Here is a 72,008-nt window from a genome sequence, read left to right as displayed (position 1 = left end):
AATAGCTTGAATGAATCCCTGAGATTCAAGGGCTATTGCCGCTGTATGTGTGACTGCATAGTCTGTGGGGGGGGGGGAAGATTTTAATGAAACCTTAAATATTGTTCACATATATATATATATATTTTTTTTAATGTTTTACCCCAGAATTTTGTAACCCATTTTTTCACCCAGTGTCAATTATCTAATGTAATCCTAGGCACTACACTTCCTCTGCCAACCTGGGGGGCAGCGGACTGACCTCATGCTTCCTTTTATGCATGAGGAGTCCAAGCTGCTTCTTTCCCCTGACAGGGGGTAGATTCCCCGGCCGGACGTAGCGCGTGGAAGGAACACGTTATTCCGACCAGTTCCTTTCCCCTCCATCAGGCGCCCCGGCTGGCCAGGGGGAGGTAGTTTAGAGACCAGGATTACTGCATGTTTTTTCTGAGGGTACCTACCCTAGGGGACACGGGGAGAACATGTGAGGGTACCTACCCTAGGGGACACGGGGAGAACATGTGAGGGTACCTACCCTAGGGGACACGGGGAGAACATGTGAGGGTACCTACCCTAGGGGACACGGGGAGAACATGTGAGGGTACCTACCCTAGGGGACACGGGGAGAACATGTGAGGGTACCTACCCTAGGGGACACGGGGAGAACATGTGAGGGTACCTACCCTAGGGGACACGGGGAGAACATGCAAACTCCACACAGAAAGGCAATATTGTTCACATATTAACGTACATTTCCAAAAGGAATGGCTGAAAAACATACTAATACTATATTTAAATATCGTATTGACCACAATATATCTGACCACCACTCAGAGACCTCTCTCTCTCTCTCTCTCTCTATCTCTAAACTAAATGCATTGCATGAGTGGATTGTCCGTCGTGCAAAAGGAGTGGACCGTCGGTTCTGTTCCCCTTGGTTTTTAGCAGATGTCCTGGCAGGACAGACTACCCGCAGTACTATTATGGGCCGTGGGTCGGAAAAACACAAGATGTACACTACAGATGTAACTACAGATGGAACTACAGATGGAACTACAGATGCATGAATTCTGAATGGCTGCCCCGGGATGTTGCAAAAGAAGCACCATCTCAGATGGCCAGTTCTAGTGTTGAGAGTTTGCCATCATCTCTTTGCTGAGCTGGTTTTTTATGGAGCACTAAAAACTATTGCCATGATTCCATTGCAACTCTAGAGAAGAGATGTCCGCACTCCGTCAGCAGACAGCTGTAGCTCCGCCAAAAAGGTCACTGTGCAATTTCAATAACAAACATGTCAGCTACACAACGTTTCAATAACAAACATGTCAGCTACACAACGTTTCAATAACAAACATGTCAGCTACACAACGTTTCAATAACAAACATGTCAGCTACACAACGTTTCAATAACAAACATGTCAGCTACACAACGTTTCAATAACAAACAGGTCAGCTACACAACGTTTCAATAACAAACATGTCAGCTACACAACGTTTCAAAAACAAACATGTCAGCTACACAACGTTTCAATAACAAACATGTCAGCTACACAACGTTTCAATAACAAACATGTCAGCTACACAACGTTTCAATAACAAACATGTCAGCTACACAACGTTTCAATAACAAACATGTCAGCTACACAACGTTTCAATAACAAACATGTCAGCTACACAACGTTTCAATAACAAACATGTCAGCTACACAACGTTTCAATAACAAACATGTCAGCTACACAACGTTTCAATAACAAACATGTCAGCTACACAACGTTTCAATAACAAACATGTCAGCTACACAACGTTTCAATAACAAACAGGTCAGCTACACAACGTTTCAATAACAAACAGGTCAGCTACACAACGTTTCAATAACAAAGATGTCAGCTACACAACGTTTCAATAACAAAGATGTCAGCTACACAACGTTTCAATAACAAACATGTCAGCTACACAACGTTTCAATAACAAACAGGTCAGCTACACAACGTTTCAATAACAAACAGGTCAGCTACACAACGTTTCAATAACAAACAGGTCAGCTACACAACGTTTCAATAACAAACATGTCAGCTACACAATGTTTCAATAACAAACATGTCAGCTACACAACGTTTCAATAACAAACAGGTCAGCTACTCAACATTTCAATAACAAACATGTCAGCTACACAACGTTTCAATAACAAACAGGTCAGCTACACAACGTTTCAATAACAAACATGTCAGCTACACAACGTTTCAATAACAAACAGGTCAGCTACACAACGTTTCAATAACAAACATGTCAGCTACACAACGTTTCAATAACAAACATGTCAGCTACACAACGTTTCAATAACAAACATGTCAGCTACACAACGTTTCAATAACAAACAGGTCAGCTACACAACGGCCAAACAACCTCGCCCAGCGACTACTGGATGTCCACAACATATCACATATCTCTTTGAACTCCATTATAACTCAATTAATGCTATGAGCTTCTAGATTTGCTATTTTTCAACAGCTAAAGTTTAAAATAATGGTTAAAAGCTAAGGTGACACAGATGCATCCTCAGGTCGTAATAAATGGGTTCAAACGTGAATATAAGAAGTGAAATTTGCTTGCAGAAATTACAATTACTCACATAAACACAAAAGAATCACACCTGTGTGAAGTAAGTGGTGCAACTCCGTGTGGGGGTCCCTGGGGGGGGGGGGGGGGGGGGGGGAGTTCCAGACCCACAGGAACGCACCCAGGGTGCCGGCCCGATTCCGACGAGCCGCCCCGCGTCCGAAACGGTTGATAAATGACATAGTTACCGTGTGGGGGTCCCTCTACTGTACCCTCTACTGTACTGTACTGTACTGGCACACCCAAAATCACCATATATACAGTTAATATGTGCGTGTGTGTTTGTGTCAGACGCAGCCACCCACCCACCCACCCAGCCAGCCAGCCAGCCAGCCACCCAGCCACACACATAGTCACTTAAGGAAGTGGTAGCACCACTTAAAAAAAAAGAATAAACTCTTACCGTTATCTGGAAGACTTCCTGGGTGTCGTCCAACATTTGCACCCTGACGGACACGGGTCGCCCCGGGGCCGGGGCGGGGGGCTGCAGGCCGGGCTCCAGGGTGGACACCCCGAAGCTGTCGGGGGCCCCGAGCCTGTGGCCGGCGACAGAGGGCCTGTCAGCAGGCTCCACCATGGTTCACACGGTCCGTCTGTCTGTCTGTCTGGCCTCAGGGACACACCGCTGCAATGTCTGGAGAGAAGAGAGACAGAAGAATGAAGGTCTGGGTCTCTGGGATTAATCCATTTAGGCCTGACGTCGAAATTAAAAAAAACGTTCGCTTTGAAAGAATATAATATATTCAAAGATTTGTGCCGCATTTTTACGATTTTTCAAAAATAGCAGACCTACAAGCTCGTAGCGCGCCACTCGGTGGCGCGCTATGAGCTTGTAGGTCTGCTATTTTTCAATAGCTAAAGTATAACATAATGCTTAGTTAAAACACCAAAAGGGGTTCCCGACTTCCCGCCTTAAACCTCAAGAGCTTTGTAACCGTGTATACTAGGTTTAGTGTGTGTGTGTGTGTGTGTGTGTGTGTGTGTGTGTGTGTGTGTGTGTGTGTGTGTGTGTGTATGTGTGTGTGTGTGTTTCAATTCACTCTTCGCTAAGTCCCACCCAAGCCCGTTGTTGGCCAATACCACGTTAGCGACGGTTACTAAGGTAGAAAACTGGTCACGCTTGCATGCTGGTCAAATACCTGGCTCTCAAAGTCAGTCAGTTAGCACATAAGCGAACACAACAAAAGCTGATTCTGACAGTTTATGACATCAGGAAAACTTTTCGTCTTTTGATAGATTTATAAAGTAACTATTTTGGTTGGAGATATACAGTGAAGCGGTTCTGGTGTTCCCAACTCTCGTTTGTAAACAAGTCTCCATGCTGTTTGAGCACCCAGCTGCAGTCCCAGACATTTCTCCTAAAGTGTCTCCCTCAAACGCGTCCAAAATTGTGTATGGTGTTTGCGACAAGTGGACGAGATCAAATACATTTGTTTACATCCAACGGCCTGGATGGAAGGCTGAGACCGAGGCTACTTCAGAAGTGTGTGTACAGATTTGGACCAATCAGATCGTTTTGTAGGCAAACCGGAACTTCTTTCCACACAAACTTGTCAGGGTTGCCAGGTCTGCTTATTTCCCGCTACTTTTGGCTTAAGGCTAATAATTAGTGTATGTAATACATTACCAAAACATTAATTATCATAGACATAGGCCTACATAGTATTTATAATGATAAATGCATACAATCTTTTTATTATGATTATATATGGTCGTATTATTGTGTTTGTTTTGGCTTGTTTTTCTTGATTTGGCTTTAAGAGTTGGCTTGTTTTTGGAGGTGGGTTGGCTTATTTCTCTCACACAATGTGGCAACACTGAAGTCAAAACAAAAACAGACAAGACAACGTTGACATTTTTTATTAAAAATAAAAGTGAGTGAGTTTTCCTGATGTCATAAACGGTCAGAATCAGCTTAGTGTTCTAAAAGAGTGACTTTGAGAGCTGTTCCCCCGTTACAATGGAAGTCAATGAGAGCCTATTTTTATTTCTAATATGTACTATTAAACTGCACAACGGAGCGAAATAATTCATGGAACGGACTAGTTTGCTCATAACAAGGTAAGAAAACAAACCCTCTTTCTGAGGTCCACACATGCTGTACAGCAAATATATTTATTGACACTGCTTAAACATTTTGACCAGCATTGCAAGCGTGACCAGTTTTCTACCTTAGTAACCGTCGCTAACGTGGTATTGGCCAACAACGGGCTTGGGTGGGACTTAGCGAAGAGCTAATTGCAACCCGCTGAAAGAAGAAAAAAAATAATCACACCCGTGTGAAAGTGAATGGCGCTCTTATCATCATCATCACATTCCGGCCAATCACAATTGCCGTCCTCACTTTTCTGTCCTCAAAAAGTACATTGTTCAGCCAATCAAATCATCGCTATGGGGTGCTCAGCCAATCAAATCATCGCTATGGGGTGCTCAGCCAATCAAATCATCGCTATGGGGTGCTCAGCCAATCAAATCATCGCTATGTGGTGCTCAGCCAATAGAATCATCGCTATGGGGTACACACAAACACACAAAGCTGGGCATAGGAGCCCCTCAAAAAGAAATGCCACCTGGCATCAAAATATTAGAAGGGGTGTAGGTTAGGGCATTCACTTCTAGTCATTTTTACTAGTTGACTAGTTGCCTAGTTTACTAGTCGACTAGTAAACTAGGCAACTAGGCAACTAGTCGACTAGTTGTTAAACCACCTTTTATGTTTAAAAAAAAAAAGTTTTTTTTTTTTTTGGAAATAAATATTTGTACATTAAAAAACTGTGTACATGGTGACTATAACTATAATCTACCTGATATTGAGGCCTACAAAATCGGTAAAAAAAAAAAAAGAAAAAAAAAATGAACTTTTTTTTTTTTTTTCCTTATCAACTAGTCGACTAGTACCAGCAAGGTCGACTAGTGGATTTACTAGTCGACTAGTAAACTAGTCGACTAGTTGCTTAATGCCCTAGTGTAGGTAGGGAAGGCCTGTGAACACCGCCACATCCATTGTGCCTGAATAAAACGAGCTTTTATTTTTAACGACAATGTTCTCGTTCAGCCACAGACTAGTCACCACTGACATGTCGTAGAACCAGAAATAGTGCAGGGCAGCTGACGGGAGACATAATCCAGGACTAGTTCCACCGTACCATGTGCTGACAGGCACACATGCCGGACACGACCCTCGGATATGATGGCGCGTGTTTAAACCATTTTGACCTGGGAACGATTCTTCTAAATTCAAGACAGTTTTCTGAAAAACCCTATGTTTCTGTGTCAGTCGTTCTCAAACATTTTCATGTCAAGGACCCCCTAAAAATATATGCATTTGGCTGCCGACCCCCATCTGAAAATATGTTGTTCCAGGGACGCCCCCCAGAAGCAAAGATTTGAGTGAAAAACTTTCACTCTGATGAAATGATTTGATCAGAAATTATTTTTCAAAAATAGCAGACCTACAAGCTCGTAGCATAACATAATGCCAACACCAAAAGGGGTTCCCGCCCAAAATGGATTAAATGCTAGCTTAGTGAAACACTAGACCGCATATCGGTCCCATACCACCAGCGTTGGTTTATAGCGACAGATGTTATCAAAATGAACATTTATCCCACAGATAATGCACTGATAATACCACAAAACTGTGGTTCAACTTGCGGTTCATCTTCAAGAGCAACGATTACAGTCCAACATGGGATTCCAAAACCTTCCAATGCCAAGGACCCCCAAACAGCCATAGCCTCTGCTGCAGCCCTAGCCTGGTTAATAAACCAGACCGAATCAGCCGTTGGCAAAAAAAAGTTGCCTACCTGCGGATTACGGTCTGGCGAGGCTCAGTAGCACGCCTCTTTCCTACAACCGAGAACAGGTCGGACCAATCGGGACACGGTATGCAATATGGGCGGGCTTTGGTACAGTGACGTTCAATGCTTGAGACTTTTGACTGACAGTAGCTCTGACCAATTGCGTCAAAGAGAAAATGTTTGAACCCGCCCCCCCGGGAAATGAAATCCAAGTGGAGCCAGCCCAGACTGATATACCGCGACAGTGTTGTGTGATATTAGTCTGGCTTATTAGCCAGGCTACTGCAGCCCCGCATTGCGAAATTACTTACTATTACAGTTTGTGACAGACTGTATGATTTATCTTGTAGACTTATATATTGTAGACTTATGCTGTGTAGTGGTCAGGCCGGCGTTGGTCCTGTAGTCCGACTATAGGACATCACAAGCTTCAGTCAAACATTAGTTTAGACAGTTTTTGGTTTAGACTAGTCATTGGTTAGACCAGTCATTAGTCCTACAACTACAACCTATCTCAAACAGGTCGTTTCGAGGAAGCAATCTGATTGGTTGAAACAGCCTTCTAGCCGTGGATCAAACCAGCACCATTCACCACCTAATCAAAACAAAGAATTCAGCTGCTCTGTTTTCCCAGAGCGCTAGCAAACTCGGTGGCTAGGCTAGCTAGTTTCTTGGGACATTTGTGGTAATAGTGACTACATCTGTCATTAAAAAAATATATTTTTTCAGCGATTTTCTTAGTTTTAAGGGTAACTGTTGTATAATTGCAATATTACACCAGAGGGTGTGGTTTAACGTGATTATTGCCACTTCAGTGATGCTTGCGGAACTCGACTTCGTCTCGTTCCTGACCGCATCACTGTCGTGGCAATAATCACGTTAAACCACACCCTCTCGTGTAATATTGCTTAAGTACACCCCCTGGACACGGCGACAACAGTTTGTCACCGGAATTTAGCTCCAATCCAACCCACCCTTGATGCTGAGTGCCAAGCCTCCCTGCTTGGCTTTGGATAACTATATTTTTTTTATAGTCTTTGGTATAGTATGATCAAGCCATGGATATTGAGGCCTGGGACTCTCCTCCCAATCTCTCAGGGCAGAATCTCTAACCACGAGGCCACTGAGCTGGTACAGTAACATCAGTATCGGTGATACTCATATACAGACTCCAGTACTGCTGGTTTTCTATCCCACAGATAATGCATTGTTGCTGGTTTTCTATCCTACCAGGCAGTGGCGTGCACAGACATTTAGAGGGGCAGGTGCTCAAGTGACAAAAAGGGCACCTTGTGCAGCGCGTGGAACCGGCCGGTTGCCTTAATAGTGTGAGATTTATAGATTTTGGGGCCTAAATAATATATTAGAAGCTTTTTATCAAGAATTGATCAATGTCACCATGGACCACTGTACAAAAACATTTTTTTTTATTTTTTTTCCCAAAAGGGCACATTGCCAAAAGGGCAGGGGGTGCTCTCTAGCACCCCCTAGTGTCTATCTGTGCACGCCACTACTACCAGGACCTCTAGCCTTTTCTATCCTGCCAGCATTCAACTGCCGTTCCAGGTCTAACTAGTCGCTGACAGCTATAGAAAAGACAAGGACACCAGCAGCAGTTGAGAAGCAATAAAAGGGTGTTTTTTTTCCTGATTGGACAGAAAACCAGCAGCATAGTCATAGTGGGGTCGCTGTGGATGAGAGTTGGGGACTGTTAAAATAACATGATACGGTTTATTCAACTTTAAGGCTGAAAAAAATACCAAAGTTTTAGTGGCTATTTGTGTTTTGTTAGTTTAATAAATCCGCAATAAACGTTGTGTTCATTCGGTCTCGGGGTAATTTTCCTTGTTGCAACATAAAACCACAATCCCACAGTTATTCCGTGGTGAGTTTTAATTGGTCGAGGGCCTAGAGTTTGGGAAACACAGGCAGGTCTGTCGAACCAAGACTTGCATGCATTCCCCCGAATTAATATATGCGTGTCTTAATGTGCAGAGCTAGACACTAAATCACGATGAGCATGCGACCACGTGTGTGTGTGTGTGGGCCGTGTGGCATGCACGCTTACATACGTGTGTGTGTGTGTGTGGGCCGTGTGGCACGCAGTGCACGCTTACATACATACATGCACACCTCAGCGTGGCTGAAAGCAGGCGGGATTCCCCAGCCGCACCTTCACCATCACGGGAACAGTAGGTTTAGAACCAGTTCAGACTTGACTCACTACCAGGTCATTCATTCATTCATTCCTTCTCCTCTAATCTAAAACCTACTTTTCTAAAAGACTAGCTGCTTGTTCTTAAAAGCGCCAAGGGGACAGTTAGTTACATCACTTTCTGTGTTGGTAAATTAGCATCTTCTTTGTTAATAACCATAATAATGCTACTATTGTTATTATTTTGTCATCTCCACACTTCTACTTCACACGAGTTGCTGACGAGGGCCAGACAATAGGTATGCCTCTCAGACAGTTGGTGACATCATAGCTGTGGAATGTTTGGGAAGACAGAGAGCCACTCAAAGGGACCCCCCCCCCCCCCCACACACACACACACACACACACACACACACACACACACACACGCCCGTGCCCCCCGGGGCCAGACCAAACCGTCCTTTTAAGAATTATCAGCACGACGATCTACAAATCAATGCTAGAGCTAATAAGTAAGTATCGAGGAGAAGGAGATACCAGATGTGTGAATTGGTCTGTGTGTGTCTATTTAAAACCCTGCCAGAGGTTGTTTCGTTCAAGCCAGGACAGACAGATGAAAAGACACTCCTCCCTTTGTCCTCATGTCATGTCAGCATGAGAAGATATTCCAAACAGCAGTGACTGAAAACGGAAGCAACACAACACGGAAACGGAAAATGTCAAAGTCTCCTTGGTGACGCATTAACACATGATATCCACAGATGTTAGACAGATATTAACATAACAGGTACTGCTATAAGTTATAGCCTAGGAACTTGATAACCTTTACCCCATTTTGGACGGGAACCCATTTTGGTGTTAGCATTATGTTATGCTTTAGCTATTGAAAAATAGCAGATCTACAAGCTCATAGCTTGTAGATCTGCTATTGAGGTTGTATGAGCTTGTAGATCTGCTATTGAGCTTGTAGATCTGCTATTATTTTTTTTTAATCGTGAAAATGTGCCTTTGAATATATATTCTTTCAGAGTTCCTGGAACAACATATTTTCAGATGGGGGTCGGCGGCATATTACATATAATTTTTGGGGTCCTTGACATGAAATACTGAGAACCACTGATATAGAAATATCAGGTTTTTCAGAAAAACAATACATTTTAAAAATATATATCTTTTAAATTTCGATGTCAGGCCTACATTTTTAAGACTCACGCTCACTCAATCCAAGATTTCGTGTACAGAACATACACCCTTTCATAGTGAAGACCAATACCAAGTGCACCTTCTTCCCTTCTCTTCATCAGGTTAACAATACAACCAACCAAGACACAAACTCAGTTTACTACCTCTGCTTGTTCTCTCTCGTCCTCCCGTAGAAAACAGGAGCCTGACATTATGCTCCTCCAGGCCAAAGAGAGAGACCTCAGTTGGAAACTGGATCCAGGCCATGGAAGTAAACTCGACAATAAAGAAAGCTGACAATCAGGTTACTCATTATACCTGCGGCAACGCGCACAGTTGTTCCACTCTGTAGGCTCTGCCATTTCCCCTGCCAAGTCTACAACTCTACATGAGCTCCCTTACCTGACTGCAAAACAGCTCCACGACAAGATACAGTAGACTGGATCAGTGTTGTTTTAGTCATAGTCTATTCAATAGTTCTCAATTAGTTTCAGTCACATTTTAGTCAGCCGGAAATGTTTTAGTGTTAGTCTAGTTTTAGTCGACTAAATATCATAAGATTTTAGTCGACTAGATCAACTGTAAATTTAGGTCGACTAAAATGTAGTTTGGTGGGCGTTGATGCCATCGTAATGACTGTTTTTACACTTGCTGAAAATAGCTGATCTACAAGCTCACAACGCGAGCTAGATCTGCTATTTTCAGCATGCATCCAAGCGTAAAATGACTTATACTGGATCTCTTGTCCAAATGTCCACTAGTCCCTTCCCAGCATTTTAGTCTAGTTTTTATTTGTTGACGAAATTGTCAATATATTTAGTCATAGTTTTAGTCATCATGGCCAAGTTTTTATTTAGTTTATGTCGTTTTTGTCAGTGAAAAAAGGTAGTCGACGAACATTTTTCGTCATAGTATTAGTCGACGAAAACAACACTGGACTGGATAGGTTCATAAACAACAATACTTAAAAATGCTTCAGTCCTATTTTTCTGTGTGAGATTTACCTCTTCTCCTCCGCACTGTAAACCAGGGGTTCTCAACCCGTGGGTCGCGACCCCTCGGGGGGTCGCCAAATTATTTTAGGGGGTCCCCAAATTATTTAAAAAATATAATTTATTTTCACGATTTTTCAAAAATAGCAGACCTACAAGCTCATAGCGTGCCACTCGGTGGCGCGCTATGAGCTTGTAGATCTGCTATTTTTCAATAGCTAAATTATAACAATGCTTAAAACACCAAAAGGGGTTCCCGCCCAAAATGGTTATATTGGGGGTCGGGCGGGGGCGGGGCGGGGGTCCCGAGACATTGCCAAAGCATTTCCGGGGGTCCCCGGCCAAAAACGTTGAGAACCCCTGCTGTAAGCCTTCAGAGCATGAGGTGGCAAGTAGTTTTTACAGCTTTGCCTAATAATTCCCTAACAGTGAGGTGCCAATTACCCTGACAAACACCGCTAATTCACACCCGCTCCCTGCGCAGGCTGCAGGGGTTGTTTTCTTTGGCTTTGTCTGTTGTTTTTCTCTCTCTGGATTTAATACCAACTCAACAAGAACAGCCTAGGTTTTCTCTACAGGTCACAGCAAGTTCATTTTAAGCCTTTAAGTTTTTTTTAAACTAAGAACACGAAATGCAAAGAAATTGTGGAAAAGTGGTTTATATGCCAAGTGTGAGCCAAGCACAGAAATCCTGCAACTTGTCAACTAAACTTGCAACGCTGAACCAAAAATCACACCCGTGTGAACTGAGTGGTGCAACTCCCCTCCCCCCTCTCACTCTCTCTCTCCCTCTCTCTCTCATTAGCAGGCAACAGTGCAGCACTATCTCTCTCTCTCTGTTTCTGGCACAACAGCGCCACGTTTGCCCCTACTGGTACTCATGGTCACACACACATAGGTTAACACGGACATTGCTGTTCCTTGGAATGGTTGCACCACTCAAAAACTGCTTTGATGGCAGCTCTCTGCAGACCTGGACGAGATGGAGAAAGATATCCATACAGCCAATTATTGATCAGACCCTTAAACACAGCTATGCTGCATTTACACGTTTTAACAAAGGTAATAGAGCATGCACCTCCACTCTAGCCCAGGTGCTGGACAACAGGCAGTACAAGAGGAGAAAATAGAGTCCGCAACACTGGTATGAAAACTCAGCTCCACTGGTTTATCTGAATCAACGTTTCGATCCCTTAGGATCTTCTTCAGGAATGAAGAAGATCTTCTTCCTAAGGGATCGGATCTTCTTCAGGAATGAAGAAGATCTTCTTCCTAAGGGATCGGATCTTCTTCAGGAATGAAGAAGATCTTCTTCCTAAGGGATCGAAACGTTGATTCAAATAAACCAATGGAGCTGAGTCTTCACAGCAGTGTTGCAGACTCTATTTTCTCTGCATTTACACATTATCCCTTTTCTGATCAGGGGAAATGAGGGTGAGAAAATGGGTGCAAAATGTGGTTAAAATAAATTTTAAAAAAAGAACCCTTTAGAGGCACTACAAGCTCCGCCATGGTTTCATGTCCTACTGCTGCCCGAGGGCTGCACAGGGAGTCCAGCCTGACGGGAATACAGAGTGAGACACTCAGACAGGCACAAAGGAAGCTACTGTTGAACTGCTGTACTGTGTAGCAATGGACTGGACAGAATGAGGCCTAACCCAGAGCACTTTCAACTGTGGGCTTGGCGGCTCGAAAAGTCCCCCAGTGATTGAGAGGGAGGGAAGCCAGGACGAAGGAATCGGATGGTGTGTGTGTGACTGTGTGTGTGTGTGTGTGTGTGTGTGTGTGTGTGTGTGTGTCTGTCTTAAAACCATTTTCTCCCCAATTTAGCCGTTTCCCTTTTGCACTGCAAGCCGTATACAACCACATGCCTCCTCTGCACACATGGAGTCTCCAGGCAGCTTCCTTCCACCTGACAGCGACATGTTTTACCGAGACAGCGTTCTGGTTACTCGGTCCCTATGACTGACTCCCTAACAGACAGTTCTGGGGATGCACCGAAAGGGAAATTCTTGGCCGAAACCGAATACAGGAAACAGTTGGCCGAAAACCGAATACCGAATATGATTAATATTATATATCTTTTTTCCTACCGTTGCTGTCATGGCCGTACCTTAAAGCTACCTGATTTATGGCAAAAGAAATGGTTATGGCAAAACTTAAATAATAATCACTATTATGGGTCCATAAAACATTTATTCAGCTCTTTTGAATGCATTAATTGCATACACTATTCTGTGATATATTTTCTGCCTATTCGGGCCGAAACCGAATAGGCCGAAAATGATTTTTTAGCCATTTTCTGCCGAATATTTTCTGCCGAATATTTTCTGCAGCCAAATATTCGGTGCATCACTATTCAGTTCCCAATACAACAAACCTACTAATTGAACCCGGGTCTTACCGATGGTCGGCGAATGTTTTAAATCTATGCCAACCTAAATGTTTGTGACTTACTTAAAAGTAAGTAAAGATCTTCCCAAACAGGCCAGGACACTAGGCAGTACATTGTCTAAGACAGGGGTTCTCAACGTTTTTGGCCGGGGACCCCCGGAAATGCTTTGGCAATGTCTCGGGACCCCCGCCCCGCCCCCTCCCGACCCCCAATATAAATTGACTGCTACAATATGAATAACCTTAAACCATTTTGGGCGGGAACCCCTTTTGGTGTTTTAAGCATTGTTATAATTTAGCTATTGAAAAATAGCAGATCTACAAGCTCATAGCGCGCCACCGAGTGGCGCGCTATGAGCTTGTAGGTCTGCTATTTTTGAAAAATCGTGGATTTTTTTTTTTTTTTAAATATATATATATTTTTTGGAAAATAATTTGGGGACCCCCTAAAATAATTTGGCGACCCCCCGAGGGGTGGCGACCCATGGGTTGAGAACCCCTGGTCTAAGAGACTGACTGTGAGAATAGCAAAAAGCCTTTATGCAGTATATTTCCCAGGTATATAATTGTATGAAACACAGAAAGAGGCTGAGTTGGGCCTTTCTGTGTGGAGTTTGCATATTCTCTCCGTGTTCATGTGGGTTTCCCTCCCACCAAGAAACTTTATTAGGTTAGGTACAGTTGATCGTGCTGCCATTGCCCTTTGGCCAAACCACACTGGCCTTGGAGGCGAGCTGGAGGCTAGCTGGTGCCCGGGCTCTGGAGAATGGCTGTCCACTACACCCAATGGTAACTTAGGACTTAAGAGTAAAAAATCACACCCGTGTGAACTGAGTGGTGTAAGGTCTTATATAGACTGATCAGCTGTGGTCTGACGTAATGTCTGACGTAATGAAATCACACCCGTGTGAACTGGGTGACCATAGCAACCATGCTCATTTTTTGGTACGAACAGACAGACAGACACGTAAACTAACAAAGCCAGTTGTAGGAGTGGTTTACACCACTCAAAAAAAGTAGCCTTGCCAAGCCATGAGGCCCAATAGGGCAGGAGCTTATCTCCTGTTTCTGTAGCGTGAGGCAGCTTGATGTACAAGTACACCGCCTGGACATGACGCTAATATGTCGCAGTATGTCAAGCAGGGAGGCACTGGGTCCCATTTTCTTTGTTATGACCCGGCCGGGGATCGAACCCCGACCCCCCAGTCTCAGGGCGGACACTCTAACCACAAGGCCTCTGAGCTGAACTTAGGACATGGGATGGGTTAAATGCAGAGGACAAATTTTCTTGGCAAAGGATTTTCCAAAGCAGAATGAATCACTGTACTCAGTGAAAGTACTGAAAAAAGCTAAATCAAATACCCACAGATATTAAAATTGGTCGCTGCACTTTCGTTGGAGAGACCCGTCTCCAACGGGAGGAGGAAGTCAAGCGGAATCTCGGAAGGCAAGAAAGTGCTGCTGGACAAGAGGGAGTCGCGCCTCCGATTGGCCTACCGAACGAACGTCCCCTTCCGTTCGGCTTCGGCTATGCTTCGCAAGGAATCTCGGGAAAGCTTGCCAATGCTTCCGTTGAGATACAGACGCCCCAGAGCCGGAAGAGCCGTCTACCTTTATATGGCTATATGTCAAACACTACAAGTACACAGATATTTAACCCATTTAACCAAAAGGGGTTCCCGACCAGAATGGGTTAAAATATTAACCCATATCAAACTACCGATGCATGGGTCATTTCTTTTGCAGGCTTTATTTAAAAACGCTCACAAAACACCAGTGCACATAACAGACATGTACAAATATATATATATAGGGCTTAAAGTGGTTAAGAAAATGAAATGGTTTGCTGCATTTGAGGAGGCCAAGGCTCCTTGTTTTAATTTCTCCTTTGTTATTTCTTCCATCCAAGATCCAAGATCCCCCCCTGGCCTGATCAATGGTTATGCTCAGTAGCATTCTTATCAAGGTGACACCCCTCACCATTGACCAAGCTGTTCCATTGCCCTTGAGACACTGGGTCACTGTGTGTGTGTGCGTGTGTGTGTGTGTGTGCGTAAATTAACAATGGGCTGCAACAGAGTCACACAATCTCTCCTCGCCATTAAACTGAACATATTGATTGATGAAAGGGACTTAATTAATGAAGTGGGTCTTGTTGTGGCTCGGGAAGGGAACCCACCACAACTCCTGGTTTGGTCAAACAATAAACAGGAGCCTCACAGCTTCTCACAGCAAATTGAGAGAGCTATTATCTGTAGCCCAGAGGGGTGAGACTACTTTGAACTGAGCAAAATGGCATGCACACACATGTACACACCGCACGCGCGCGCACACACACACTCCTGTGAGACAAAAAGGAATCTTACACATGCACAAAAGCACACACAACAGCCTTGACATAGGAATACAGAAAAGGAGCAGACATAATTATAGACCCAGAGGTGACACACACACACACACACACACACACACACACACACACACACACACACACACACACACACAGACAGAGAGAGAGAGTAGTAGGCCACAGTTGGCTCAGTTCAAGCCCTTTGAATGTAGGTTAGGCGCACAGTAATCTTTTAGTCCAGGGTGAAGATGTCATTAGGCTGTAAGGCAACCTGCTCTAGCACTGACATATTCATATACAGGCACGTACAGTGTGTGTGTATAATAACAACAATGGACAGTATATTAGACTAGTATGGTGGCACTGGTGGCTGGCAACATGTGTACACACTTTTAAAACATTTGAACATGAATGAATGACCATTACTGTCCATGAGCCGAACAACAAGGAATGGACAGTGACTCCTTTACCTTCATGGCAATGGAGAATAGACACAATGTCAGTTAATTAAAAATGCTTCTAAAGATAAGACAATAGTTAGTCTATTTTCAGAAGCATTTTAATTGACTTTTGTCAATTAAATTCAGTCAAGCGGTGAAGGAAAAAAAGGGGCGTACTTTATATTGCTGCTAGACATTAAAACAAAGTGGCTTCGGGCTATCTTTTGGTAGTAGTATGTATAATATGTTATTCATAGAGAGATGTTTTGCATGTGTGCAGAGTAGACAGTGCTGTCCTAATGTATGCAGCACTAATCTAATAGTAAAAAGGGATCTCCTTAAAAGCTTCAGCCGATTAGGGGGAAGAAGAAAAAAAAACTGAAGCCCGATATACCGACTAGAAACACGCGACATAGATATCCGTACAAAATAACACAAAACAGGGGCTATTTTGGAAGTCAAACCACTCTCTCTCTCCGACGGTAAATCTGGGGGGGGCTGTTAATTAAATCAATGAATCCCATTCATTCGTAATAAGAAAATAACCACGAAGATAGATGAATGTCCCTTGTTTTAATTTACCCCCACACTCCTCTCCTCTTTTACCTTCTTTTCTGGAGCCCCGGAGTGGTGGTGGAGTGGAGTCTGTCCCCGCGCCGCCGAAAACAAGCCTTTTTCTATTATCTCCCAACAACAGAGTCGGTCTTCTGGGTGTATAAATCCACAATAGCTCGGTTAGGTAGGTATATTTGTTGTTCTGCCCTCTCTCTCTCTCTCTCTGAAGTCTCCTCCTGTCTTGTCTTAAGACAGGACCAGTCCACTGAGCTCAGCGGCGGCTCCGGGTGTCCATAAACCCGGGATGGGATCCAGTGCGAGCCGTGGCTTCTTCCTTTTGGGGCTACAATGTGGAAACTGTTGGACTGAGAGAGAGGTCGCTGATTCACACAATGAAACACATAGTGACACGTGGTACCTTATTGCCCCGTGGTAGAGTATGGAGTCTGAAAGGATTCAGTGGTGGGAAAAAGTACTGCAAATGTTTTAGTAAAAAAAAAAGGGGGAAAAAGGGGGGGGGGGAATCACACCCGTGTGAAGTGAGGGCCGCTCTTATCGTTATACATCATCTCATGAACAACTGAATTTATGTGTTTGGTTGGTTAAATTGACGTCATATATTTTGACCTAATTTCCCCTTTCATTGGGGTCCGGGGGGTCCTTGAGAGAGTTCCAGGGGGTCCCCAGTTAGGAACCAAATGGACCCTCATGGGTCTGTAACTCAGAGTGTACCCTAACGGGTCCATTTGGTAGGCCTACCAAAATAAATCACACCCGTGTGAAGTGAGGGGCGCTCTTATCATTATACATCATCTCATGAACAACTGAACGTATGTGTTTGGCTGGTTAAATTGACGTCATGTTTTGACCTAATTTCTCCTTTCGTTGTCAATGGCAAAAATATTGAGACGTGTTGGGGGAAAATGTAGTACTTTTTACACCACTTGCCTTTGTTTACTTGAGTAAAAGTAGCAATACTGCAATATAGAACTACTTTGTTACAAGTAAAAGTAAAAGGATTCAATTCAACTTGAGTAAAATCATTTTACTCAAGTTGAATTTTGAGACCTTTAAAATCTTATTTTCTCTGTAACTTATATAATAACAAATAAATAATAAAAAGGGTATAAATAAAAATAATAAATTAATAACAATTACAAAATATAATTATATTGAAATATTCGGCTATAGGGCCCATCGATGTCAGAAATATAACGTTATTTTAAGCTATTTTAGGTAATTAATAATAATAATAAAGCTTTATTTGTATAGCACCTTTTAAGAACCAGTCACAAAGTGCTTTAACAGAGAAACATATATAAAGACATAGCAAGGAGGCAGACTATAGAATAAAATACATTGTCATATAGTTATTATAGTATTATAGTAATTATAATTATAGTATGATATATGATATGATATGATATGATATGATATGATATGATATGATATGATATGATATGATATGATATGATATGATATGATATGATATGATATGCTAATAAATTCATCAAGGAAGTGCAGCCAGGCAGATTCATATAAAGGCTAAAAAGTACCCAATGCATAGAGGTGCGCTCCAAAGACAGTGAATAGAAAGTAGATACACAGCGCCATCTGCAGATGATTTGGTGAAATTACATTGAATCGTACAAGTTGTTTGTTTTTTTGCTACTAGGGACCGGGTTGATTAATGTTTAATAGCACCAGAAAGAAAGAAACACACTGGCTGGGAAAAGACAGTACAATCAGCAAAACGAAGAATAAATCTCATTTAATATTCTGCTGAAATTACATGAATTCTATATTCACTATAAGGTTAGCTCATGCCATGGTACCAGAAACAATGCCCCCAACCGTGGACATTAAATTCACCGTAATACTCTTCTCAAATGTAATATTATTATATTTATATTATGTCATTCTTTCACATGTTTTACTTACTTAATGTTAACCAAAAAAAGGTAAAGTAAAAAATGTTGTGGCCATTACGGGGATCGAACCCGCGACCTTGGCGTTATTAGCACCACGCTCTAACCAACTGAGCTAAACGGCCGACTGCTATCTGCTCCGGCCATTTTGATATATAAAGATCTCAAAGCTAAAGCGTAGAGCTGTAGATCCTCTACTGTTATTTTCTCTGGCCACTTTGATATATAGAGATCTCAAAGCTAAAGCGTAGAGCTGTAGATCCTCTACTTTAGTGGTTCCCAAAGTGGGGTCCGGGGACCCCTATGGGTCCTTAAGAGAGAGTTCCAGGGGGTCCCCAGTTCGGAACCAAATGGACCCTTATGGGTTTGTAACTCAGAGTGTACAAATGGAACCAAACGGACCCTAACGGTAACGGGTCCATTTGGTAGGCCTACAGCAGAGTTAAATTACCGGGCAACAGTGATTTTACAATAATTAAGGGCTCCCAGAGATGGAAATGATTAATTAAATGGCGGTCCATAGATGACTAATGCATGTCAAAGTGGGGGTGGTTGAAAAGAAAATGGTTGAGAATCACTGCTAGAACCGTAGGCCTAATAAAAATCTTCTCTTATGGGGGTCCCTGACTCCCTGGCATATCTCTTCATATGGGGGTCCGCGGCCTAATAAATGTCAATAAAAAGTTTGGGAACCACTGCTTTAGGCCAGGGGTTCTAAACGCTTTTGGCGGGGGACCCCTGGAAATGCTTTGGCAATGTCTCGGCAGCGGTGGCCGAACGGATTGCGGAGCGGTCTTGATACCGGAAGGTCGCCAGTTCGAATCAGCGGTCCGACACGTTAAAATTACCACCGCTGAAGTGCCCTTGAACAAGGCATTGAACCACTACGATGAAATGTTCTATGAGCAGGGCCTGGCTGGAAACAAGTTCTAGAGCTTAGCCCAGATACCCTGGGTAAATATAGTAATCATTTAATTTTCGGGACCCCCTCCCGACCCCCAATATAAATTGACTGCTACAATAACCAATAATACAATAATAATAGAGACAATACACCATAAATAAATACTGAAACCAGATATAATCATTAGGGAAGGTGTATGCATGTACTATGTGTACTATATGTAAACTCTTCATTTCCATTTTCCAGTCAAAAACTTTTCTTTTCTTCTTTTTTTTTAAAATAATTTGGGGACCCCCCAAAATAATTGTGCGACCCCCCGAGGGGTCGCGACCAACGGGTTGAGAACCCCTGCTCTAGGCCTACTCCAGGTAATGTGGGCGGGGTCCGGCGGGGTCTGTAAACCCAACAGTATAATGGAACCATTTGCCTGTCAATTGCATGTCTAGCCTTGGATTATGCATACTTTCATGATGTCAAAATCGATAGAATACATCCAACTTGATCCAAGGCTATTGTTTGAAGGCCCATATATGGAGATATATGTGACAGTGAAGTGTGTCTGTCTGTCTGTCTGTCTGTCTGTCTGTCATGTATTTGACCCTTTTATTTTTGGTAACAGGTAGGGTCGCCCCTTTTCCATCTCACACCAGTGGCAGCGGTGGCCGAACGGATTGCGGAGCGGTCTTGATACCGGAAGGTCGCCAGTTCGAATCAGCGGTCCGACACGTTAAAATTACCACCGCTGAAGTGCCCTTGAGCAAGGCATTGAACCACTACCATGAAATGTTCTATGAGCAGGGCCTGGCTGGAAACAAGTTCTAGAGCTTAGCCCAGATACCCTGGGTAAATATAGTAACTTTGCCTTGCTTACCACTACTATAGGCTACCTTAGCTGTAAATAACATTGTCATTAGAAAGATAAATGGTCAAATGACATATATGGTCTAAACCAAAACTTAGATCATGTCCAGATGAAGCAGTGTTTTGGTACTGAACTGTATGTCAAATCCTTTCCAACCAGAAACCAGCGGTCATTGTGTGCTCAGCTGAGAACTGGTATCCTGCCTCTGGCTAGAATATGTAATGTAGCTATGTTGAAAATGAATTTCATTTTATGTTTTATTGTACACTGTATGATGATTCGAGGGTTCCATTATTTGAGCTAATAATGCAACAATAAATACCTGAGCTATTCTGGGAAGATGGTCAGAGGTTGGCCCAATGGTGTATTTTATTTTATGGTACATTTTATTTTATGTATATGTATAATAATAATGATAAAAATCACACCCGTGTGAAGTGAGGGGGACTCTTATTGATTAGGTGATGTAATGATGATGTAAAACAAAAACGGTGACAAAACAAACATTAAATGCTCTTTATTTTTAACGGGATTTAATGTTTACAGTGTTAGGGACAAAACAGACATTTCTGTCCATTGTCAATGGCGTTTTTAAAACAAACATTGAACTAAAAACAAACATTAAACCTGTACAGTATATAGAGGGGCTAGCGCCCCTCAATAACTAGAAAAGCACTCTGTCGAAGTGCCAACTTGCACCTTTGCACACAAGTAGGCCATACATGGCCTACATAGTATGGCATACAGTATGCTTACATACCCAGCCGATCACCAAACGTACCTTAGTAACGTCAAGAATGGTGGTCCCTTATTGGCCGGTGGACCACACCGACATACATCCATACATACATACATACATACATATACTGGCCGGTGGACAACACCGACATACAAACCCAGCCGATCTGCACGCTCTGCTTGCGCAAGTAATAATAATATCTCATATTTATATATAAATGTTTTCGTACTCAAAGGCGCTTTACATGGGGTGGAGGAGAAAAACAACTTTATTGAGGGGGGAAAAAAACATTAAAGGAGCATTCAGTGATTTGACTTAATTCAAATATCACTTATTTTTTCTTTTTTTCTGGATAATTCTCCCTACTATAGTGTGCTGACCATATAAGGAGTTCCTCCCTGTCCCCAGTGAGCCCCTGGGGTCAAAAAACCCTAGTTTCAGTTTGGGCTTTGGGTGGCAAAGCCTTCATCCAATCAGGATGATAGGGGCCTTCCTCCAATCATGATCGAGTGGGGGCGGGCCTTGGTGCACATGCTGTTGGCCTGTTGCACTTCCCAACTGTAGAGCGTGCATGTGCACATTTTGTTACCAGGGCGGACTGGGTGGTTTTCCAAATCACTGAATGCTCCTTTAAGGAAAATGCTACGACTAAGGAATAAAATCAATAAAAACAGTGATGAGAGTGATGAGAAAGGGGGGTGTGGAGTTATAGCTGGGGAAAACCGTATTGGAGGGGTGGGTTGTGAGAGCGGTTTTTAAGATTTGGAGGGTGGGGGCTCAGGGGTAGAGGGGCTGGATGGTAACCACAAGGTTGCCAATTCGAACCCGGGCTCCCCCAGAGTTAGTGTCGAAGTGTCCTTGAGCAAGACACTGAACCCCTAATTGCTCCTGATGTGCTGGTTGGTGCCTTGCATGGTTTCCACTGCCATCGGTGTATGAATGTGTGTGTGATGTAATGCACAATCTATGTAAAGCGCCTTGGATAAAGGCACTATATAAATGCACCATTTACCATTTTACAGTACTTTGTCCTGGGGACCTCAAGGAGGCTGGCGCCACCAGACCTGAGAGGGCGGGAGGGGACATGACGTTTGAGGAAGTCAAAGAGGTAGGGGGGGGGGGGGGGGCATATTGTTCAGTGCCTTGTAGGTGTGGAAATAAAGGATAAGATTAGAACAAAGAAAAGAGGTTATTAAAATTGACACCTTGATTGGTTTGTGAGCAAAACCTGCTCGGAGTTATGAAGGTCAATAGTTGCTGCACATGACCCACGTGTTACATGAATGCCCTACGCCTAGGGACGCTACACCAGGGGTTCCCAAACGTTTTTGGACCAGGTACCCCTTTTGGGGTAGACATTTTTCCAGGTACCCCCTCATCTGAGGCGGCCGCAGAAACCTTTCAAGTGTCCTGAGTCTTTTTGTTGTTTCTGCAGCATGCGTCCTGCTGTTACTGTTTGGGGTCACGACAGGTTGACTGATGTTGTAGTTTTAGTAATCATGTCAGCTATTGGCCCAAAGCAAACATGGGAGAAACACAATGAACAACACAAAAAATACGTTTATTGCGCAACTTGGCAGAAATGACCACGTAGATAAACATCATTTTAATGTTAAAAAAAAAATAATAAAAAAAAAAACCCTAGGGGTCCGCGGACCCCGCTTGGGGAACCGCTGCGCTACACTAGTGATGATTCCAGAAGGTGGAGGAGGTGAGCACTGAGCAGCAGCGAATGCACAGCTGCCAGTGTGATGGCTACAGTTGGGTGGTGGTGAAAGACAGAAAGAGTGTGACCTCTCTCTCTATTTCGAAGGTTCAGAGTCAGACACACACTTTGGTAGCGGCCCATCTGTGGCAGTGTGAGTGTTCTTAACCCATTTTGGGCGGGAACCCCTTTTGGTGTTAGCATTATGTTATGCTTTAGCTATTGAAAAATAGCAGACCTACAAGCTCATAGCGCGCCACCCGCGCTACGAGCTTGTAGGTCTGCTATTTTTGAAAAATCGAAGAACGACTGACATAGAAACATAGCTTTTTCAGAAAACTGTCAGGATGTAGAAGACATTTTTAGAATCTGATCTCAGGTCAAAATGGGGCTCGTGAAGACGGTGCTCCCCAAGCCCTAGTGGTTGGCGAAGGCCGTTCTCTGTCCATCGTATCTCTTCCCAATCCATGCTATCGGCCGACGTAGCCATTGCAGACTGAAGCTCGTCATCCACGTAAAGTGCAGCTGCCCAGGTCTGGTATCATTTCACCTTGTTTAATTCTGGAAAGAGTTCTTGAATGACGATGTCCAACAGCACATATGTCAGCTGATGAAAAAATATATAGGGTTATAAGGATGAAAAGCCACCTAAGAAGACATTGTTAAATTGTATTGCTGTATCTGTGGATCTACCAGTATATTTCAAAACAGTGTGTGTGTGTGTGTGTGTGTGTGTGTGTGTGTGTGTGTGTGTGTGTGTGTGTGTGTGTGTGTGTGTGTGTGTGTGTGTGTGTGTGTGTGTGCGCGTGCGTGCATCAGGGTACCTGTTTGTTAAGAACTGGCTGTTGGAGTCCATCGAAGAGCAAGCGCACTCCTTCACACTTGGCCTCTTCTCCGATACACTTTTCTAGGAGATCTGAGGAAAAACAAATTAAGTAATTAAGTATAGCATATTCTATAATTATTTTATCTTACACAATTACATTTATTAACAATATCACTTAACAAAAGCAGCTTTAATGTTCAATTGAAAGATTAAACTGGCAATGTAATTAATGGAAATCTATTCTGACTCCAAGTCCACCCTAAGTTTAGGTTAGTGATTTATAAGACGTTTCTGACGTCGAAATAAAAAAAAAACGTTTGCTCTGAAAGAATATATATTCAAAGATTTGTGCCGAAATTTTACGACTTTTCAAAAATAGCAGACATACAAGCTCGTAGCGCGCCACTCGGTGGCGCGCTATGAGCTTGTAGATCTGCTATTTTTCAATAGCTAAAGTGTAACATAATGCTTAGTTAAAACACCAAAAGGTGTTCCCGTCCAGAATGGGTTCAAAAATGTCTAGCACAGGCATTCATGACATCCTAGAAATATTAGAACTATAAAAAACAACAACTGAATGAATACCTGGAATATAACTTAGCATCTCCTCGAATGTCCTTGTCGCCCTCTTCTGTATGTCCGCAGTTGACCGTGGTGGACTGTGTTCTCTGAACACAGCATCTGGTTGAGCAAAGAATACATGAGAAGAGATCAAAGTAGCTTTGTGCATTTGGACTACAAGGATTCGGCAGCCACACTGCCTTCCTCAGGGCGAGCAAAGAATACAAAATATTCTTTATACATTTTGAACTTGATGAATGGGACATTCAGCTTAATGAGTACTTTTGGTACCTTAAGTACATTTTGACATCAATACTTCAGTACATTTACCCAAGTAGATTTTGATTAACAGACTTTTACTTGTAATGGAGTAAGTATTTATATATTGCAGTATTGCTACTTTACATTTTGACCTGAGATCAGATTCTAAAAATGTCTTCTAAATCCTGACAGTTTTCTGAAAAAGCCATGTTTCTATGTCAGTCGTTCATCGATTTTTCAAAAATAGCAGATCTACAAGCTCGTAGCGCGCCACTCGGTGGCGCGCTATGAGCTTGTAGATCTGCTATTTTTCAATAGCTAAAGCATAGCATAATGCTAACACCAAAACGGGTTCCCGCCCAAAATGGGCTAAGTACATTTTGACAGCAATACTTCAGTACATTTACCCAAGTAGATTTTGATTAACAGACTTTTACTTGTAATAAAGTACGTATTTCTATATTGCAGTAATGCTACTTTTACTTAAGTAAAACATTTGAGTACTTTTTTCCACCACTGCAGATATCTAATCAGATTTGTGTAAGTAAATCTTGTGGTTACTGCAACGGCACCTCGAAGGAATGCTGGGCAAGACCTAAGCTGTAGAGGCACCTCGAAGGCACGCTGGGCCAGACCTAAGCTGTAGAGGCATCTCGAAGGCACGCTGGGCCAGACCTAAGCTGTAGAGGCACCTCGAAGGCACGCTGGGCAAGACCTCAGCTGTAGAGGCACCTCGAAGGCACGCTGGGCAAGACCTCAGCTGTAGAGGCACCTCGAAGGCACGCTGGGCCAGACCTAAGCTGTAGAGGCACCTCGAAGGCACGCTGGGGAAGACCTAAGCTGTAGAGGCTATCATTTGTTTTGGGGGCGGGAAGTTGCGGGATTTTGGCGGAAACTACCGCTCAAGGAAATGATTTACAAATCAGTTTACATTCTCTGTGAATGAAACGAGTGTTGTGATTGGTCGGAATAATATCGTATCCGGGGGAAATACATTTTGTCGGATGTTCCGGACCGACACTTCCGCCGATATAGCGTTAGGTTTTGACCGGGCGAGGCTACCTCGAAGGAGGGTGATGAGCGACACCAGGCGGTCCTCCTGGGCCACTCTAACCCTAACCTCGAAGGAGGGTGATGAGCGACACCAGGCGGTCCTCCTGGGCCACTCTAACCCTAACCTCGAAGGAGGGTGATGAGCGACACCAGGCGGTCCTCCTGGGCCACTCTAACCCTAACCCTAACCTCGAAGGAGGGTGATGAGCGACACCAGGCGGTCCTCCTGGGCCACTCTAACCCTAACCCTAACCTCGAAGGAGGGTGATGAGCGACACCAGGCGGTCCTCCTGGGCCACTCTAACCCTAACCCTAACCTCGAAGGAGGGTGATGAGCGACACCAGGCGGTCCTCCTGGGCCACTCTAACCCTAACCCTAACCTCGAAGGAGGGTGATGAGCGACACCAGGCGGTCCTCCTGGGCCACCCTAACCCTAACCTCGAAGGAGGGTGATGAGCGACACCAGGCGGTCCTCCTGGGCCACTCTAACCCTAACCCTAACCTCGAAGGAGGGTGATGAGCGACACCAGGCGGTCCTCCTGGGCCACTCTAACCCTAACCCTAACCCTAACCTCGAAGGAGGGTGATGAGCGACACCAGGCGGTCCTCCTGGGCCACTCTAACCCTAACCCTAACCTCGAAGGAGGGTGATGAGCGACACCAGGCGGTCCTCCTGGGCCACTCTAACCCTAACCCTAACCTCGAAGGAGGGTGATGAGCGACACCAGGCGGTCCTCCTGGGCCACTCTAACCCTAACCCTAACCCTAACCTCGAAGGAGGGTGATGAGCGACACCAGGCGGTCCTCCTGGGCCACTCTAACCCTAACCCTAACCTCGAAGGAGGGTGATGAGCGCCACCAGGCGGTCCTCCTGGGCCACTCTAACCCTAACCCTAACCCTAACCTCGAAGGAGGGTGATGAGCGACACCAGGCGGTCCTCCTGGGCCACTCTAACCCTAACCCTAACCCTAACCTCGAAGGAGGGTGATGAGCGCCACCAGGCGGTCCTCCTGGGCCACGCGGTCCAGTTTGGCCTGGAGGCAGTGGTCCGTGTACGCCTCCAACGTGTTCTTGAACAGGATCCTCCCGCCCATTAGCAGGTGGTGCAGCCAATCAGGGATGTGGAACACAACGCGGCCTGCGGGAGGAAGGCAGGGGGAATTGAACAACAGACAGACAGACAGATCAGAAAGATACAATTGACCTTTTGCAGACAGAGGCAAACACTTGGAAAAATGGTAAAATGGTAAATGGTAAATGGTGCATTTATATAGCGCCTTTATCCAAGGCGCTTTACATAGATTGTTCACCTATTCACACACACATTCATACACCGATTGCGGCGGAAGCCATGCAAGGCACCAACCAGCACATCCACAACCAACAATTTGGGGTTCAGTGTCTTGCCCAAGGACACTTCGACATGTAGACAGGAGGAGCCGGGATTCGAACCGCCGACCCATGGATCATTGGACGACCTGCTCTACCTCCTGAGCCACAGTCGCAATAATCACATGCAAGGAAAGAAAATAGCTCAAAACATGTTTACAATGATTTGTTATTAAACAAACACTTTGTAGATAGAAAGAGGATAATTCAAGCTTTTGTACAGCTGCAATGTTGGTGAGTTTGACGTAGTTTAAAATACAGATAGGACTGTTCTGTTTGGATGTATGGGCTGATGGGAAATTGCATCTAGTCACCACCCTGCCATTAACTTATATGGCAAGATGGCCGCGGCGTGCATATGGTCAGTGAGAGAGAAGCAGATGACCACGGTGTGCATATGGTCAGTGAGAGAGAAACAGTCTGTGAACATGGGTGGTAGTCAGACTGAACAAAGGACTACATTTGCTATACTTGACTGTGATCAAAGGACTACATTTGCTTGCTATATTTGACTGTGATCAAAGGACTATATTTGCCATATCTGGGGGATTATTATGAAACCAGTGGCGTTTCCAGGAATTACATTTTGGGCAGGCAAGATGTGTTGTCGTCGTCCGTCTACAACATACATACATACATACATACACACACACACACACACACACACACACACACACACACACACACACACACACACACACACACACACACACACACACACACACACACACACACACACACACACACACACACACACATACATACATACATACATACATACATACATACATACATACATACATACACATCGTTACAAAACATTTTATATTTGGAATCAATTTGATTTCTGGTGGTTATGTTTATTTTGTTCTTTAATATCTTTTTATTTTTTTGAGAAAGCTGATGGTCCAAAGTTGTAGTTGTACAATATAATATTTTACAGTTGGCATTCACCATGCTCATAATTATTTGCTCCTCTTGTCTATTGATATATGCAGATTCAAACAAAGACCCCACTTACCGATATGCATTAAGGAGTCATAAACGCCCTCAACCGTGATCATTTCCACGAAGCAGTTCTGATTGTGTCTCTTCTCAGCCATCTCTGACAAGTTGGCATTGTTTCTGAAGAGATCTTTGAACAGCTGATCAGAGGGAAAACAGAGAGATCATTGAACAGCTGATCAGAGGGAAAACAGAGAGATCATTGGACAGCTGATCAGAGGGAAAACAGAGAGATCTTTGAACAGCTGATCAGAGGGAAAACAGAGAGATCATTGAACAGCTGATCAGAGGGAAAACAGAGAGATCATTGGACAGCTGATCAGAGGGAAAACAACTCTGTAAAAACAGCTGATCAGAGGGAAAACAACTCCATCACAGCACTCCATCTTTAACATAATTATACAATGATCTCCAGCATGATTACTAACCCTTTTGTCGATTCCTGAGGTGGGGCTCAGGACGGTGAGTTCAGGACTGTTCGGTTTGGGTTTGGGAGATTTGCAGGAATTGCGGAAGGACTTAATAAAAGGCTCCAGATGCTGTCCTTTCTAGGAGGGGGGGGGGGGGGGGGGGGGGCAGACAGACAGACAGACAGACAGACAGACAGACAGACAGACAGACAGACAGACAGACAGACAGACAGACAGACAGACAGACAGACAGACAGACAGACAGAGTATCAGTCTATGTTACGATTTGAGTTCTATTTTCTATAAAAAATTGAGCTATGCTCAAGGTGGTTTGATGTGATTAACTCATTTTGGTGTTTTAAACATTATGTTATAATTTAGCTATTGAAAAATAGCAGATCTACAAGCTCGTAGCGCGCTACGAGCTTGTAGGTCTGCTATTTTTGAAAAATCGTGAAAATGTCTTTGAATATATATTATTACAGAGTGAACATTTTGACTGGAACATAATTATTTTCAGATGGGGTCGGTGGCAAACTCATATAGAAACATGAGGTTTTTCAGAAATTGTCATGATTTAGAAGACATTTTTTAAATTTCGACATCAGGTCTTAATGGGTTAAAGCTATTGTAATGAATACAACTTTTTTTAACCAATCTGTGTGGTAGAGTATAATACAATGTAACCAGCACATCAGCGGTTGGACACGCACGCACACACGCACGCACACATGCACGCACACACGCACGCACACATGCACGCACACATGCACGCACACATGCACACACACATGCACGCACACATGCACGCACACATGCACGCGAGCAGCACACACTCACACTCATTAAGAATGCTTTACTCACCTCTATTGTCAGTTTGCTGGGCACAGCCTTAAAGATTTTCCCTGTGAAAACAAGTTTATCGAGAGATAAAGATTTCAGCAATTCTTAATTTGGCACCGCTTTTTGTATGTCATTGTTTGGCGTGTTTTTTGTGCACCATTAACCACTTTCAACTTTCAACAAAAACAGACAAAAAAATCACACCCGTGTGAAGTAAGTGGTGCAACTCCGTGTGGGGGTCCCCGGGGGGGGGGAGTTCCAGACCCACAGGAACGCACCCAGGGTACCGGTCCGATTCCGGCGAGCCGCCTTGTGTCCGAAACGGTTGAGAAATGACAGAGTTACCGTGTGGGGGTCCCTCTACTGTACTGTACTGTCACTGTACTATACTGGCACACCCAAAATCACCATATATACAGTTAATATGTGCGTGTGTGTTTGTGTGTGTGTTAGGTTGCGCACAGGTGGTGAAAAACAACCATGCTGTTTTCGTGCTCAGACGCACCCAGCCAGCCACCCACCCACACACACATAGTCACTTAAGGAAGTGGTTGCACCACTTAAAAAAAACAAAAAAAACTGTCAAAAGTGCGAGCCGATCCACAAGCACAAAACGTACCACATTGCAGTGCGTTGTGAGCTTGTGGATCTAGCCATTTAAGCTCTTCATTGTGAGCTTGTGGATCTAGCTATTTAAGCTCTTCATTGTGAGCTTGTGGATCTAGCCATTTAAGCTCTTCATTGTGAGCTTGTGGATCTAGCTATTTAAGCTCTTCATTGTGAGCTTGTGGATCTAGCTATTTAAGCTCTTCATTGCAGTGCGTTGTGAGCTTGTGGATCTAAGCCATTTAAGCTCTTCATTGTGAGCTTGTGGATCTAGTGGATCTAGTGGATCTAGTGGATCTATAGCTATTTAAGCTCTTCATTGTACGACGAACATAAAAGGGCTTAAGTGATTAAGTCAAGGTCAGAAAACATTCACCTATTTTGGGGCAGGAACCCCTTTTGGTGTTTCAAGCATTCTGTTATACTTTAGCTATTGAAAAATAGCATACCCAGGTTGACATCAGGTAACCTCTTGGTCCGGAACTGAGATTCCATGTGTGGGGAAAGGAAGTCAGCCAGAAGCTGGCTGTTGCTCAGCTCTGGATGCTGCAGAAGGTTCTGCAAGAAGAACAGACACGCTTATTTATATTGTTTGTTGACTGATCTGGTGTATATATAGTAATACTACTAGTTACTTTGATGTTTTCAAAAGGCACAGGAAACTAAAACTGTATTCCCAGATATGGAACAAGTAATTGTATTATAAATAAATAAATTATGCGTACAATTTAAATACAGATGTCAGATCCAGAATAAAGGGCCAACTGAGTCAAGTTTTAGACTCCCACCTGCAAGTACTCCTGGAACTCCTCCCGTTTCGATGATAGGAACTCATGATTCTTCGGCCCAATGATTCTCTTGGACGGCAACTGTGCATCTGGGAAAGGCCCTATGATGAAGAGTGTAACCATTTGACACAGAAGACTGTGTATACAGTGCAGTACACTAAAATATAGTACATGCTATAGAAGTGCTGGGCTGCTGTGGTCATAATGGGAATAGAGCGTTGCAGTCCAGCCTCCTACCCTGGACCAGGAAATGAAACCCAATGCATTTTCCTCATAGACATTTCTTAAAGTATTTATTTAAAGACGGTTACGCCGCGGACAAAGCCAACTCGAGTCGTGACAACTCATGACAACACAAACAATATTTTGGACCAAACAAATAATTACAAAGAAGAAAAACAACAAAAAAAAGTGTTGTAACCTGCCGTTTTTTTCTTCTTTCTAATTATTTGTTTGGTCCAAAATATTTTTTGTGTTGTCATGAGTTGTCACGACTCGAGTTGGCTTTGTCCGCGGCGTAACCGTCTTTAAATAAATACTTTAAGAAATGTCTATGAGGAAAATGCATTGGGTTTCATTTCCTGGTCCAGGGTAGGAGGCGGGACTGCGACGCTCTATAGTGTCCGAGTTCTGGGGAAGAACTAGACTTCATTTATGGAATAGTTACATTTGTTGGAAGTGTATCATACCATAAAACATTATGGAAGTAATATGTTTGCAAAACTACCTACCATGGAACTCTGTGAGCTTGGATTCCAGGACATAGAACTCTGTGTATCTTCTGTACACACACCAGTTCTCAGCCTTATGGCCCACTGCACACACAAGCACAGAGCACACATATCAGAAAAGGTTATATGTATCATGTTATTTAAAACAAAAAGTGTGTTTAGAACATAATGCTAAATGGCAACACATTCTTATGCATTCTATCCCTTTTGCATGGCTTAGCTACACACATACAGACTGCTGCCATGGGTATTTTGGGTATTTGGGTATTTTGGGTATATATCAAACTAGAGAAACGGTTGGATGGCACTTACACCCGCCTTCGAATGAGAGCGCAAAATCTGTCTTGGAAGAGCCACCCATCGACTAATCTAATATACGGCAACCTTCCCCGTGTTTCTTCACTAGTCCGATCCAGAAGAACACAGTTTGCCGGCCACAGCTACAGAGCTGACAATGAGGTTATATCTTCCCTTCTTCTCTGGAGTCCTGCCTCAAAGCAGACCAGAGGTAGAAAACTGTCGTTCCCTGATGTCATCCCTAGGGACACATGCATCAGTAGGCAGCAACTGGGGATGGCAATGAAGGACCGGGAAGTCTGGCGTGGCATTGTGAAATCCATGATCTCGACCGCGGTCGAAAAATTATGATGATTTTGGTCACAGCGCACATGGCCTGTTGCTGTCCATCAGCGGTGGTGCTGATTCATTCACTAATTGAAGCATAGAGTGATAGTGTGTTGTCCATCAGGGGAGGTGCTGATTCATTCACTAATTGAAGCACAGAGTGACAGTGTGCTGTCCATCAGCGGAGGTGCTGATTCATTCACTAATTGAAGCACAGAGTGACAGTGTGCTGTCCATCAGTGGAGGTGCTGATTCATTCACTAATTGAAGTATAGAGTGACAGTGTGCTGTCCATGGTCCATTCTATTTCAACTGGCCACCTTTTTTCTTTGTTGTGTCCCAATGAGGTTATATATCTTCCCTTCTTCTCTGGAGTCCTGCCTCAAAGCAGACCAGAGGTAGAAAACTGTCGTTCCCTGATGTCATCGCGCTAGGGACACATGCATCAGTAAGCAGGAACTGGGGACGGCAAGAACCAGAAAGTCTGGTGTGGCATTGTGAAATCCATGATCTCGACCGCGGTCGAAAAATGATGGACACTCAATAAGTGTCCGTTTGTGTTTATGATAGGATATCAGTTATTTTATAGTCCTGCATAGTCCTGCATTAACAAATAATTGTATCAGAGTCTAGCTCCATCCCTGGTAATGGCAATCGTTTATTATTCATTTTTTGTTGTTATTTGCTGAGTTTTAGGCCCCTGGGGGTTGTGTTGGTCTCCTATTGGTGTTGCTTAATCCTGTCCTCTGTGTGGTTTCTATTAGCCTAACTTTGCCCCGCCCCTTTTACTCATTGACCAATGATTGAAACATTGAACTGCTTGTTATTAATTTGATCAACATGATGTACTTTCAACTAAAGCAAAGGGTCAGTGTAAACCATCAGTAAACTCAAGCCCTAACCTGCTGCTTTGCGGTCATGGCGCTCCACAATGAGACAGAACACTAACCCTAACCTGCTGCTTTGAGGTCACTGCGCTCCACAATGAGACAGAACACGACCCCTAACCTGCTGCTTTGAGGTCACTGCGCTCCACAATGAGACAGAACACGACCCCTAACCTGCTGCTTTGAGGTCACTGCGCTCCACAATGAGACAGAACACGACCCCTAACCTGCTGCTTTGAGGTCACTGCGCTCCACAATGAGACAGAACACGACCCCTAACCTGCTGCTTTGCGGTCATGGCGCTCCACAATGAGACAGAACACTGGACTCTGCTCGCTCTTGGTGTCGTCGTCGTCGTCACAGATGCAGGGGATGGTGACGCTCCAGGCGGACAGGTCACGAGGAGCGGTACCGAGTCCATAGGCCTCGTCCACGGGGTCGGGGAAGTCATCCTCCAGGACCATCATGGCCTCTTCTGCCTTGGTGGGAGGGAGAGGTGGGTGTGCACGCGTGTGTGTGTGTGTGTGTGTGTGTGTGTGTGTGTGTGTGTGTGTGTGTGTGAGAGAGAGAGAGAGTGAGAAAGAGTCATAGTTACTAGGACTGTAACGGACTGTAACGGTACACACTCATACTTCATACCAAACCATTTTGCTACAGGGCATTCGGTACGGTACGTCGGTACCGGTGTGTATACCGAACGAAGAAGAAAACTAAAAAAGGTTTTTGTGTGCAGAACTTCAATTCCAAGTTCCCAAGAAGAGTGCACCAAGCTACGGCAACTGGCAACTCACCGAAAATGAAATTATAGGACGCAGAGAATAGAATAAACCAACGTTTCGGCAGACAACTGCCTTCTTCAGGGTATATGAAGGCAAATTGTTCTGCCATGGACCGGCACCACTACAAGGACTGGTGTGCGTAGCATCCTTTTGCACCGTTCTAGGCCAGTCTTACCATGTTGTCCTCCTCCTCCTCCAGGCCGGAGGACGGCAGCATGGTCCCTCTAGGCCAGTCTTACCATGTTGTCCTCCTCCTCCAGGCCGGAGGATGGGATGGTCCCTCTAGGCCAGTCTTACCATATTGTCCTCCTCCTCCTCCAGGCCGGAGGATGGGATGGTCCCTCTAGGCCAGTCTTACCATATTGTCCTCCTCCTCCTCCAGGCCGGAGGACGGCAGCATGGTCCCTCTAGGCCAGTCTTACCATATTGTCCTCCTCCTCCTCCAGGCCGGAGGACGGCAGCATGGTCCCTCTAGGCCAGTCTTACCATATTGTCCTCCTCCTCCTCCAGGCCGGAGGACGGCAGCATGGTCCCTCTAGGCCAGTCTTACCATATTGTCCTCCTCCTCCTCCAGGCCGGAGGACGGCAGCATGGTCCCTCTAGGCCAGTCTTACCATGTTGTCCTCCTCCTCCTCCAGCCAGGAGGACGGCAGCATGGTCCCTCTAGGCCAGTCTTACCATATTGTCCTCCTCCTCCAGGCCGGAGGATGGGATGGTCCCTCTAGGCCAGTCTTACCATATTGTCCTCCTCCTCCTCCAGGCCGGAGGATGGGATGGTCCCTCTAGGCCAGTCTTACCATATTGTCCTCCTCCTCCTCCAGCCAGGAGGACGGCAGCATGGTCCCTCTAGGCCAGTCTTACCATATTGTCCTCCTCCTCCTCCAGGCCGGAGGACGGCAGCATGGTCCCTTCCATGGTGCTGGTGCTCTTGAACACTCCTTTGATCTTGCTGCCGATGCGGCTGACCCTGGAGGACTCGCCCCTCCTCGACCTGCACGTCACACAAAGAAGAGCTCAGATAGACCAATACAAAAACGAATGGAGCAGAAAGAGAGAGAGAGACAGAGACACAGAGACAGACACAGAGACAGACACAGAGAGACAGAGACAGACACAGAGAGACAGAGACAGACACAGAGACAGACACAGAGAGACAGAGACACAGAGACAGACAGAGAGACAGAGACACAGAGACAGACACAGAGAGACAGAGACATAGAGAGACAGAGACACAGAGAGACAGAGACACAGAGAGACAGACACAGAGACACACAGAGACAGACACAGAGAGACAGAGACACAGACACACAGAGAGACAGAGAGACAGAGACAGAGACAGAGACAGAGACAGAGACAGAGACAGAGACAGAGACAGAGACAGAGACAGAGACAGAGACAGACGCAGACACAGACACAGACACAGACAGACCTCCCTAAGCTTGTGGTTCGATGAGTGGATATGGAAATGTATTGGTTGAAGGTTGAAGATTTTAAACTCAACATTTGTTATCAACTACAAATCAACGGTTACTGTTACTAATGTTACTGCAGGCGGAAACCAGCCAACAAGGACAAATGCACCGTGTCACATGTGACGTGACTGCCTGTGAGATTATAAGCAAACTAGGAAGAAAAAAAGAAAAAACGCCCTTCTGGTGTCTGGCCCCGTCGGCCCGTCCTACCTGAAACCCCCCACATGTATTGAACATTTTCGAAAGTATAACATTGAGCAAAAGTTGCTTATGGAAAATCTTTTCAATGTGTTCAGAAACACACTGTACACAGTACAAACGTCAGTGACGTCACACCCACACACACACCGTGGACCGTGGTACCCACCTGCTCACCCTGCAGTTCTTGGCAGGAGACACAGCCGCCGGTCTCAGAAGTTGGTGGAAGTACTACAGAAGGAGATGGAACAAGAACATCATCCATACTTACATATGATACTGTACCTGGCAACCTTCTCACAGGTCAGGAGCCTCTCCATTTCTAACCCTTGTTCTGCTGAGTGGAAATCTCTCCAGTTAATCTCCCGATGCAATTTTTGCCATGTACGCACAACCCTGCTTTACATGCGACACTTGTCTAACCACTAGCCCCACACACACACACACACACACACACACACACACACACACACACACACACACACACACACACACACACACACACACACACACACACACACACACACACACACACACACACACACACACACACACACACACACACACACACACACACACACACACACACACACACACACTACTGTATGCCCTGGGCAAATGAGTTGTCATTAACCCATTTTGACCTGGGAAGGATTCTACAAAATGTCTTCCAACTCCTGACAGTTTTCTGAAAAACCCATGATTCTATGTCAGTGGTTCTCAAAACATTCATTTCATGTCAGGGACCCCCAAGATTATATGTAATTGGCCGCCGACCCCCATCTGAAAATATGTTGTTCCAGGGACCCCCCTCCCAGAAGCAAAGATTTGAGTTAAAAACGTTCGCTCTGAAAGAATATATTCAAACATTTGGGCCACATTTTAACGATTTAAAACAAATAGCAGACCTACAAGCTCATAGCGTGGCACTCGGTGCCGCGCTATGAGCTTGTAGATCTGCTATTTTTCAATAGCTAAAGTATAACATAATGCTTAAAACACCAAAAGGGGTTCCCGTCCCAGAATGGGTTAAGCATAGATGCTGACCTCATCGCTGTCACAGAACATGGGGATGAACACAGTCTCCAGGAGGGTCAGGACATGCTCATGGGCCTCAAATAAACACGCCATGGTTTGTAGGTTCACCACCTCTTCATACGGGCCCTGAGCAACTGGGGAGACAAGAACACAACATCATGGTTTGTAGGTTCACCACCTCTTCATACGGGCCCTGAGCAACTGGGGACAAGAACACAACATCAGAACCTCTTCATACGGGCCCTGAGCAACTGGGGAGACAAGAACACAACATCAGAACCTCTTCATACGGGCCCTGAGCAACTGGGGACAAGGACACAACAACATGGTTTGTAGGTTCACCACCTCTTCATACGGGCCCTGAGCAACTGGGGGGACAAGAACACTAAATCAGAACCTCTTCATACGGGCCCTGAGCAACTGAGGAGACAAGAACACTAAATCAGAACCTCTTCATACGGGCCCTGAGCAACTGGGGAGACAAGAACACAACATCATGGTTTGTAGGTTCACCACCTCGTCATACGGGCCCTGAGCAACTGGGGGGACAAGAACACAAAATCAGAACCTCTTCATACGGGCCCTGAGCAACTGAGGAGACAAGAACACTAAATCAGAACCTCTTCATACGGGCCCTGAGCAACTGGGGAGACAAGAACACAACATCATGGTTTGTAGGTTCACCACCTCTTCATACGGGCCCTGAGCAACTGGGGGGACAAGAACACAACAACATGGTTTGTAGGTTCACCACCTCTTCATACGGGCCCTGAGCAACTGGGGGGACAAGAACACAACAACATGGTTTGTAGGTTCACCACCTCTTCATACGGGCCCTGAGCAACTGGGGGGACAAGAACACAACATCATGGTTTGTAGGTTCACCACCTCTTCATACGGGCCCTGAGCAACTGGGGGGACAAGAACACAACAACATGGTTTGTAGGTTCACCACCTCTTCATACGGGCCCTGAGCAACTGGGGGGACAAGAACACTAAATCAGAACCTCTTCATACGGGCCCTGAGCAACTGGGGACAAGGACACAACATCAGAATCGGAAAAACAGCTTGATTTCTAGAAATTTGAGTGATATAAACAGCTCTCATGTTGCAAACAACATTTTAAACCATTTTGGGCGGGAACCCCTTTTGTAGCATGGCTAATAAGCCAGACTCAAATCACACTGTCTTGTGGTATTTGAGTCTGGAGATGCTGTGTATGGATCTTGTTTCCCGGGGGGCGGGTTCAAACATTTTCTCTTTGACGCAATTGGTTAGAGCTACTGTCAGTCAAAGGTCTCAAGCATTGAACGTCACTGTACCAAAGCCCGCCCATATTGCATACCGTGTCCCGATTGGCCACACCATTTCTCTGGTGTAGGAAATGGGCGTACAATTGAGCCTCTCCAGACCGTAACCCGCCGGCAGGCAATTTGTTTTTTTGCCACCGGCTGATTCGGTCTGGCTTATTAGCCAGGATACCCCTTTTTGTGTTAGCATTATGTTATACTTTAGCTATTGAAAAATAGCAGATCTACAAGCTCATAGCGCGCCACCGAGTGGCGCGCTACGAGCTTGTAGGTCTGCTATTTTAGAAAAATCCAAGAACGACATAGAAACATCAGCTTTTTCAGAAAACTGTCAGGATGTAGAAGACATTTTTAGAATCTGATCTCAGGTCAGAATAGGTTAACACAATTTGTGCCCAAGACGTCCACAGACGTCCTAGGAACTATCCCATGCAGTGCCCAGGACGTCTGTGGACGTCTTGGGGAATTTATTTATTTATTTATTTATGTATTTATTTATTTATTTATTTATTTATTTATTTATTTATTTATTTTCTTTTCTTTTCTTTTCTTTTCTTTTCTTTTCTTTTCTTTTCTTTTCTTTTCTTTTCTTTTCTTTATTTATTTTTCTTTTCAAAACGATTGTTTTGTTATTTTGTGAAATGGGATGGGCGGGGCACCCCCCACGTCGCTATTTTTGAAAGAATGAAAGGGCACATAATGTGTTTTAACCCATTTAGGCCTGACGTCGAAATAAAAAAAAAAGTTCGCTCTGAAAGAATATATATTCAAAGATTTGTGCCGCATTTTTACGATTTTTCAAAAAATAGCAGACCTACAAGCTCGTAGCGCGCCACTCGGTGGCGCGCTATGAGCTTGTAGATCTGCTATTTTTCAATAGCTAAAGTATAACATAATGCTTAGTTAAAACACCAAAAGGGGTTCCCTGTCCAGAATGTGTTTTAAACACAACAGAATACAATACACCAACTCAATGGTCGCCAAGGACTTATTTAACTTCTTTTTCATGATGTCCTGGAGCGCCAAGGACGTGTTTTTCGTGTTTTATAACATTCGTGTTTTTTTTTTTAGACTTTAAAAAAAATATATATATATATATATAAAATAAAATAAAAGATATATGGTGGCGGTCTGGGACTTTTGGCGCCCCCTGGTGGCGGTGGATGAGTTAAGTCTCACTGCAGGGCGATCCTTTCTACGTACCGTTGCGGAGTTCCTCCACTACGACGCCAGGGTCAAAGCGGATCTTGTCCACGCTCTCTTCCAAACAATACGTCTCGTAGATCTTCTTCGCCTCCTCATGAAGCAGCCGTTTCTCAGAGTCCGTCATCTCAGGGCACAGGATCTTAAGGTTGAATTCCTCTAAGAATTACACAGGGGGTCAGGAAGGACAGTCAGACTAGTACCCACGCTCATGTTCCAAGACAGGGGGTCAGGACAGGGGGGGTCAGGACAGGGGGTCAGGGCAGGGGGTCAGGAAGGACAGTCAGACTAGTACACACGCTCATGTTCCAAGACAGGGGGTCAGGGCAGGGGGGGTCAGGACAGGGGGTCAGGGCAGGGGGTCAGGAAGGACAGTCAGACTAGTACCCACGCTCATGTTCCAAGACAGGGGGTCAGGACAGGGGGGGTCAGGACAGGGGGTCAGGGCAGGGGGTCAGGAAGGACAGTCAGACTAGTACCCACGCTCATGTTCCAAGACAGGGGGTCAGGACAGGGGGGGTCAGGACAGGGGGTCAGGGCAGGGGGTCAGGAAGGACAGTCAGACTAGTACCCACGCTCATGTTCCAAGAGCAGCAACACTTCAAATCATTGGGATCGTTTTAATTGCGAACGCAGTGATTGCGAACGCAGTGAGCACTAACTATGAGACCTAGCAGAACATGTCTGTCTGTGTGTGTGTGTGTGTGTCACGCTGTAAAACCACCCGCCCGCCACCAGAGGGCGCAGCTGTATCACTCACACACACACACACACACACACACACACACACACACACACACACACACACACACACACACACACACACACACACACACACACACACACACACACACACACACACACACACAATTAACAAAAAACTTAACTTAAAATAAAAAATAAAAAAATAAAAAAAAACACACATGCACGCACACATACACACTAAAAAAATAACTTAAAAAAAAACGTAACTTAAAAAAACGTAACTTAAAACCTTAAAAAAGTACGTAATTTATTCTAATTGTTGTTATTGCAATTTACGAGCTGCGTTCGCTTCCCGCGTTCGCGCGTCTTACTTGTTTGTATTTGGAGGACGTGAAAATATGGCACGACACGTTTCAAACTCTGTGCTGGAACATGATCGCCGCCTTCCCACGTAAATCACGCCAGAACATAATTTTGAGTAGACTGGCTTTGATTTTGCAGTACCAAGAAGAGAGAGCGAGCACTCGACAACACACAGAACTCTCCAAACAATGTGTTATGCCAGGTGTTCACGTGTCCATCACAGAATAGGCACACAGAATCTCACAGCCCGCTTTCCACGCCCACTTCCGGTAAATAGTGGTGTCATTTAACATTAGCATTTACACGTTTTTTTTCTCTGGAGAATCTAAGTACATTTTCTAATGTAAAAATGTGACAGACCAATATTATTATGAAGCAAACAAGATGGTAAATCAGCTCGAACAGATAGAACAAACCTTACCTTGAGAAAACAAAAGTTGTAGACTTCTTAAATTACCTCTGTTAACATGTAGCGTCTATGGAGTGACGTCACGCTATCACCACTAACCCCGAAAGGGGGCGTATTAAGGGGGCGGGGAAATTATGTGAGATAGGCTTATAGAACCAGGTTAAATCAGGTTTTAAAAAAAAACTTGAACCATACCCTAACTTCCCTGTACTGGACATGTCATACTTCCTCCACCAATAGAGGGTATGCGTGTGACATCATCGTACCTGGAAGTTATGCGGGAACGCCCACTGAGTGGCAAAAAACTACTTTCTGGCCTCGACAGCCCATTCATCCAAACAGAAAAGTCCTGTCTGATTGCATTAAACAATGGTAAACTCACCAACATTGCAGCTGTACGAAAAGCTTGAACTATCCTCTTTCTAGTTTTTGTTTCATGAAAATCCACCATGAGCTACTTTCTGTCAAGAAATGCCCTGCATTTGATTATTTGTATTACTTTTATTAAGTGTCAGAGTTTGGAAGTGCTTGTTTTCAATAACACAACATTTTGCTGCCTCCTGCATTATGTGACATTTAGAAACAGGTGGTACGCAGGACGGTTGAGTGATTTCCAACGAGTGCTTCCAAACTCCAACACTCCATATAATGCTCAATGTTTTGCCACTCAGTCTAGATGAGGGGGGCGTGTCCTGATGGGAAAATCATGCATGTGCGTACTCTCTATTTTGGCTCTCTCTACACCAAATCTCTGTGAACCTTTGCCCCCAGGAACTTCATGTGGTTAAACGCACTCAATTAGATGTGAACTTTCTGCTCCACTCTTCTGGTATGGAAAGTAACCCAATATAAATGATAGTAAATGGAGTATTTCTTGTACCAACAGTGAGGTAGAACTGGAGCACATGGACGGCCCCCTCCTGTTTCAGGAAGTTCATGAATCGGAACAGCAGATCTTGCTGCTCTCTGATCTCCTTCAAGTCCAACTTCAGCGCCTGCAGAGAGAGAGAGAGAGCGGGGTGAGAAGTTGAAAGAGAAAGACATCTGGGTCTGCTCATCCCAATCTTTCAGGTGTGCGACGGAGAGGGGAGGAAATGGTTTAGTTCAGGGATGGGCAACTTTGACGATGGCGAGGGCCAATATATTCCCACACTCACCTCAGAGGGGCCACATTGTATATTACTGTCGTAGCAAAAATAGGTGATCTACAAGCTCAAAACGCGTCGCAATGCGACGCGTTTTAAGCTTGTAGATCACCTATTTTTGCTATATTTGAATTGAAAACCTGAATAATTTGTTGCTATTTTTTAATTGGAATCCTGAAAAGTAACCTTTTTATTGAATTTCAAATGCATTTAGTTATAGTTATGTTAACTTTATGAACTGTTAACATACCGGTAACTACATTGGACACAAAAAGACAATAACATTTTAATACTAGTACTAGTACTAGTCATTTAATACTAGTCATGAAGTAATTAAAGCGGGTTTGGAATCCTAACAGCTGAAATCAATACTATATCAGTATTCTGATATTAACATGCGGGCCGCATTAAGTGAAGGTGGGGGCCGCATGTGGCCCGCGGGCCGCCAGTTGCCCACCCCTGGTTTAGTTCAACGCAGACACGCAGTGTGTGCAGCTGGAGAAGCTACTCACAGAGTGATTCTCGTAGCGAGCATCGGAGAACATTTGCAGGAAAGGCACCAAAGCTGAAGTTGGCTTTGTGGCTTCCTCTGCAGGCTGAAAAAAAAAAGAAGGAAAACATCGTTGTTTTAATCACTCCCATTTCAAATATATAATATATACAAACATATATGGAGATCTAAGGGTTTGAGGTTTGCGGTCAGATGTGGAGTTGCTGGCCAATATTGATGACATCAGGGATCTCCGTATATGGGCTTAACTGCGACGGCAGGTCGCATTTACCATGACATCAGGGATCTCCATCCCTGATGATGTCATCACTTTCCCATGTATGGGGATTTTGAGTGACTGACTGACTGACTGACTGACTGACGGACAAAAACGTACGATTTCATAGTAAATGCGACCTACGGTCGCAATAAATACATTGATTAATATACTGTTCAAGTTACTTGTTTTGTTTTCTTTATTCATTCATGGTGTTAACATGTTTTATTGTGCTATTTCGTCTTAAATAAAAAACATTTGATAACAACAACAAAAACATACAAACGTACTTGGGAGTTGTTGTTGTTGTTGAAGAATAGGAGAATCAAACGGTTTGCCGTGTCCTGAAATTGACACCAAACAAACAACTTTATGCTAAATCAGTATTAGTTGAAACAAATCCGCAGTACAAAATCACTAGTGAATGCATTCCGTTTCTTAAGGTGCAAATTTGGTATAGGGTTTAAAAAATTGGTCTGAGTCTGACAGAAGTCATATCAACCGAGAACCTCAGATGATATGAAACTACAGCACACCCAAAACTGCATCAGAAAAGATAAATCTTTAATAACGCATTTTGGGGCGGGAACCCCCTTTTGGTGTTAGCATTATGTTATGCTTTAGCTATTGAAAAATAGCAGATCTACAAGCTCGTAGAGCTTGTAGATCTGCTATTTTTGAAAAGAATCGAAGAACGACTGACATAGAAACATAGCTTTTTCAGAAAACCATCAGGATGTAGAAGATATTCTTAGAATCTGATCTCAGGTCAAAATGGGATAATTGTGTACTGTACACTCACAGGATCAGCCAAGTAATCCATCGAGGGAAGGAAGACGGAACCGGCCAAGACTTCTCTTAACAGCGAAGTGAGAGATCTATGGATAAAACATGGATAAAACATGAAATGGGAAAAGCTTAACCCATTTTGGGCGGGAACCCCTTTTGGTGATTTAACTATTAAAAAATAGCAGATCTACAAGTTCATAGCGCGGCACTCGGTGCCGCGCTATGAACTTGTAGGTCTGCTATTTTTGAAAAATCGTGAAAATGTGCCTCAAATCTTTGAATATATATTAATTTATTACAGACTTACAGAGTGAACATTTTAATTTTTAACTCAAATCTTTGCTTCAGAGGGGGGGGGGGGCGGAGGCATATTACATATAATTTTTGGGGTTCTTGACATGAAATATTGAGAACCACTGATACAGAAACATAAGGTTTTTTCAGAAAACTGTCAGGATTTTGAAGACATTTTTTAAATGTCGACGTCAGGCCTAAATGGGTGAAAGAATTTGAGACAGCAAAGGACATGTTGTGACATGTTGTGAACTTGTAATGTGCAGGGTTTGGTACGCTGGGGAGGGTGTCTCCGTTTTTTGATATTGCCCCATCTGATCATTAATTCGTAATTTACTAAAACAATTATATCAACCCATTCTGGGCGGGAACCCCTTTTGGTGTTTTAACTAAGCATTATGTTATACTTTAGCTATTGAAAAATAGCAGATCTACAAGCTCATAGCGCGCCACCGAGTGGCGCGCTACGAGCTTGTAGGTCTGCTATTTTTGAAAAATTGTGAAAATGCGGCACAAATCTTTGAATATATATTCTTTCAGAAGACTTTTTTTTTTATTTCGATGTCAGGTCTAAATGGGTTCGTTAAGCCAATATTAACGTCAATTTTGCTGTAGAATTAGTACAAATCACACCTATGTGAACTGAGTGGTGTAAGGTCTTATATAGACTGATCAGCTGTGGTCTGACGTAATGTCTGACGTAATGAAATCACACCCGTGTGAACTGGGTGACCATAGCAACCATGCTCATTTTTTAGAGAACAGACAGACAGACAGACAGACACGTGGTTTACACCACTCAAAAAGGAGCCTGGGTTCCAGCCTGAATCGCTGCGTTCGGTGATTTTTTGTTTGTTTGTCGAGTGACAAAACAGATTCACGGAAAGCAGCGATTCAGGCTGGAACCCAGGCTAAAGAAAATGCACCCGGTCCCCGGTATTATTATTCAGGCTGGAACCCAGGCTAAAGAAAATGCACCCGGTCCCCGGTATTATTATTCAGGCTGGAACCCAGGCTAAAGAAAATGCACCCGGTCCCCGGTATTATTATTCAGGCTGGAACCCAGGCTAAAGAAAATTCACCTGGCCCCCTGTATTATTATTCAGGCTGGAACCCAGGCTAAAGAAAATGCACCCGGTCCCCGGTATTATTATTCAGGCTGGAACCCAGGCTAAAGAAAATGCACCCGGTCCCCAGTATTATTATTCAGGCTGGAACCCAGGCTAAAGAAAATGCACCTGGCCCCCTGTATTATTATTCAGGGTGGAACCCAGGCTAAAGAAAATGCACCTGGCCCCCTGTATTAATATTCAGGCTGGAACCCAGGCTAAAGAAAATGCATCCGGTCCCCGGTATTATTATTCAGGCTGGAACCCAGGCTAAAGAAAATGCACCCGGCCCCCTGTATTATTATTCAGGCTGGAACCCAGGCTAAAGAAAATGCACCCGGTCCCCTGTATTAATATTCAGGCTGGAACCCAGGCTAAAGAAAATGCACCTGGCCCCCTGTATTATTATTCAGGCTGGAACCCAGGCTAAAGAAAATGCACCCGGCCCCTGTATTATTATTCAGGCTGGAACCCAGGCTAAAGAAAATGCACCGGCCCCTGTATTATTATTCAGGCTGGAACCCAGGCTAAAGAAAATGCACCCGGCCCCTGTATTATTATTATTTTTTTTTTTTAATCTAGACCAGTGGTTCCCAAACTTTTTCATATCAAGGACCCCCAAATTGACACTAATTAGCCCGTGGACCCCCATTTGAAAAGATATGCCAAGGACCCCCATTGGAGAAGATTTGTATCACTCTTTCCTCTTTTTCTCCTTCTGAAATGTACACTCTGAAGCGATATTGCCCTTTGCCCCAGTTAAGGGTTGACTTGATGCCATATGTAGTCCTGAAGAAAGCAAGGATGTTACAGAGACACTGGAGATGGAGTCACTTGGAGGGGGGAGGGAGGGAAGAGGGGTGGAAAAAAAATCCTGGGAACTGCACTTGTGTCCTATGTATGCATAGAAATGCTGTTATTGTACTGCTTTTTCCAAATAAAATAAGTATTGTAAAAAAAAAAAAAAAAAAAAAGAGAAGATTTTTATGTCTGGATTTTCAACCCGTTTAATTTCAAGGACCCCCAGTTTGACACGCATTAGTAGTCTACGGTCCCCCATTTAATAGCATTTCTATCTCTGGGACCCCCAATTTATATTGTAAAATCAATGCTAATTTAACTCTGAGAGTGTATAAATGGAACCAAATGGACCCGTTAGGGTCCATTTGGTTCCATTTGTACACTCTCTGAGTTACAGACCCATAAGGGTCCATTTGGTTCCATTTGTACACTCTCTGAGTTACAGACCCATAAGGGTCCATTTGGTTCCATTTGTACACTCTCTGAGTTACAGACCCATAAGGGTCCATTTGGTTCCAAACATGGGTCCCCCCTGGAACTCCCTCAAGTACCCCTGGGGGTCCCCGGACCCCACTTTGGGAACCACTGAGTTAATCAAATACCTGCAGTCTGAAGCCTTGGGTGGCAGAATGTAGTGGAACATCAACTCTGTCAGCTTCCTGAGGTAGAGAAGCTCATCTCTGCGGCTGCGGAGCGCCACGTGGAGATCAGGACCGTATTCCCCCAGAGCAGCTTGCTGAAGATGCTCCACACTTTTCACTGCGGAGAGAAAAGACAAGTCGTCAATATACTGTTGTTGCTCTCCGATTTCCTTCTCTGTACATTCAGGAGACAATAGAACAACAACAGCTTGGATGAGTCTGTGAATAGCATCATCGTCAGTATAAATAATCCTGTCAAAAGTTGCACTATAGATACTCCTCTAGCCTTAGAAGACATTGGCTTAAAAGCCTTTAGTTATAACTGTATTTTGTATGTTTCTCTATGGACCCTGAGTCTGCAATAAAGGCATTCATTCATTCATTCATCCATTCATTCATCCATTCATCCATTCATTCATTCATTCATTCATTCATTCATTCATTCATTCATCCATCCATCCATCCATCCATCCATCCATCCATCCATCCATCCATTCATTCATTCATCCATCCATCCATCCATCCATCCATTCATGCATTCATTCATTCATTCATTCATTCATTCATCCATCCATCCATCCATCCATCCATTCATTCATTCATTCATCCATCCATTCATTCATTCATTCATTCATTCATTCATTCATTAATTAATTCATTCATATACATTGTTACCTTTTTGCCTTGCTTTGCTGGTGATTTCAATGTGTTTTGTGACAACTTTAAGCAGCTTCTCTGTGATGAGAGAGGCCAAATCAACCTGAAAGAAAAATGGTGATCTCCAATGGTCAGTCAGCAACATAAGCCTGACCTACAGTCAGAGCCGGACTTACCGTTGGGCGGGTGGGCTGCAGCCCGGGGGCCCCCGACCAGGGGGGCCCCCAAAAAATAAATAAAAAAAAGTTTTTTTTTCTTTTTTTTCCTAAATTATAAAATTGTAAAGTATTGAAATCCAATTCAAGTGAAATGCGTGTATAGTTATTGTATTTAGTTGTATTATGGTTAAACCATTGAGAGCTTCTGCCTGCCTGCCTCTCTCTCTTTTTAGGGGCCTGGGTACCCCAAAATGAAAACAAAATAGCCCACATTCTTTTCGGCCTCGCGGCTCGGCCGAATCGCGAGGCGCTTCAAATTTGCTCCAGCCCGGGGGCCCTCAGCAAGGTAAGTCCGGCTCTGCCTACAGTGGATCTATTGAGTATTGAGTGTCTGTTTGTTACCTTTTGGGCGCGACGGACCAACACGGCTGCAACGAAACGCAAAGTCACTCTCAACTCATCAATGAATGCTTCGTCATCTGTCTTTTTCCTGCAAATAAACCTAAATGAGTAATTTCTGCCAAAAACAGGAAATGTATAATAATAATAATAATAATATTACAGGGCCAGTATACTTGCCTATACCAACGATACACAAAGTTCTCCAGAACCAACTCCAGAATCTGTACAACACAAAAAGCAGAAATAGCATTTAACCCATTATGTTATGGTTTAGCTATTGAAAAATAGCAGATCTACAAGCTCATAGCGCGCCACCGAGTGGCGCGCTACGAGCTAGTAGGTCTGCTATTTCTGAAAATTTGAAAAATATTTATTTCAGAAAACTGGAGGATTTAGAAGATTTTTTTTTAATTTCGAGGTCGGGCCTAAATGGGTTAAATCGAATTAGCATAATAAGAATACATTATATACTGTACAGAACATATCTCTGTTGCCGGGTAGAAACCAGCTACGCCCAAAATTAACCTTTCAGGAAATGAAAAACAAAAGAAATGGTTTTAGAACAACACAATAGTGCCTCATCAAAGTTGGTATATGGTGACTTCTTTAATCTTTATACATGGTCAGATACTTGAATGTGTCCTTATATTATCATCACTTTACCCAAATACAGCTCAAGTGGAGTTAGGATGCTTTTACTATTTGGAGATTTCTGACTTCATTCTTCGTCATTCTAATCAATGATGGAATAAAAGTTGGAGTTTAAGGTGGTTCGACCGAGTTTTGAGGATCCAATGGAGTTAGGAGGTTTAGTCAGAAGCGCTTTATAATACTTTTCATTGGTTCAATATTTGAAAACCCACACACAGAAGTGTGTCCAAAGGACGTCCAATAGCACTTATTTATTTTAAAAAACAAATGGATATAGCTGGTTTCTTCCCGACACGACGATATATAACACCGATATAAAAAATAATAATGCTATGATTACCTCTGAAAGAGGTAAATATAATAATATATAATAATGATTACCTCTGAAAGAGGTAAATATAATAATGATTACCTCTGAAAGAGGTAAATATAATAATATATAATAATGATTACCTCTGAAAGAGGTAAATATAATAATAATATAATAATGATTACCTCTGAAAGAGGTAAATATAATAATATATAATAATGATCACCTCTGAAAGAGGTAAATATAATAATATATAATAATGATTACCTCTGAAAGAGGTAAATATAATATATAATAATGATTACCTCTGAAAGAGGTACATATAATAATATATAATAATGATTACCTCTGAAAGAGGTAAATATAATAATATATAATAATGATTACCTCTGAAAGAGACGCATCCACCTTTGAGGGAACCTTCAGATCAAACCATGGCTGATACTTTTCCAGCAATAAAGATGGCCTGTCAAAACATAAACATTTAGCAAAGTTAATATAATATCCAGTCATTAGAATATAATAAAGTTAATATAATATCCAGTCATTAGAATATACTAAAATCACATGAATAGTGTCAGTAACACAACAGCAAGGAGTAGCCTACAACAGTAGATGTCCCAGGATAACTGCAGTATATATTCTGAACACTAGAGGGGAACGTAAGACCAAGGACTCAACTCTGACAGGAGCCTTTAACTGGTCAATACTGAAATGACTAGTGGTGGAAAAAGTACTCAATTGTTTCACTTAAGTAAAAGTACCAATACTGCAATTTAGAACTACTTAAAGGAGCATTCAGTGATTTGGGTGGTTCTAAAAGGAGCATTCAGTGATTTGGGTGATTTGGAAAACCACCCAGTCCGCCCCGGTAACAAAATGAGCACAGGCCAACAGCATGTGCCCCCACTCGATCATGATTGGAGGAAAGTCCCTCTCATCCTGATTGGATGAAGGCTTTGCCACCCGCCACCAAAACTGAAACTCACTGGGGACAGGGAGGAACTCCTTATATGGTCAGCACACTCTATGGTAGGAAGGATTATCCAAAAAAAAAATAAAAAAAAATAAGTGATATTTAAATGAAGTGAAATCACTGAATATACCTTTAAGTACGGAATTGAAAATGTACTTGAGTAAAAGTACAAAAGTATCGGCATCAAAATGTACTTAAAGTACTAAAAGTAAAAGTACTCATTGTGCAGAATGTGCCATTTCACAAGTTCAAAATGTGTACAAAAGCTCACAATCATACAGTAAATGGAGAAAAAAAAGCCACTCCCCACAGGGCTCCTTCCATGGAGCTCGCTGAGGAGGGAGTGCCTTGTTTGACTTTCTGGGGGCAAAGCTAGGAGGGGATAACAGAACAGTGTGTGTTACTGTGTTACAGAGCACAGAACACGGGCAGATGACTCACCTGTGCCTTTTGCATTTGGTGTTTCCACATACAGCACAGCTGTGACCCAGTGGAAATAGCGCCTCCTGCTGGTATGACTGTTAAGAAGAGAGAAGGCAAATGAAGTCACAAACAAGCCAGGTCAAAAAGGTAATCATTTAGAGAGAGAGACAGAGAGACAGAGACACACGCACACACACACACACACACACACACACACACACACACACACACACACACACACACACACACACACACACACACACACACACACACACACACACACACACACACGTTGTATTACTTTATTCGTGACTTTGATTTTTTGTTTTTCGTGACTTTGAGTTTTTGTTTTTTATTCTTGCCTTTGTAACAAGGCAATTACAAACTTGCCTGGCCTTGCCTATTCGTACTCATTAGTCATACTCGTTTGGACAAAAGATATAGCCGATCTCAAGAGAGTACAAACATGTCACTGCCTGCAGTGCCACCCTAGCCTAGCTAATTTATATTGTAGGCTATTATATGTGCATGTGACAATAAAACCTTCCAAGACTTCAAAACATCCAACGCCACTTCACAGGATCCTAAAATAACATCCTTTCAATCACTCTATCATACCATTCATTGTGTAATCAGTGGGACAGTCCCACTGGGACTGGGAACCAATACGTTTCATAGCACCACCCCCTCAGCTCAGCATATAGGGTAGCTGGCCAGGCATAGGGAATAGGCGGTGTTTTACCCAGGTTGTTTCCTGTTCCAGTCAGGCTGTTGGGTGGTGTTTTGTTTGTGCTCGTAGCAATAGCATCGAGGTAAGCTCTTGGTTTTACTAATATAGGGTTACCTGTCTCTAGGTTGATTTATGTCAACAACCTCCAGTTTATTTATTCTTTTTCTTCGTCAGAAACTGTGGAGCTCTGATCTAGTGACAGCCCTGTCAGCGTGTGTGTGTACACAGTTCAGAGAAACCAAGATAGGCTTGCCTCATACCGCAACAGCACAAACGAGCCGTTACGTTAAATTGTCTCCCAGTTAATTATGCAAATGCTTGTCTCGTTGTTAGACGCAGCGGCGAACGAGCCGGCTAATGTGTGTGCGTGTACACACCAGAGTCTTGAGGTAGGCTTCCGTCCGTATTTTGACAGCATAAAAGTTTGTGTTTGATGAATGACGTGTGTCCTCATGATACGTTTGTTACACAGACGGTGTTTCTACCCAGTAATACACTGACAAGAGCCTGGCTAGCGTGGTGTCCGTTGTGCGTGTGTGTGTAAGCCGACACACCAGAGTTTAGAGGTAGGCTTACGTCCATACTGCGACAGCATAGCAGTCTTTGTTATGAGTAAAATGCAAGTCCTCATGACATGTTTATATTACACAGACGGTGTCCCGACCGAGCAAACACTGACTGTTTTACCAACAACCTGGATGCCCTGATCACCTTAACAGGGTATGTGCTCATTAGCAGTACAAAGTACATTTAATGCATGTTATGTATGATTGTTTGGCTACCTCAGCGTTGTACTCAGAATCTGAGTACAACCATGAAAGCGCTTTAACTATATGGTAAATCATGAGGCTAATTGAGGTTTGTGTTCCATTACAGATTGGACCTCATACTGTGAACCGCTGTTCTTTTTATCTTTTTTGTTTTGAATTCAAGTCTATGCTGCTATAGTTTTTATGTTTTTGTACTAGATCACACCCAAGTGGTGTTTTTAGAAGGGTCCTCACTTTTACTGCTCTAACCAAGGAGTTAACTAGTTAACCGCCAAAGACGGATATATTGGTTTAAGGATTATATTGCAGAGTTGCACTCAAGGACTACTGTCCCTTTTTACAGTGTGGTGTTCTTTTTGGCTTTTAGCCTTTTAGTGTTATTTTGCAGTGTTTAATGCCAACCATATTTGGCTCAGAGTGCTATTGCGTTTCTTTGCAGTGCTTAACGGTGTGTCTATGGACATAGGAAATGAGTGCATCCTAGTGCAATTGATTCAAATCCCAAAAGGGATTTGAATCAATTGCACTAGGATGCACTCATTAAGCACTGCAAAGAAACGCAATAGCACTCTGAGCCAAATATGGTTGGCATTAAACACTGCAAAATAACACTAAAAGGCTAAAAGCCAAAAAGAACACCACACTGTAAAAAGGGACAGTAGTCCTTGAGTGCAACTCTGCAATATAATCCTTAAACCAATATATCCGTCTTTGGCGGTTAACTAGTTTTAACTCCTTGGTTAGAGCAGTAAAAGTGAGGACCCTTCTAAAAACACCACTTGGGTGTGATCTAGTACAAAAACATAAAAACTATAGCAGCATAGACTTGAATTCAAAACAAAAAAGATAAAAAGAACAGCGGTTCACAGTATGAGGTCCAATCTGTAATGGAACACAAACCTCAATTAGCCTCATGATTTACCATATAGTTAAAGCGCTTTCATGGTTGTACTCAGATTCTGAGTACAACGCTGAGGTAGCCAAACAATCATACATAACATGCATTAAATGTACTTTGTACTGCTAATGAGCACATACCCTGTTAAGGTCATCAGGGCATCCAGGTTGTTGGTAAAACAGTCAGTGTTTGCTCGGTCGGGACACCGTCTGTGTAATATAAACATGTCATGAGGACTAATATAAACATATCATGAGGACTTGCATTTTACTCATAACAAAGACTGCTATGCTGTCGCAGTATGGCCGTAAGCCTACCTCTAAACTCTGGTGTGTCGGCTTACACACGCACAACGGACACCACGCTAGCCAGGCTCTTGTCAGTGTATTACTGGGTAGAAACACCGTCTGTGTAACAAACGTATCATGAGGACACACATCAAACACAAACTTTTATGCTGTCAAAATACGGACGGAAGCCTACCTCAAGACTCTGGTGTGTACACGCACACACATTAGCCGGCTCGTTCGCCGCTGCGTCTAACAACGAGACAAGCATTTGCATAATTAACTGGGAGACAATTTAACGTAACGGCTCGTTTGTGCTGTTGCGGTATGAGGCAAGCCTATCTTGGTTTCTCTGAACTGTGTACACACACACGCTGACAGGGCTGTCACTAGATCAGAGCTCCACAGTTTCTGACGAAGAAAAAGAATAAATAAACTGGAGGTTGTTGACATAAATCAACCTAGAGACAGGTAACCCTATATTAGTAAAACCAAGAGCTTACCTCGATGCTACGAGCACAAACAAAACACCACCCAACAGCCTGACTGGAACAGGAAACAACCTGGGTAAAACACCGCCTATTCCCTATGCCTGGCCAGCTACCCTATATGCTGAGCTGAGGGGGTGGTGCTATGAAACGTATTGGTTCCCAGTCCCAGTGGGACTGTCCCACTGATTACAATTGTAAAGGACATTTCTGATTGACCCATTTTGGGCGGGAACCCCTTTTGGTGTTAGCATTATGTTATGCTTTAGCTATTGAAAAATCAAAGAACGACTGACGGAAACATAGCTTTTTCAGAAAACTGTCAGGATGTAGAAGACATTTTTAGAATCTGATCGCAGGTCAAATTGTGTTAACTCATTCACTGAGGACATCCCTCTATCAGTGACCTTCGACCTACCTTGATCTTTGGCTTGATGGAAACAACAAAGTTGGGGAGCAGCGTCTCGGGTCCCAGAAGGCAGTAGAACGTCACCATGCCAGCCAGAAAGGACCAAAATCCCATAATGATGTGTATATATCTGTGAACACAAGAAATCACTGTCGTCAAAAAGAAACTACAGCAATGATCAAGCTACATGATGCCTTTACGGCATCATGTACGGCCCACAGTCGGGCGACTGTGGCTCAAGAGGTAGAGCAGGTCGTCCAATGATCCATGGGTCGGCGGTTCAAATCCCGGCTCCTCCTGGCTACATGTCAAAGTGTCCTTGGGCAAGACACTGAACCCCAAATTGCTCCCGATGTGCTGGTTGGTACCTTGCATGGCTTCCGCCGCAATCGGTGTATGAATGTGTGTGTGAATGGGTGAACGTAATGCACAATCTATGTAAAGCGCCTTGGATAAAGGTGCTATATAAATTTACCATTTACGGCTATTACAAGAATTAACCCATTCTGGATGGGAACACGTTTTGGTGTTTTAACTAAGCATTATGTTATACTTTAGCTATTGAAAAATAGCAGATCTACAAGCTCGTAGCGCGCCACCGAGTGGCGCGCTGCGAGCTTGTAGGTCTGCTATTTTTGAAAAATCGTGAAAATGTGGCACAAGTCTTTGAATATATATTCTTTCAGAAGACTTTATTTATTTCGACGTCAGGCCTATTTAAGCAATATAAGTAAGTAAGTAAGTATGTTGTGTGGCCCAGTAGCCTACCTGTTGAACAGGACCGTGGACAGCACCAGAACCAGCAAGAGGAAGCAGAGCAGCGGGTACTGGCGGCCCACTTCTCTGAGCCGGTCCAGCTTCAACCATCGTCTCGTTTTCTGCAGATAAACTTGGAAGGATCCCATTATCGTTGCTCTGTATGTGTATCAATCTATTGCTGTACAAACAGAATGCTGGAAACAGAAGTGAAAAAAGACCCCATAAAAATCCACGTCCATTAATAAAAGGTGTGTGTACAGACAGACATACTAGGAGCTGTGACAGAAATTAAGTAGCCACAATTGCCGTCTTATAGCTAGTTTTCCATGGTGGACAGGAGGACTGGACATTAATATACTAGCTCGTAGCTACGTTCAATGTCAGCAGTGCATGCAGTCAGTGCACATACCTGTAGGCTCCCCGCTGTGCCAACAGTCAGTGCACATACCTGTAGGCTCCCCACTGTGCCAACAGTCAGTGCACATACCTGTAGGCTACACGCTGTGCCAAGCAGTCAGTGCACATACCTGTAGGCTACACGCTGTGCCAAGCAGTCAGTGCACATACCTGTAGGCTACACGCTGTGCCAAGCAGTCAGTGCACATACCTGTAGGCTCCCCGCTGTGCCAAGCAGTCAGTGCACATACCTGTAGGCTCCACACTGTGCCAAGCAGCACGGGTTGAGAGGACACAGAGAGGACAGGTGGAAGTGAAGTACACACAATCTCTCTCCCCCTCTCTCTCTCCCCCTCTCCCCCTCTCTCTCTCTCTTCTCTCTCTCTCTCTCTCTCAGATCAATTGAATAGCACTAGTATACATTACAGTAGTGGACCACACACAACTATACTGCCCTACAAACAAAGCCAAAGTGCGGTAACTACGTAATTGTTTTGTTGACACATTGAATCATTTGTCTCAAAAGGTCAAATGAGCCTTTGACATTTTCTCATGGCATTAACCCATTTTGGGCGGGAACCCCTTTTGGTGTAAGCATTATGTTATGCTTTAGCTATTGAAAAATAGCAGATCTACAAGCTCAGTGTGGCGCGCTATGAGCTTGTAGGTCTGCTATTTTTGAAGAATTGTGAAAAGTGACATGAAAGTGTTTGAGAAGAAAACAGTCAGGATTTAGAAGACATTTGCAGAATTGTTCCCAGGTTAATGGGTTAAAAGCTAATTTGAATTGAATTGAATGCACACAAGTATCTCCGGCCTATCCTATAGTTAGGCCTACAACATCTGACCTGCTGGTCTGCCATCATGCTCACTCCAACCCCTACAACTCCACAATAATGTGGGATATGTTCACATCTACCCCTTCCCGAGTTCCCTTCACTGACCTTCTGGTGTTGCCGTCTCATACAATTCAATACACTGGTGGTGATGACCTACTCAAGACCATGATCAATACGCTGGTGATGATGACCTACACAAGACCATGATCAATACGCTGGTGATGATGACCTACACAAGACCATGATCAATACGCTGGTGATGATGACCTACACAAGACCATGATCAATACGCTGGTGATGATGACCTACACAAGACCATGATCAATACGCTGGTGATGATGACCTACACAAGACCATGATCAATACGCTGGTGATGACCTACACAAGACCATGATCAATACGCTGGTGGTGATGACCTACACAAGACCATGATCAATACGCTGGTGATGACCTACACAAGACCATGATCAATACGCTGGTGATGATGACCTACACAAGACCATGATCAATACGCTGGTGGTGATGACCTACACAAGACCATGATCAATACGCTGGTGGTGATGACCTACACAAGACCATGATCAAAGGCATGTCACCCTTACCTTCAGGAAAACTTGACACTTGAACACAACTCGCTCACTGTATAACAAAATGTAAAGTAAAAGTAAAAGTAAAAACTTCTATAGACTGAGACTTAGGGAAACATTTTTCTTATCATGCTCATAAAGTGCTCTGTGCTCAAAGTGCACAGAGCACTTTATAAAATAAAATAAAAGGAAAAATGTTTCCCTAAGTCTCAGTCTATAGAAGTCTTTACTTCATTTTAATATACAGTGAGCGAGTCGTGTTCGGTCAAGTTTTCCTCTATGTTTTTTAAACCAGGGGTTCTCAACCCGTGGGTCGCGACCCCTCGGGGGGTCGCCAAATTATTTTAGGGGGTCCCCAAATTATTTAAAAAAAAAGAAAAAAAAAAAGATTTTTTTTACATTTTATTTTCACGATTTTTCAAAAATAGCAGACCTACAAGCTCGTAGCGCGCCACTCGGTGGCGCGCTATGAGCTTGTAGATCTGCTATTTTTCAATAGCTAAATTATAACATAATGCTTAAAACACCAAAAGGGGTTCCCGCCCAAAATGGGTTAAGGTTATTGTAGCAGTCAATTTATATTGGGGGTCGGGAGGGGGCGGGGCGGGGGTCCCGAGACATTGCCAAAGCATTTCCAGGGGTCCCCGGCCAAAAACGTTGAGAACCCCTGTTTTAAACCACCGCTCCTGTAGTTAAGTTTGAAAAAAAGGACAAAGAAAGGAGCAACAGTTTTCTCAGTGCACCCTGACCTTCAGTACATGATCCCCCATTTTCTACCAGAGTCTAAAAACACTGAATCACTATCATAAGCACTGTAAAACAATGCTACACGACTACACCTGGTCGTGAAAGATTGTCACTATACCGATATTAACCCACTTTGACCTGAGATCAGATTCTAAAAATGTCTTCTACATCCTGACAGTTTTCTGAAAAAGCTAGGTTTCTATGTCAGTCGTTCTTCGATTTTTCAAAAATAGCAGACCTACAAGCTCGTAGCGCGCCACTCGGTGGCGCGCTACGAGCTTGTAGGTCTGCTATTTTTGAGTGGTGTAAACCACTCCTACAACTGGCTTTGTTAGTGCGCAAAAAATGAGCATGGTTGCTACGGTCACCCAGTTCACCCGGGTGTGATTTCATTACGTCAGAGCTGATTTCATTACGTCAGAGCTGATCAGGCTATATAATACCTTACACCACTCAGTTCACACGGGTGTGATTTTTTGAATAGCTAAAGCATAACATAATGCTAACACCAAAAGGGGTTCCCGCCACAAAATGGGTTTTAAAACATCCAATCCATTATTTGTAGAACTATCAAGTGTCCAGGAGGAGAACAGCCCATGTCAGTTTATCCATCACCCTCTACACCATGGGTTCCCAAAGTGGGGTCCGGGGACCCCTAGGGGTACTTGAGGGAGTTCCAGGGGGTACCTAGCTCAATTAGAGATATACCGGTATAGGAACCAAATGGACCCTTATGGGTCTGTAACTCAGAGAGACCCTAACGGGTCCATTTGGTTCCATTTGTACACTCAGAGTTAAATTAACAGTGGTTTTACAATATAAATCGGGGTACCAGAGATAGAAATGCCATTAAATCGGGCGTCCGTAGCATAATGCGTGTGAAACTGGGAGTCCATGAAATTAATATGTTTCGGAATCACTGCTAGAGCCGTAAAAAAACCCTCCCTTATCGGGGTCACTGCCATATGTTTTCAAATGGGGGGTCCGTGGCCTAATAAATGTTGATTTGGGGGTCCTTGACACGAACAGGTTTGGGAACAGCTGCTCTACTCATCACATCATCCTGTACTAATGGAAGCCCCAACCTGTAAGTCATGGTGTGGTCATTTGCAGTATCGTTAGAACAAGTCCGTTTTCGAGGTGCTACAGGGCTTGCAATGCTAAGATGCACAACTCCACAACAGTGGAGTTTATGTTCTACACATTCTCACTGACTACAACTTGCCAAATATAATAGTAGTAGGGACGACGACTACCATATCGACTCACTGAAAACAAGACAGTGTTACCATTAAAAACATTGAAACCAAGTTTAACTAATTTTAGGCGGGAACCCCTTTTGGTGTTAGCATTATGTTATGCTTTAGCTCAGGGCTGGGCAACTTTGACGATGGAGAGGGCCACTATATTTCCACACTCACTCCCTAGGGCCATATATTACTAAAAATATATTACTAAAAATAGCCGATCTACAAGCTCAAAACGCGTCGCAGCGCGACGCGTTTTGAGCTTGTAGATCGGCAATTTTTTGCTATATTCGAATTGAAATCCTGAAAATGAAATTTTTTATGTAATTTCAAATGCCTTTAATTATACTTGTGTTGAGCAATGAGCTACTAATTTAGACTGAAGTAATTAAAGCGGGTCATGTTTGCATGTCGTAGAATTTTAACAGCTGAAATCAATATTATATCAGTTTTCTGACATTAACCTGAGGGCCACATTAAGTGAAGGTGGGGGCCGCATGTGGCCCCCGGGCCGCCAGTTGCCCACCCCTGCTTTAGCTATTGAAAAATAGCAGATCTACAAGCTCATAGCACGCCACCGAGTGGCGCGCTACGAGCTTGTAGGTCTGCTATTTTTGAAAAATCGAAAGAACGACTGACATAGAAACATAGCTTTTTCAGAAAACTGTCAGGATGTAGAAGACATTTATAGAATCTGATCTCAGGTCAGAATGGGTTAAAACACAGACAAGGAAGGCACACCTGGCGACACAGGCACTCACTCAGCTGTTGCCTCGCTCAGGCACATCTCACAGGGGTCAAGCCAGGGGTCAAGCCGCCTCAGCGCCTTCCGAGTTGCCCACCAATAGGATGGGAATCAGCTACGATCCTTCTGTCGCCAACACGGTATGCGAAAGGGCATCCTCTGTGCCAGGATCGGACGCCAAAGGTACCTAAACCAAGCATCGAACAAGTAGGAAGGACATGATGTAAGACTGAAGCAGATCGGAGATCGGACATACTTTCATTTAACTCATTTAGACCCGACATCGACATTTAAAAAAAATATTTTTTTCCTGAAAAACCTCATGTTTCTAATTCTATATCAGTGTAGTTCTCAAGATTTCATGTCAAGGACCCCAAAAATTATATGTAATATAATCAGTTTATCCATCACAGTTCCAGGGACCTCTCCAGAAGCAAAGATTTGAGTTAAAAACTGAAACTCTGAAAGAATATATTGAAAGATTTGAGGCACATTTTCATGATTTTTCAAAAAATAGCAGATCTACAAGCTCATAGCGCGGCACTCGGTGCCGCGCTATGAGCTTGTAGATCTGCTATTTTTCAACAGCTAAAGCATAACATAATGCTTAAAACACCAAAAGGGGTTCCTGCACAGAATGGGTTAACTTGTTAATCTGGTCTGTAAAAATATTGTTAAGTACCTCTACCGTCATACTATACAATGTAGTATACATCCATAACTCATCAAACATTTGTAGCACTACCTTCTAGGATCCCATGGTGAATTCACATACAGATAAAGTGTGAGACCTTTTACCTTGTAGAGGAGACATGCAAAGAAAAGACTGCTTACATCCACCTCCAACAATCTTCCAACAGTCTGAGTTCATCTGATGGTGTCGTCAATCACAACTATGAAAGAGGTGTGACGTCAAAGTGTTCCAACCTGTCAGGTGACATTGTTTCTCTATGAATCGAGGCCAGAAAGAGGCCTGGTCCCCCTCCGTTCACCTCCCAGGCTGGCAGGGGCCGGGCAGTACATCGTTGTTGAGTGGTGCAACCACTCCCTTACGTAGCTGTGTGTGTTGAGTGGTGCAACCACTCCCTTACGGAGCTGTGTGTCTCCCTTACGGAGCTGTGTGTGTTGAGTGGTGCAACCTCACCCTTATGGAGCTGTGTGTGTTGAGTGGTGCAACCACTCCTTACGGAGCTATGTGTGTTGAGTGGTGCATCCACTCCCTTACGGAGCTATGTGTGTTGAGTGGTGCAACCACTCCTTACGGAGCTATGTGTGTTGAGTGGTGCATCCACTCCCTTACGGAGCTATGTGTGTTGAGTGGTGCAACCACTCCCTTACGTAGCTGTGTGTGTTGAGTGGTGCATCCACTCCCTTACGGAGCTATGTGTGTTGAGTGGTGCAACCACTCCCTTACGTAGCTATGTGTGTTGAGTGGTGCATCCACTCCCTTACGGAGCTATGTGTGTTGAGTGGTGCAACCACTCCCTTATGGAGCTGTGTGTGTTGAGTGGTGCAACCACTCCCTTACGTAGCTGTGTGTGTTGAGTGGTGCATCCACTCCCTTACGGAGCTATGTGTGTTGAGTGGTGCATCCACTCCCTTACGGAGCTATGTGTGTTGAGTGGTGCAACCACTCCCTTACGTAGCTATGTGTGTTGAGTGGTGCATCCACTCCCTTACGGAGCTATGTGTGTTGAGTGGTGCAACCACTCCCTTACGTAGCTGTGTGTGTTGAGTGGTGCAACCTCACCCTTATGGAGCTGTGTGTGTTGAGTGGTGCAACCACTCCCTTACGTAGCTATGTGTGTTGAGTGGTGCAACCACTCCCTTACGTAGCTGTGTGTGTTGAGTGGTGCAACCACTCCCTTACGTAGCTGTGTGTGTTGAGTGGTGCATCCACTCCCTTACGGAGCTATGTGTGTTGAGTGGTGCAACCACTCCCTTACGGAGCTATGTGTGTTGAGTGGTGCAACCACTCCCTTACGTAGCTGTGTGTGTTGAGTGGTGCATCCACTCCCTTACGGAGCTATGTGTGTTGAGTGGTGCAACCACTCCCTTACGTAGCTATGTGTGTTGAGTGGTGCATCCACTCCCTTACGGAGCTATGTGTGTTGAGTGGTGCAACAACTCCCTTATGGAGCTGTGTGTGTTGAGTGGTGCAACCACTCCCTTACGTAGCTATGTGTGTTGAGTGGTGCAACCACTCCCTTATGGAACTATGTGTGTTGAGTGGTGCAACCACTCCCTTATGGAACTATGTGTGTTGAGTGGTGCAACCACTCCCTTATGGAACTATGTGTGTTGAGTGGTGCATCCACTCCCTTACGGAGCTATGTGTGTTGAGTGGTGCAACCACTCCCTTACGTAGCTGTGTGTGTTGAGTGGTGCATCCACTCCCTTACGGAGCTATGTGTGTTGAGTGGTGCAACCACTCCCTTACGTAGCTATGTGTGTTGAGTGGTGCATCCACTCCCTTACGGAGCTATGTGTGTTGAGTGGTGCATCCACTCCCTTACGGAGCTATGTGTGTTGAGTGGTGCAACCACTCCCTTACGTAGCTATGTGTGTTGAGTGGTGCATCCACTCCCTTACGGAGCTATGTGTGTTGAGTGGTGCAACCACTCCCTTACGTAGCTGTGTGTGTTGAGTGGTGCAACCACTCCTTATGGAGCTGTGTGTGTTGAGTGGTGCAACCACTCCTTATGGAGCTGTGTGTGTTGAGTGGTGCATCCACTCCCTTACGGAGCTATGTGTGTTGAGTGGTGCAACCACTCCCTTACGTAGCTGTGTGTGTTGAGTGGTGCAACCACTCCCTTATGGAGCTGTGTGTGTTGAGTGGTGCAACCTCTCCCTTATGGAGCTGTGTGTGTTGAGTGGTGCAACCTCTCCCTTATGGAGCTGTGTGTGTTGAGTGGTGCAACCACTCCCTTATGGAGCTGTGTGTGTTGAGTGGTGCAACCTCTCCCTTATGGAGCTGTGTGTGTTGAGTGGTGCAACCACTCCCTTATGGAGCTGTGTGTGTTGAGTGGTGCAACCACTCCCTTACGGAGATATGTGTGTTGAGTGGTGCAACCTCTCCCTTATGGAGCTGTGTGTGTTGAGTGGTGCAACCACTCCCTTGTGGAGCTGTGTGTGTTGAGTGGTGCAACCACTCCCTTGCGGAGCTATGTGTGTTGAGTGGTGCAACCACTCCCTTACGGAGCTGTGTGTGTTGAGTGGTGCCCTTACGGAGCTGTGTGTGTTGAGTGGTGCAACCACTCCCTTACGGAGCTGTGTGTCTCCCTTACGGAGCTGTGTGTCTCCCTTACGGAGCTATGTGTGTTGAGTGGTGCAACCACTCCCTTACGGAGCTGTGTGTGTTGAGTGGTGCCCTTACGGAGCTGTGTGTGTTGAGTGGTGCAACCACTCCCTTACGGAGCTATGTGTGTGGGTGGGTGTCTGGGTATGAGCACGAAAACAGCATGGTTGTTTTTCACCACCTGCACTCAACCTAACGCAAACACACATGCACGTATTAACTTTATATATGATGCTTTTGGGTGTGCCAGTACAGTACAGTGACAGTACAGTAGAGGGTACAGTAGAGGGCCCGCCACACGGTAACTCTGTCATTTCTCAACCGTTTCGGACGCGGGGCAGCACGCCGGAACCGGCCCACCCCCCTGGGCGCGTTCCTGGAGGTCTGGAACTCCCCCCCCCCACCCCTGGGGACCCCCACATGGTAACTCTGTAATTTCTCTACCATTTCAGATGCGGGGCGGCTCGGTGGAACCGGGCCGGCACCCTGGGTGCGTTCCTGTGGGTCTGGAACTCCCCCTTCCCCCCCGGGAACCCCCACACGTAGTTCCATCACTCACTTCACACGGGTGTGATTTTTATATAATCTTTCACTGGTATATTCTTTCCACCAGGTATGTTTGACCATGTGCCCCGGACACAAATGTACCGGAAATGTATTTGTTTTTTACAGTTAATAAATACCTTTTCTGACAACTTGTTCCAAACTATCCGAGGGGCAGGTCTATAGAGCGTCGCAGTCCCGCCTCCTACCATGGACCAGGAAATGATTCTCCGTTCATTTTCCTCATAGACATTTCAGAAAGTATTTATTTAAAGACGGTTACGCCTCTTTTTGTTGTTTTTCTTCTTTGTAATTATTTGTTTGGTCCAAAATATTGTTTGTGTTGTCATGACTCGAGTTGGCTTTGTCCGCGGCGTAACCGTCTTTAAATAAATACTTTAAGAAATGTCTATGGGAAAAATGCATTGAGTTTCATTTCCTGGTCCAGGGTAGGGGGCGGGACTGCGACGCTCTATAGTAGGATCCTGCAGCATTCATTTTTGAGCGGTACTTGACGGTGGAGCTGCATTTTAGTCTTAGCCAAAATACACTAGGATTGATTTGTCTGACGGGACTTAATTGCTCCAAAGGTCAGAAGCAATCTCAAGAATCAGCTTCTTTCTGCTCCTAAATGTCATAAACATCTGTATGGACAGAATTATTCCCAGAAACGTGTGTGGAGTGAGTGCAAACTATTGTGACATCACAGGTAAATGGAATTTGTACAGATACATAATTAGAATAGCTTTGTGGAACAGTGGTAACACCTTCTTTCCACACCGCCATTTTTGGCATAGTTCCCCCAAACTGTACACTCACATCTCAGCAAGCAAATGTATATGTTTGTGTGTTTTGTGTTTTCTTGCATACATGTGTATTGTCATGTGAAGAAATGTAAAAATAAAGTTTACAAAAAAAAAAAAATAGAATTGCTTGCCAGGAAGTAGCTCATAACATGTCTAAGGTGGATTTTTATGAAACAAAAACGTTACAGATTGAAAGAGGATAATTCAGGCTTTCCGTACAGCTGCAATGTTGGTGAGTTTGACGTTGTTTAACACATTTTGGGCGGGAACCCCTTTTGGTGTTTTAAACATTATATTATAATTTAGCTATTGAAAAATAGCAGATCTACAAGCTCATAGCGCGCCACCGAGTGGCGCGCTACGAGCTTGTAGGTCTGCTATTTTTGAAAAATCGTGAAAATGTGATTTTTTTTTAAATTTCAACATCAGGCCTAAAAGGGTTAATACCATCAGATAGCACTTTTCTGTTTGGATGAATGGGCTGTCAATGGATATCTGTCAATAAAGCTTGAGAGCTTATTTCCACTGAGGTCCTTTCAAGTGCATGTGTGTAAACGGAATGCCACCCGTCGGCATTCATTGCTACGTCATTTGTGTTGACATACAGTACACTACAGTAAAGGCCGATCATGCTCACAAGTCACAGTCAGTCCCCCCGTGTGGCATGTGCTGCAACACCCTTCCATCTCTATGCAGTTCACTGTAACAACCAATAGGGCATTCACTTCTAGTCATTGTTACTAGTTGACTAGTTGCCTAGTCGACTAGTTGTTTAACTACCTATTATGTAAAAAAAAAAAAAAAAAAAAAAAAAAAACGTATTTCTTTTTTTTATAAATATTTGTACATTTAAAACCTGATCTTGAGGCCTACAAAATCGGGGAAAAAAAATAAATAAAAAAAATAACCAGCAAGGTTGACTAGTGGATGTGCTCCCGCTTCGAATGGGATTCGAAGCGGGTGGGATTTACTAGTCGACTAGTAAACTAGTCGACTAGTTGCTTAATGCCCTATGAACCAAAGATAACCAAAAGCCTAAAATGTGTGCAGTAAAAAAGGATTTGATGCTGGGAGCCTGAGATCACCCAATTCGAACTTGGTCAAGCATTGTTTTCCGACAGCTGTGACAACTAATGCAGTGGTTCGCAAACTTTTTCATGTCAAGGACCCCCAAATTGACACTAATTAGCCCCGCAGACCCCCATTTGAAAAGATATGCCCGGGACCCCTGCAATAAGAGAAGATTTGTATGTCTCTAGCAGTGATTTTCAACTTGTTTAATTTCAAGGATCCCCCAGTTTGACATGCATTAGGCTACGGACCCCCATTTAACAGCATTTATATCTCTGGGACCCCCGATTTATATTGTAAAATATATGCTAATTTAACTCTCTGAGTTACAGACCCATAAGGGTCCATTTGGTTCCAAACTATCATTGAGCTGGGTCCCCCCTGGAACTCCCTCAGGTACCCCTGGGGGTCCCCCCTGGAACTCCCTCAAGTACCCCTGGGGGTCCCCCCTGGAACTCCCTCAGGTACCCCTGGGGGTCCCCCTGGAACTCCCTCAAGTACCCCTGGGGGTGACCCCTGGAACTCCCTACAGGTACCCCTGGGGGTCCCCCCTGGAACTCCCTCAGGTACCCCTGGGGGTCCCCCCTGGAACTCCCTCAGGTACCCCTGGGGGTCCCCCCTGGAACTCCCTCAAGTACCCCTGGGGGTCCCCCCTGGAACTCCCTACAGGTACCCCTGGGGGTCCCCCCTGGAACTCCCTCGGGTACCCCTGGGGGTCCCCCCTGGAACTCCCTCGGGTACCCCTGGGAGTCCCCCCTGGAACTCCCTCAAGTACCCCTGGGGGTCCCCCCTGGAACTCCCTCAGGTACCCCTGGGGGTCCCCCCTGGAACTCCCTCAGGTACCCCTGGGGGTCCGCCCTGGAACTCCCTACAGGTACCCCTGGGGGTCCCCCCTGGAACTCCCTCAGGTACCCCTGGGGGTCCCCCCTGGAACTCCCTACAGGTACCCCTGGGGGTCCCCCCTGGAACTCCCTCAGGTACCCCTGGGGGTCCCCCCTGGAACTCCCTCAGGTACCCCGGGTCCCCCCTGGAACTCCCTACGGTACCCCTGGGGGTCCCCCTGGAACTCCCTCAAGTACCCCTGGGGGTCCCCGGACCCCACTTTGGGTACCACTGAACTAATCTATCGTGCACCACCTCCCTTTTTGGAGTGTGTCATTCAGTGTGTCAACATCAGGTTTATGGTTGTTGTATTGTTGTAATCTAAGTACTGGAGGTAGTGTGTGCAGGCTGGGTGGTGTGTGACAATTACAGTACATTTCAAGCACAAACTCAATACAAAGGCTGTTAACTGTGAGTGGACGACCCAATTAAGCATTACACTTGACACGTGACAATAAGATATGAGACAGAATAACGTGCCTACTGCAGCAAGGCTGACCTTGCTGCCGCCGAGATGTCTCTCGTAGCCTATCTATAAAGTATGCTACAGTACCGGCAGTACACAATACATATCAAGTACACTGTATCTCAAGTTCAAGTACATAGACTAAGATGTACTGTGCATATGGGCTAATATCATAACAGTGGGCAGTATGCAAAACTCACTGCTGATGCAGCCTATTGAGGAACTGCCGTTCACGTTGTTCCCATTTTGCTCAGCTGCCTTCCCACTGAAAGGTTTGTGTTTTCATCATTTACACACAATGGAAGACAGCGCTCCACGGAACATGGCATTTTTCCTTGTCATACTTCAAATTCATGGCACGCATTTTAATATTTTCTACATTTTTTGGCAGCTTCTGTTTGTTTATTATGCTGGATATTTATTATTTATTTAAGTATGATTCTGGTGTCTTTGTTCATATTGTCATTTAATCCATTCTGGGCGGGAACCCCTTTTGGTGTTTAAAGCATTATGTTATACTTTAGCTATTGAAAAATAGCAGATCTACAAGCTTGTAGCGCGGCACCGAGTGGCGCACTATGAGCTTGTAGGTCTGCTATTTTTGAATTTTTTTTGACGTTTTTAACTCATATCTTTGCTTCTGGGGGGTCCCTGGAACAACATATTTTCAGATGGGGGTCGGCGGCCAAATACATATATTTTTGGGGGTCCTTGACATGAAAATGTTTCAGAACGAATGACATAGAAACATAGGGTATTTCAGAAAACTGTAAGGATTTAGAAGACATTTGTAGAATCGTCCTCAGGTCTAAACGGGTTAATTAACCACCTTTTTGTTTCCACAGAGGCCTCTTCTTCACCGCCACAACCTCGGAATGTTAGGGTGGAGTCGTATAATATGGGGGCTGTGTTGAAGTGGGAAGCACCTCCCAACCCACCCAAAGGTCTGGTGTACACAGCACAGCTCAGGTACGTATAATATGGGTGCTGTGTTGAAGTGGGGAGCACCTCCCAACCCACCCAGAGGTCTGGTGTACACAGCACAGCTCAGGTACGGTGTTAAAACCCATTTAGGCCTGACGTCGAAATTAAAAAAAAAAAAAAACGTTCGCTCTGAAAGAATATATATTCAAAGATTTGTGCCGCATTTTTACGATTTGTCAAAAATAGCAGACCTACGAGCTCGTAGCGCGCCACTCGGTGGCGCGCTATGAGCTTGTAGATCTGCTATTTTTCAATAGCTAAAGTATGACATAATGCTTAGTTAAAACACCAAAAGGGGTTCCCGTGGGGGCGGTGGGGGGGGATTCAGATTTTACGGTAAATGTGATACGACATACATGACACGTTTATCAAAGCTGTAATTGTCCGTTTACAGTAACTGTGCAGTCCAGCTTGATGCCTGTAGGCCTAGTATTGTTTCTGTGTGATATTATTACTACCATGGCCTAAGTTGAGAAAGAGAAAGAAAAGCAGATAAAAGAATAACACAAAGAGAATGAATAAAGTAATGAATGAAAGCTGTGTTGTGCATGTGATGCGAAAGGGAACGATGTATAGTTTACAGTTAGAACAAGTTAAAAGGTCATCATATGAGGAACCCAGACACATACAATGGACAACTTAATCTATGTTCCCCATTTCATCTGGGAAGCGTCATCACCACACATGCATGTGCACAAACACACATACTGTACTGGCACACATGCATGTGCACACACACACACACACACATACTGTACTGGCACATGTGCACAAGTGACAGCTTGTGAGAAGCTTACACATAAATTATCATTGTGACAAATTACAAAATACTATTTTGTATCAGCCACATGGCATTTTAAAAACATTATCTAAATGTTGAAATAAATATAATAAATGCCTAACGAAATTGTTATTCTTTTGTTTGACAGTGATGGCTTTGAGAGTGACGTTCCTTTGTGCCCAGAGGACATTCAGGCTCAAAGTCGACTACAGTGTGATATTGGTCCCAACATTAGCAGCTGTTTCGGACATTACAAGTTGAGAGTGAGAACGGAGCTGGGAGGAAGGAAATCCAAATGGTCCAACATTGAATTTGTTCCCCTGAAGGAAAGTGAGTCTATGGACTTTATGTTGATGTGCGAGTGGTGGAAAAAATAACTCGGATGTTGTTTTGCAGTGCTCTGGCTACACTTTAACCCATTTCGGGCGGGGTTTTAATTTCTGCTCTACTTTAGCTATTGAAAAATAGCAGATCTACAAGCTCATAGCGCGGCACCGGGTGCCGCGCTATGAGCTTGTAGCTCTGCTATTTTTTAGGTTTTTAACTGAAATCTTTGCTTCTGGGGGAGGGTCCCTGGAACGACATATCTTCAGATGGGGGTCGGCGGCCAATTACATATCATTTTTGGGGTCCTTGACATGAAATATTGAGCACCACTGATATAGAAACATGAGGTATTTGAGAAAACTGTCAGGATTTAGAAGACATTTGTAAAATTGAGAAAACTGTCAGGATTTAGAAGACATTTGTAAAATTGAAACGAAAAAAAAAGTCTTCTGAAAGAATATATATTCAAAGATTTGTGCCGCATTTTTAAGATTTTTCAAAAATAGCAGACCTACAAGCTCGTAGCGCGCCACTCGGTGGCGCGCTATGAGCTTGTAGATCTGCTATTTTTCAATAGCTAAAGTATAACATAATGCTTAGTTAAAACACCAAAAGGGGTTCCCGACCAGAATGGGTTAAACAAAGTAAATCTGTAATCGTTATAACTCAGTCATCTATTTACAGTTATCTTATGAAACAGTTCTGAAAAGGTGATACATCAATAATATGGTTAATAACAATATTAGTTTTACTGATAATAATAATTCCCAGACAATGCATATACTGCAACTGTCCTTCCCTGTCTGTGTCATCATGTGACGTCTGCCCTGCAGCTGTCATCGGTCCTCCAAAAGTGGCTTTGCGTGCAGTGGGTGGAGCCATAGAGATGACCATCGAAGACCCCCCGCTGAGGGTCTCCTCGCCACTGACCCTGTGCTACAGTAAAGTCACCTACGCTGTGAAGTACTGGGAAGAAGGCCAGGAGAATGACGTATGATCTATTCTAGAAGCTCTATAACAGGGGAAGAAGGCCAGGAGAATGACGTATGATCTATTCTAGAAGCTCTATAACAGGGGAAGAAGGCCAGGAGAATGATGTATGATCTATTCTAGAAGCTCTATAACAGGGGAAGAAGGCCAGGAGAATGACGTATGATCTATTCTAGAAGCTCTATAACAGGGGAAGAAGGCCAGGAGAATGACGTATGATCTATTCTAGAAGCTCTATAACAGGGGAAGAAGGCCAGGAGAATGACGTATGATCTATTCTAGAAGCTCTATAACAGGGGAAGAAGGCCAGGAGAATGACGTATGATCTATTCTAGAAGCTCTATAACAGGGGAAGAAGGCCAGGAGAATGACGTATGATCTATTCTAGAAGCTCTATAACAGGGGAAGAAGGCCAGGAGAATGACGTATGATCTATTCTAGAAGCTCTATAACAGGGGAAGAAGGCCAGGAGAATGACGTATGATCTATTCTAGAAGCTCTATAACAGGGGAAGAAGGCCAGGAGAATGACGTATGATCTATTCTAGAAGCTCTATAACAGGGGAAGAAGGCCAGGAGAATGACGTATGATCTATTCTAGAAGCTCTATAACAGGGGAAGAAGGCCAGGAGAATGACGTAGGATCTATTCTAGAAGCTCTATAACAGGGGAAGAAGGCCAGGAGAATGACGTATGATCTATTCTAGAAGCTCTTATAACAGGGGAAGAAGGCCAGGAGAATGACGTATGATCTATTCTAGAAGCTCTTATAACAGGGGAAGAAGGCCAGGAGAATGACGTATGATCTATTCTAGAAGCTCTATAACAGGGGAAGAAGGCCAGGAGAATGACGTATGATCTTTTCTAGAAGCTCTATAACAGGGGAAGAAGGCCAGGAGAATGACGTATGATCTATTCTAGAAGCTCTAAAACAGGGGAAGAATGCCAGGAGAATGACGTATGATATATTCTAGAAGCTCTTATAACAGGGGAAGAAGGCCAGGAGAATGACGTATGATCTATTCTAGAAGCTCTTATAACAGGGGAAGAAGGCCAGGAGAATGACGTATGATCTATTCTAGAAGCTCTATAACAGGGGAAGAAGGCCAGGAGAATGACGTATGATCTATTCTAGAAGCTCTATAACAGGGGAAGAAGGCCAGGAGAATGACGTATGATATATTCTAGAAGCTCTATAACAGGGGAAGAAGGCCAGGAGAATGACGTATGATATATTCTAGAAGCTCTATAACAGGGGAAGAAGGCCAGGAGAATGAAGTATGATCTATTCTAGAAGGCCAGGAGAATGACGTATGATCTATTCTAGAAGCTCTATAACAGGGGAAGAAGGCCAGGAGAATGACGTATGATCTATTCTAGAAGCTCTATAACAGGGGAAGAAGGCCAGGAGAATGACGTATGATATATTCTAGAAGCTCTATAACAGGGGAAGAAGACCAGGAGAATGACGTATGATCTATTCCAGAAGCTCTTATAACAGGGGAAGAAGGCCAGGAGAATGACGTATGATCTATTCTAGAAGCTCTTATAACAGGGGAAGAAGGCCAGGAGAATGATGTATGATCTATTCTAGAAGCTCTTATAACAGGGGAAGAAGGCCAGGAGAATGACGTATGATCTATTCTAGAAGCTCTATAACAGGGGAAGAAGGCCAGGAGAATGACGTATGATCTATTCTAGAAGCTCTAAAACAGGGGAAGAAGGCCAGGAGAATGACGTATGATCTATTCTAGAAGCTCTATAACAGGGGAAGAAGGCCAGGAGAATGACGTATGATCTATTCTAGAAGCTCTATAACAGGGGAAGAAGGCCAGGAGAATGACGTATGATCTATTCTAGAAGCTCTATAACAGGGGAAGAAGGCCAGGAGAATGACGTATGATCTATTCTAGAAGCTCTATAACAGGGGAAGAAGGCCAGGAGAATGACGTATGATCTATTCTAGAAGCTCTATAACAGGGGAAGAAGGCCAGGAGAATGACGTATGATCTATTCTAGAAGCTCTATAACAGGGGAAGAAGGCCAGGAGAATGACGTATGATCTATTCTAGAAGCTCTTATAACAGGGGAAGAAGGCCAGGAGAATGACGTATGATCTATTCTAGAAGCTCTTATAACAGGGGAAGAAGGCCAGGAGAATGACGTATGATCTATTATAGAAGCTCTATAACAGGGGAAGAAGGCCAGGAGAATGACGTATGATCTACTCTAGAAGCTCTTATAACAGGGGAAGAAGGCCAGGAGAATGACGTATGATCTATTCTAGAAGCTCTATAACAGGGGAAGAAGGCCAGGAGAATGACGTATGATCTATTCTAGAAGCTCTATAACAGGGGAAGAAGGCCAGGAGAATGACGTATGATCTATTCTAGAAGCTCTTATAACAGGGGAAGAAGGCCAGGAGAATGACGTATGATCTATTCTAGAAGCTCTATAACAGGGGAAGAAGGCCAAGAGAATGACGTATGATCTTTTCTAGAAGCTCTATAACAGGGGAAGAAGGCCAGGAGAATGACGTATGATCTATTCTAGAAGCTCTATAACAGGGGAAGAAGGCCAGGAGAATGAAGTATGATCTATTCTAGAAGGCCAGGAGAATGACGTATGATCTATTCTAGAAGCTCTATAACAGGGGAAGAAGGCCAGGAGAATGACGTATGATCTATTCTAGAAGCTCTTATAACAGGGGAAGAATGCCAGGAGAATGACGTATGATATATTCTAGAAGCTCTATAACAGGGGAAGAAGGCCAGGAGAATGACGTATGATATATTCTAGAAGCTCTATAACAGGGGAAGAAGGCCAGGAGAATGAAGTATGATCTATTCTAGAAGGCCAGGAGAATGACGTATGATCTATTCTAGAAGCTCTATAACAGGGGAAGAAGGCCAGGAGAATGACGTATGATCTATTCTAGAAGCTCTTATAACAGGGGAAGAAGGCCAGGAGAATGACGTATGATCTATTCTAGAAGCTCTTATAACAGGGGAAGAAGGCCAGGAGAATGACGTAGGATCTATTCTAGAAGCTCTATAACAGGGGAAGAAGGCCAGGAGAATGACGTATGATCTATTCTAGAAGCTCTTATAACAGGGGAAGAAGGCCAGGAGAATGACGTATGATCTATTCTAGAAGCTCTATAACAGGGGAAGAAGGCCAGGAGAATGACGTATGATCTATTCTAGAAGCTCTATAACAGGGGAAGAAGGCCAGGAGAATGACGTAGGATCTATTCTAGAAGCTCTATAACAGGGGAAGAAGGCCAGGAGAATGACGTATGATCTATTCTAGAAGCTCTTATAACAGGGGAAGAAGGCCAGGAGAATGACGTATGATCTATTCTAGAAGCTCTATAACAGGGGAAGAAGGCCAGGAGAATGACGTATGATCTATTCTAGAAGCTCTTATAACAGGGGAAGAAGGCCAGGAGAATGACGTATGATCTATTCTAGAAGCTCTTATAACAGGGGAAGAAGGCCAGGAGAATGACGTATGATCTATTCTAGAAGCTCTTATAACAGGGGAAGAAGGCCAGGAGAATGACGTATGATCTATTCTAGAAGCTCTATAACAGGGGAAGAAGGCCAGGAGAATGACGTATGATCTATTATAGAAGCTCTATAACAGGGGAAGAAGGCCAGGAGAATGACGTATGATCTATTATAGAAGCTCTATAACAGGGGAAGAAGGCCAGGAGAATGACGTATGATCTATTATAGAAGCTCTATAACAGGGGAAGAAGGCCAGGAG

General features: G+C 44.1%; 2 protein-coding genes and 2 long non-coding RNA genes across 5 annotated transcripts in view; 1 reads left to right on the top strand and 3 right to left on the bottom strand.

Moving 5' to 3' along the window:
- LOC306917168 (FERM, ARHGEF and pleckstrin domain-containing protein 1-like) overlaps window positions 1–16,872 on the bottom strand; it is a 112,280-nt gene extending 95,408 nt beyond the window's left edge. Inside the window, exons 1-2 of the mRNA XM_079495301.1 lie at window positions 16,515–16,872; window positions 2,999–3,229 (exon numbers count right to left, since the gene is read on the bottom strand). Coding sequence (XP_079351427.1) covers window positions 2,999–3,172 — 174 coding nt within the window. The 5' untranslated portion in view covers window positions 3,173–3,229; window positions 16,515–16,872. The remainder of the gene's footprint in view (window positions 1–2,998; window positions 3,230–16,514) is intronic.
- A 6,083-nt stretch (window positions 16,873–22,955) lies between these two features.
- On the bottom strand, window positions 22,956–58,944 carry LOC306916859 (sorting nexin-14-like). Of its 2 annotated transcripts, XM_079494928.1 has the most exons (29): window positions 58,889–58,944; window positions 58,107–58,277; window positions 53,539–53,723; window positions 52,780–52,900; window positions 49,207–49,283; window positions 48,177–48,255; window positions 47,006–47,049; window positions 46,829–46,916; window positions 46,287–46,371; window positions 45,573–45,729; window positions 42,780–42,855; window positions 42,268–42,321; window positions 41,723–41,806; window positions 40,946–41,060; window positions 38,589–38,747; window positions 36,084–36,208; window positions 35,206–35,267; window positions 34,228–34,357; window positions 32,868–33,066; window positions 31,077–31,160; window positions 30,346–30,446; window positions 30,007–30,115; window positions 28,973–29,013; window positions 28,127–28,246; window positions 27,715–27,838; window positions 26,278–26,442; window positions 24,013–24,108; window positions 23,426–23,517; window positions 22,956–23,208 (listed from the first exon to the last, which is right to left on the bottom strand). In XM_079494928.1, exons 3-29 carry the CDS (start codon window positions 53,673–53,675, stop codon window positions 23,143–23,145), a joined length of 2,790 nt encoding a protein of 929 aa, XP_079351054.1. In that variant the 5' UTR covers window positions 53,676–53,723; window positions 58,107–58,277; window positions 58,889–58,944; the 3' UTR covers window positions 22,956–23,142. The 2 variants fall into 2 exon arrangements, with proteins under 2 accessions (XP_079351054.1, XP_079351055.1); XM_079494929.1 differs by lacking the exons at window positions 52,780–52,900; window positions 53,539–53,723; window positions 58,107–58,277; window positions 58,889–58,944 and adding an exon at window positions 49,807–50,036.
- Window positions 50,032–51,124, top strand: LOC306916878. Its single transcript, XR_013789037.1, has 4 exons — window positions 50,032–50,307; window positions 50,391–50,484; window positions 50,570–50,638; window positions 50,795–51,124. It is a non-coding gene; the product is annotated as an uncharacterized lncRNA (long non-coding RNA).
- LOC306916882 lies at window positions 51,244–52,099 on the bottom strand. The gene is made up of 4 exons (XR_013789042.1): window positions 52,070–52,099; window positions 51,904–51,993; window positions 51,727–51,795; window positions 51,244–51,570 (listed from the first exon to the last, which is right to left on the bottom strand). It is a non-coding gene; the product is annotated as an uncharacterized lncRNA (long non-coding RNA).
- Window positions 58,945–72,008: the final 13,064 nt, after the last annotated feature.

The sequence above is a fragment of the Electrona antarctica genome (assembly GCF_951216825.1).
Source record: "Electrona antarctica genome assembly, chromosome: 24".
In the NCBI taxonomy this organism is placed as follows: domain Eukaryota; kingdom Metazoa; phylum Chordata; class Actinopteri; order Myctophiformes; family Myctophidae; genus Electrona; species Electrona antarctica.
The sequence above is the reverse complement of the archived record's forward strand: the minus strand, read 5'-3'. Positions and strand labels throughout refer to the sequence as shown.

What these genes read in the sequence shown, in the direction of transcription:
- LOC306916859 (XM_079494928.1), bottom strand. Translation starts at nt 53,675, where the DNA reads ATGGGATCCTTCCAAGTTTATCTGCAGAAAACGAGACGATGGTTGAAG. An exon ending in CTCGCTACGAGAATCACTCT is followed by an intron (nt 41,061 to 41,722) that starts GTGAGTAGCTTC and finishes CTCTCTCTGCAG; the next exon opens with GCGCTGAAGTTGGACTTGAA. An exon ending in AGCCAGTTCTTAACAAACAG is followed by an intron (nt 23,209 to 23,425) that starts GTACCCTGATGC and finishes TTTTTTCATCAG; the next exon opens with CTGACATATGTGCTGTTGGA.